General features: G+C 47.4%; 2 protein-coding genes across 3 annotated transcripts; one reads left to right on the top strand and one right to left on the bottom strand.

Annotated features, from left to right (window-relative positions):
• Positions 1-2,588: 2,588 nt before the first annotated feature.
• On the bottom strand, positions 2,589-17,873 carry LOC141986440 (rho GTPase-activating protein 23-like). The gene is given in 14 exon segments (XM_074950920.1): positions 2,589-3,306; positions 3,309-3,833; positions 3,836-4,235; positions 5,322-5,353; positions 8,849-8,942; positions 9,363-9,404; positions 10,049-10,174; positions 11,167-11,256; positions 11,722-11,795; positions 13,722-13,800; positions 14,700-14,855; positions 15,371-15,489; positions 16,748-16,875; positions 17,812-17,873. Coding segments are annotated over 14 exon segments (2,151 nt in total). The 3' UTR covers positions 2,589-3,082.
• An 11,225-nt stretch (positions 17,874-29,098) lies between these two features.
• ZNF330 (zinc finger protein 330) lies at positions 29,099-49,640 on the top strand. Of its 2 annotated transcripts, XM_074950905.1 has the most exons (10): positions 29,099-29,372; positions 33,667-33,796; positions 34,072-34,091; positions 34,186-34,256; positions 39,102-39,181; positions 41,653-41,779; positions 43,009-43,113; positions 45,775-45,821; positions 47,173-47,290; positions 48,185-49,640. In XM_074950905.1, exons 2-10 carry the CDS (start codon positions 33,677-33,679, stop codon positions 48,460-48,462), a joined length of 966 nt encoding a protein of 321 aa, XP_074807006.1. In that variant the 5' UTR covers positions 29,099-29,372; positions 33,667-33,676; the 3' UTR covers positions 48,463-49,640. The 2 variants fall into 2 exon arrangements, with proteins under 2 accessions (XP_074807006.1, XP_074807008.1); XM_074950907.1 differs by lacking the exons at positions 29,099-29,372; positions 34,186-34,256 and having other exon boundaries at positions 33,679-33,796; positions 48,185-49,638.
• Positions 49,641-71,478: the final 21,838 nt, after the last annotated feature.

Below are 71,478 nucleotides of genomic sequence, written 5' to 3' on the forward strand. Positions count from 1 at the left end.
GCGCGTTGGTACAGCTGCTGCGGCCCCCCCGAAGGCGGCTGCATCGCTTGCGAAAGCGCTTTGAGCCGACAGGCAGCGGTCGGTGCCCCCAGCTGGGCGGGTGGCACAAGCGCTGGGCCGCTGGCGGTGTGACAGAAAACAAACCACAAACGAGGCCGCTGGCGTCTAAGGCGAGGTCAGCCTGGTAAGTTCCTGGGTGAAAAGAGCAGGGGAGGGCGAGGGGAGTTTCGCAGGGTGGACACGCTCCTCTCGGAGGGCTTTGAACGCTCCAGTCCTTGTGCCTTCCACGTGCTCTGCAAAGTGCTCCGGCAAGCCCTGCAGTCACACTCAGTTCTTGCCGGGCTCCAGGAAGCGTCCGCTCTCTCCGGGAGCGCGCTCTGGCTCCCAGCCACGGGGTGCAACCCTACTGAGAACGGCATGTGCATGTGGCCCAGCTGTTCTGGGCAGGTGGGGGGCAAGGATTCAGGTGGGCACCGAGGGGCAGCCAGTGAGTGCTGGGGGGGAACCAACCGGGCGGTGAGACACAAACACGCCAGGCCTGTCGCTGGGAACGTGTGGGCCAGAGAGGAAGCAAGCTGGTTGGGCTAAAAGCCGGGCTGTGCAAGGTGGTGACTGGGATTGAACAGCCTGGGGAACGGGCACTGCTGGTTTCACACCCACCTGGCACCGAGGCTGCAGCATTAACACTGGGCTGCCCACAACGTGCTCCTCCCCGGCTGTGAACAGGCTCGGGGCCGGATGGCACCAGTGGGCCCTATGGGTTTACCCCGGGCCATTTCCCTGGTCAGCGCTGCTAGCAAGGGCCTGACTCGACAGATGGAGTCTCAGTCACGTGAGCCCTGACTTCTCCCAGTGCCGTGCACCACGGGACCTGGGCCTGGCTGCTCTCTGCAGGGCCACTTCTGTGCCCTGTGCGCACCGGCGCCGCTCGCTCACGCCCGGCCCAGTCCAGCCCTGCTTCTCAAAAGGGCTCCAACCTGCCTGGCTGGGTCACCTAACGCTCCCGCTCCCAGCTGCCTGCTCCACCTGCTCGCCAGGGGGCTGCCCAGCCAGGCTGAGCCTGCCAAAGACCCCCCCAGCCCCGCTGGGAGTGCCCGATTCCCACCGGACGGCCGAACCTCGGGCGGCTTCGCCCCTCTCAGCCTACCTGCCAGGCAGCATGAGCTGCTGAGTGTGAACGCCCCGTCCAGACACAGGGGCAGGAGGCCTCGGGCCGCAGAGGGTCGTGTCCGGGGAGGGCTCGGGGCTGAACTCTAGGCCCCAGTGACGCCGGTGGATTCCTCCCGCCTCCCTGAATGTTCCTGGCTGGCCCACGTACCTTCCCTGCCTGGATTTCCCTGCCGCACACAGGGTGGGTAGAATCACCAGCAGCTACACTGGCAGGGTGGGGGGAGCTTGGGGAATGGTGACGGGCACGCCGGAGCGGTGGGCGTGCAAGGAAAACTCCCACGCCTGGAGGGGAATGGGCCACTGGAAGCGCTGAACCAGCCGTGGCCTGGGTCTCCTTCCTGCGCTTCGCCAGCCACCGTTCCAGCCCCTGCTCCTTCCCCTGTGGCTTTGCAGGCTGGCAAACAACAGCACCACCTGCCCCTGGCACCTCCTCCCTGGCAGAGAGCAGGACCTGGCCCGGCCTGGCACAGGGGAGGGGCTGGGGAACAAAGGGCCCTTGGCACGAGGGCCATTTCCCAGCATTCACGCGGTGCCAGCGGGCACGTGGTCACTGAGCACATGTGCCAATGGCCCCAGCACTCGCCCTCCTGCACATGTGCCAATGAAGCCAACACACCGACAGCTCCCAATTACCCAACGCTGACTCACGCTGGGCACAGGGGCACCCCAGCAACGGGCTCCATGGGGCACAGCCACGGCACACACGTGTCAACCCTGCGCGTGCACACGTGCAAATGATGCACACACGTGTCTGGTGCTCGTGCGCACACACATGCACACGCCAGTGTTACGAGCCAGCGGGAAAACGCTCACGCGCTTGGGCAAAGCCCACGGGCGGGCGCTGCGCCTGCAGGGCCTCCTGTCTCCATTCTACAGCCTCCTCGCTCCCCCGGACTGCCCCGGGGGGGTGGGGGGAGAACCGGCTGGGAAAGGGGAGCCCCTCTCTGGGGCAGGCAGGACGGGCTGGGACTGGGGTGCCAGGGACCCTCCGTTCAAAGCCACCCCACGTTTCCTTGCACCCCAGCGGCACAGGGGCACGTTCTCTGAGCCGAGGGAGGCTGGGGGGGCCCAGTAATGTGATGCCAGAGCTGTGGCAGCATTTCAGAGGCACCAGCTCCGGCTGCGAGGCGGTTTGGGGGCTGGCAGCAGGGGACTGGCAATGGTCTCATGGAAATTGGAGCATCCTTCCCCCTCCCCCACCCCCCGTGTCAGGGGGGGAGCAGCCCTTGGCAGCAACCGCGGGATCCCCCATCAAGGGGTGGGGCAGCGAGAGCCACGCACACTCTGCCCGGTGAGGTCTGTGGGGGCAGCAGAGAGCATCTGGCAGCCTCAGGGACCCCACAGCCATGCAGGGAGATGTGCTGGGGGGGCTGTGAAGCCGGGGAGGGGTTGCCTATCTCAGGCCAAGTGCTTCCTGTGGGTGTGCCGTGACCGCCCACCCGTCTCAGCTGCGGGCTGGACCCCAAGGGCTGGGATCCCGGCTCTGTGGCGAGGCCAGGACACTCCGAGTTGCGGACGTTCCCCGCCTCAGGGGTGGGGGAGTCTTAAAAAGGGAGCCAAATTAAAGAGACCCACGATTAAATCCACAAACCAAGGGAGGATCGTTCAATTAACACCACACCGAAGCGCCGGCCAGGCAGCGCGGCTGGGGCAGCGAGGGGACGTCTCTGGCAGCCTCGGGAGCCCCGTGAGAAAGGCCAAGGGATGCTCCGGGGCAAGGCTGGCAAAATCAGGGCAAGTGGCTGCTCGCCCCTCGAGGGAGCTCCTAGCTCTGTGCAGCGCCTGGCACTGGGTGGATGGGGAAGCGCCCGGAGACGGGTCCTCAGCCTTCGCCACAAGAGGCCGCACAGGGGCAGAAAGGGATGGCGGGGAGGGAAAGCAGAGACAGCCGGGCCTCGGGGTCTGGAGGGGGTTAGAGACACTGGTGGAAGCGGAAGGAAGCTGCGCGCGTGGGAGCCAGGCCCCGGTCGCCAGGGTTCCCCTCCGGGCCCTTACTGTGCTGCTGCTCACTGGCGCCGCCCTGGTGGCTCAGTGCCAAGGACGAGGAGGGCCTGGCCTTGGTCGACTCCAGGCTGCTGAGGCCCGAGTCCTTGTTGTCCCCGTGCAGGTCCCTGCAGGAGGCGCCGGCATTCGGGGGCAGAGCTGGGGACCCGCGGGGGGCCCCGGGCCCGGCGCCTGCTGCTCCTTCCACTCCTTGAAGTTGAGATCCTTCAGGCCGCCGGGCACCACCACCGTGTGGCGCCGCCAGGAGCTCTTCTTGCGCCGCGTCTCCGGGGAGTGGGGCTTGCGCAGGCGCACGGCCAGCATGTCGTCGGCCGAGCCCCGCAAGCGCAGGCGGATCTGCTCCGTCAGCGAGGGCCTGGCCGGGGCCCCGCCGCCCCACGGCTCCCCGCCGGCCCCCGGGGGCCGCAGGGACTCCTGGCTGCCCTTGGCCGACGACTCGCTGTCCGGCCGGGGCCGCGCCAGCTTCCGGCGGGCCAGCGCGTCGCACTGGATGGGCCGGTGGGAGTTGAAGGAGGCCCAGGCGAGCTTCTCCTTCTCGCCGCTCTCCGCCTCGGGCCCCTGCCCGGCGCCCAGCCCCGCTCTCCCCGGCAGGAAGCTGCTCTCCGTGTCCGTCTCCACGTGGCTGAACTCGCTGCGCTCGTCGTCCGCCTCCTCGCCTTGGCCACCGACTGCACCTCGGAGCACAGGCTGCGGTTGATGGTGGACAGGGTGGAGTAGCCCGAGACGATGGACCGGGCGTCCGGCGCTGGCTCCCTCGGTCCCGCCGGCTCCTCCACGCCCGCTCGACGACTCGGAGAGTCGCACGTTGGGCCTGGCTCTCCAGCGGCTGTGCCGCGCCCTGGCCCCTTGGCCTCTTCCTCCTCCGTGCCCCCGTCCTTGGTCTCCTCCGCTCTGCCTTTGCCGGCGCCCTTGGTGGCCTCGTGCTCCGAGTCGTCATCCGTGCTGCTCCCCAAACGCTTGGCCTCCTGCCGCTTCTTCCTCTTGCGGTTGACGGCGGCGATGAAGGAGATGGCGAGCAGCTCCTTGTTGTACTGCTCCTTCCGGGGCACCCCCGAGCCCTGCTGGAGAGAGAACCCCCCCGCTTAGTGCCACGGCCCCGAGCCCGTCTGCGCCCCAGGTCGCGGAGCCAGGCTCAGCTCGCGCTGCTTCGCACCAAGCGCTTGGGCCGCCGCCCTGGCCGCAGCCACCCTGCCGCAGCAGTGCATTCTGGGAAAATCGAGGGTGTCATCCCATCATGCCGTGCTGCATTCTGGGGGGGAAATCTTGGCTACTGTCGCATATTGCTGCAGTGCATTCTGGGACAAAAGCGAGGCCACTGGCCCATATTGCTGCAGTGCATTCTGGGGCCATGGAGGCTGCTATCCCGCTCCTGTGCCCATCTCTCAGGGCACAGGATTGCATGTGCCTTCCCACTCCTACGTGTCCCACCCAGCCAGGAGCTGGCCAGACCCATGGACCCAGCAGAACCACCAGGACAGAAGCTAAGAAGAGCTAGAGCCAGCCCTGCTCACGGGAAGGGGCCTTGCTCAGGAACCCCACACAGTTAGGAACCATGTCACATGTTGGCAGGAAACATACGCGGGGTGAACCAGGGTTAGAATTCTGGATACTGCAGAGACACGCACAGCCCCTGGTCAGGATCAGGGCCCTGTCGGACTGGGCAGATCTGCTCAGAGAAACTGGCCAAGACACTCCCTCCCCCAAAGGATCTAAATAAATGAGGGGGAAGAGGGGAAACTGAGGCAGAGAGCGAGCAGGCTGAGCCAGGAACAGAAATCACTTGTCTTTAACTCTCAGGCCAGGGCCCTACCACCGTCCTGTGATTTGCAAGGTCACCTTGAAGCTTTCTCCTGCCTCATCAGACCCAAGTAAACCCCGCCACCTCCCTCCCTCATGCAGAGTTGGCAACCCCGCTCTCCCGCCCGTCTGGCTGCTCTCCAGAAGACAGGACAGCACGGCCCCAGGACTGAGGTGGGAAGGGCCACGCGAGGCATTAGCTGCTGAGCTGCCCTGTGCTTTTACAGCAACAGGATGTACTGGTAAAATGCCGATTTTCCACCCTAGGTTTCCTGCCCCTTTCGCTGGAGATTTTAGCGCACACAGGACCCCCCCAGTCTCCAGAGCGTCCCTCACACGGGAGTCCTTACCTTCGATTTGGCAGAGCTACTATTGGTTGAATCTGTAACACAAAAGACAGCAGGGATTAGGGAGGGCGGGGGAGGTCTTTACTAGCGTGGGGGGGTGGGCGGGGGAGGTAGGGGGCGTGCGGGCACCACAGCAGAGGGACATTTCTCAAGGGCAGTCGCCAAGCTTTCCCTCCACGTGTGGCTCTAATCAACGGTACGATCAGCATCCAAACGGATCCAGCAACTGGCAGCGGGGCGCCCATGCTGAGAAATTAACGAGGCCCAGGTGTAGCTGTCGGGAGGGGCGCCAGGACAGCGGGATTTTGGGCACTTTGCAAAAAGTCCCAAAAGCCCTTGGTTTCAGGCCGGACCAAACGTTTCGATTTCTGACCATTTTTAAACATGTTTGAATTTATTTTTTACATAAAATTTGAGGAAATTTTGAAGAAAAAATTCATTTGGAAGGGAAAAATCGAAAGGATTTGTCAGATTTATTTTTCCCCCTCAAAATGAACAATTTGGCAAAACGGACGCAAATCTGACAAATGTTCCAGCGCCGCCGATACCAGAAAAAAAATTTCAGCCGCAATATTTCGCAGCTCCAGCCGGCCGAGCCATGGAGGTTCGTGCGCCTCCAGGCAGCGGCTGCCCCAGACTCAGGGGGAGCTTTCCAGGGATCTCTGATCCCACAGAAGGAGCTTCCAGGAAGTCCAGTGATCTCCGGGTCCCTCTGTCCACTCGCGTGCGACCCGCGCACCCCGCTCACACAACCGCTGGGTTAATCACAGCACGGGGGAAAAGTACAGAAAAGGAAACGAGAAAAAAGAATCACGCCCAGCTGAGAAAGGCCCAGTCGCCGGAGCCCCAGTCACACACCCAGCAGCGGGACGGGTCCTGCCAGTGGCATTAACGGAATGGAGCCACAAGCCCAGGACGGACGGACGGGGTGGAAGGGGACAGTGGCGCGATGGGAGAACACAGGAGGAGTTACTCCGCTGGCACCTGGGGCTACGGAAGCTGGTTCTGGGGAGGCCCCAGGCAGGGTTCTGCAGCGCTCACGTGCCCCAGGGCAAACCAGTCTCATGACACGGGGGAGCTCTCTCCTCTGATGCTCACTGAGCTCAGGTTAGACCCAGAGGGGCCTGATCCCAATTTACACTGGGTCCCCTTTGCACTGATCCCTGCGGCCAAATGGTTATCATGCACGCTTCAGGCGGTTCAGACTCGTGGCCTGCAGGGCCAAAGGCACAAGCTCCTACCGCTGGTGCTAAAGAGGGGGTCTCCTATAGCTGGGAGCAGCCACCAAGGCAATGCCCCCCCCATACTACAGCAGGGAGGTGCAGGGAGATTTTTAGTGGGGGGCCACCGGCAGATCCCCGATGGTGGAAACTCCATCTGAAGTCAGGGGGCGACGCCCATTCACACCAGCCAGGGACCCGAGGCTGTGCACAGAGAAGGGCCAATGCGGCAGGATATTGCCCACGGGCTGCCCGCTCCAAACCCGAGCCCAGCTCTCTCGCTGGGCTGGAGGAGGGGCGAGCCCCAAAGAATGCACAGGCGAGGGCCGTAGGGGGACTGTGTGTTAATCTGCAATGTCTCGCAAGCAGGTTAAGGGGGGGAGGAGGGAGAGGATGCACCCACCACGCCAGCCCCCACTCCACCACACTGAGAAGCACAAGGACAAACACAATGACCCCCAGACACACCCCACCCCGGCGGAGGGATGGGACTCGCGGCTGGTGATTATGAGGGAGGGGGCCAGGAGGGGAATGCGGAGCCCCGAGAGGATCTGGAATCCCAGCCCCCGAACCTGCAGCTAGCCACCACTGGGAAGAGCGAGCTGTGAACCAGGGGGGCTGGCGGGTCAGCCTGGGTTCCTTGGGTGTGGCGCAGGGGTCGTGTGGGGCTGGGGGGGGGCGGGGGCACAGCCGGGATGGGGCTGGGCTGCATGGCCACTGGGAAGGCTCAGAGAGGGGAGAGGCCAAGAGATGAAGGGGCGTCTCTGCACCCTGGACAGGCAGAGGAAAGAGGGTCTCCCAAGGGCCCACTGATGACCTCAGTACCCTGGGATGGGTGGCACCAGCTGATCTGACTCCAGAGGGATCCCGGGCACCCACTCACATGGCCAGACTCGTGCTTCTGGCATTCACAGATCCCAGCTGGCAGGGCTCCCCCTGCACCCAGCTACGGCTCAGCTGGGCTGATGCCAAGCACCGGGGTCATGGGCACCAGGACCAGCAGGCCTCTGACCCGACGCTGCTGGGTGCTCTCAGGCGGGCAGGGTGGCAGAGGGTCGGCACTCCCCTGTGCTCCCCCACAGAGCAAACTGCATGTCAGCGGCAGGGCCCCCCCATGTACCCAAAGCTGTGGGTGGATGTGGGGGGCGGGGTCCAGATCATTCTTCCTCTGACTGCAAGAGGGACGAACCACACCGGGGGTGCCAAGCTGGGGATCGTGACCTTGCAAAGGGGGCAAACGGGTACCGGGGGGCATGCCCCCCTGCCCATGGGAAAGGTGGGTCATTGCCCAAAGAAAAGCTACGTGGGTCAGGTGCGCTGCGGCCAGCGCCGTGGGGTGGGGGTAGGGGGCGCTCTTCCCAGGGGGATCGCGCAGGGCTCCGGCTCCCCTCCTGCACCCGCTCTCTCACGATCACCCGACGGAATTAGTGCGTGAGCAATGCACCCAGGCAGCAGCACTGTACCCGCTCTAGAGCTCCAGCAGATCCGCTGGAGGAGGAGGAGGAGGAGGAAGAGGAGGGAGAAGAAGACAGCAGAGAGACGTTTAAGGAAAGAGCATAAAGAATCAACGTCATTTCAAAGCCGCTCCGCTCCGCACGCGCAGCTCGAGCCGGGGCAGAGGGACCAGGCACAGGACAGAGGCAGCCAGTGGGGGGGGCAAATAAGCTCTGCCCCCCAGACCCGTGGCAGAGCTGCTGGGGCTGGCTGGCTAGTGAGGGAACAACGGGCAGCCCTGTGGTTTGATGGCTGGAACCTGGACTGTTCCACGATGGGGCCTAGTGGGGGGCTCAGGGACAGCAGCTATCACGGAGTATAGGCAGGAGAGGACCTGGGGAACTCACTGACACTAGACCAGCGTTTCCCCGCAGTAAGACTAGGGGGAGCCCAACTGCAGTTGGTAACCAGCCCATGGCCAGTGATTGGCTCCTTGTTGTTCCTGGGTGCCAGCCTCCCCATCACACCCAATCCTCAGCGGTGGGCATGGCCTGAGGAAATGCCCCACCTCCTGCCCAGGAAGGCTCGTGCCCGCTGCTAGACGGGCAGCTCCTGCGTCACGAAGGGCGAGCGGGAGCCCAGGTCCCCAGCTGTCCTGCAGCTCCTCAGCCCGCTTGCGAGGGGCGTGCCCAGGGAGGGGGATGCTGGGGGTGCCCAGGGAGGAGGGGGATCCCCGGCTTGCCCAGCAGGGAGTGCCTGACGGGGAGAGCCCTGGCCTGGCCAGGGGCAGTGGCCCAGTAACTCCTGCGAGGTCACTCCTCCTCCGGTGCTGCCGGCTGAGCCCCGACGGCCCCACGGCTGGAGCCTTCCCCTCACCTGAGGCGTCCCCTGGCACCACCGTCCTCCCGATGTTGGGGAGCAGGTACTCGATGTTCGGCACCGACTGCGCCTCCTTCTCGTCCACAGGGGTCTGGAACGGCAGCTGGGGGAGAGCGGTGAGCGGAGCAGCCCCTGGGCCCAGCCCCGACTCCCTTTCGCGCTGTCTGCTGAGAGCCCCCTGCCCCGCCAGCCGTGCTGGTCAGAGCCCCTCGGGGGGAGCCGCTCGCCCTGGCGGGGTCCGTCCCCAGGAGCTCAGCGTTCCGGCCTCGGGCAGGGCGGGGCGCTGTTCACACACAGGGAACCAGCTGGCCTCCCCTCCACCGGGGTCTCCGGCAGGGGGCAGGAGAGAGGCTGCCCCCAGGCCGGTCTCGCGAGGGCCGTGCATGCAGAGCTCAGGGGATGCGTTCAGGGACCGGCTGTCCCCAGAGAGGAGCAGCCCTCCCACGGCTGGGACAGGTGCCCACCGGCGGCCAGGGAGCCAACCCCCCTGCTCCCCCGGCCTGGGACTCACCTTCTCCCCCTTGTCCTCCTTGTCACTGAAGAACCAGTCCGACTGTGGGGGCAAGGAGAGGGGACGAGGGTCAGAGAGCAGCAGGATGGCAACGCTGGGGCTTTCCACACTGGGCCCCTCCTCGCAACCCCCGCCCCGCAGCACAGGGCCGGCATCGCCCGCTCCGGGGTGGGGAAAGAGAGGCGGGAAGGGGGGGCGACTGGCTCCAGGTCGCCCGGCTACTGCCAGATTCATTCCCACGTCGCCCCCATCCAGCGCAGAGATCCGAATGCACATGTCTCAGTCTGACTCTGCAGGCCCCTCCGCCCCACAGTCTGAGCCCCCTCTCCCTCCCCTCCAGCCTGCCCCACAGTCCCGGGGCACCCGCCCCCTGCTGTCTGACCTTGCACACCCTGCACCGCATTGGGAGCTGAACACGGCAGATCCTGACCATTCAGAAAAGTCCAACCCCGACCCACTGATGTTCGGCTTCCAAGGAGGGACTTTTCCCTTCAGCCTGGTAAGATGGGCAAAGAGTGGGGGAAGCAGGGCGCCGGGGGCCCCTCCAGCCCAGGGGGAGCAGGGCGCTGGGAGCTCATCCTGACATGTAAAGCACAGGGGGGTGAGGTGGGTGGGGGATCTGGGTGCCAGGGGCCCGTCCTGCCCAGTAAAGCACAGGGCTGAGCAAGGGGCCGCCTGTCACTTACATGCTGGATGAGGGTCTCCACGATTTTGTAGCGGTCTGGCATGTGCGTCACCATGTCCGTCATGTTGTCCTCGGACGTCCGGACCAGCGTGGGGCCGAAGACCAGGGCCAGGTTCCGGGGCTCCATCTGCAAACAGGGCAGGGGGTTACAGTCCCGGCAGCCAGCCCCACTCCTGGCTCCCAGGAAACCCCATCCCGGTGGGTACTATCACCCTGCTGTCAGCAGCCTGAGCGCAGCCTGTGGGCCCCCCTCTGGGATGGGACAGTTTCATGCCAAGGCCCTGGGCTGGAAGATCCCAGTGATAAAATCACATCAATCCCCAGCCTGGGGGAAGGGCAGGCAAACACCCTGTCCTGCCATCGGCCTCGCTGCAACCCGTCCCACCTGATCTCCTCACACCCAGATTAGCCAATTAACTAATGAACTCACAGTCACTTTCCCAGCACCGGTGGCTTAGGGTGATCATCCCCTTCTTACAGATGGGGAAACTGAGGCAGTGGCCAACACTGTCACAGCCAGGGACAGAACCCAGGAGTCCTGACTCCCAGTTGCCCACCCTAACCATTAGAGAATGCTGCCTCCCTCTCCACTTAGCTTTTGAGCTTTGCTTCGCAGTCCAGGAAAGGAGGCTATCCCGGCCGACAGGGCGTTAGTCTGGAGCTTGGGAGATCAATCCCCTCCTCCGCCACAGACGTCCTGGGTGACCTTGGGCAAGTTACTTAGGACATGTTTACGCCTGGAGGCGGAGGTGGGACCCCCCAGCTCGGGCAGACACACCCACACTCGCTCTGATCACGACAGACGTGCCGTGGCAGCCGCACAAGCGGCAAGAGGGCCTGGCCGCCCTGCGTGCGATCCCAGCTGAGACCCCAGGTCCCCGTTCGGTACAATGCAGAGAACATGCAGCGCTGCTCAGGGACTCGGCTCTAGGTTTTCACGTCCATGCCCTGCTGGGGAACCTGGGGCATAGACCACAGAGCACTCGGGCCCTGGAGAGCACCAGGCGTCCCGCACACAGAGAATCCACGGCCCTGGGGCCGGGCTCACTAATGCCCAGGGCCCTCTAGCAGGGCACGGGGGCTGGCTGGGGGGGGGCGGGCAGGTGATGGCAACGCTACCTTGTTCTTCTCGGAGTGGTCCGCGATAGTCTTCAGGTGCCCCACCAGGAACTTGAGTGTCTCGTAGTACTGTCCCGGCAGGTCCCGGATCTGTGGGGGCGCAGAAGCAGCATGAATGCCTGGTCAGCCACAGAGAGGGACAGGGACCCCCCCATCCCCATCCCAGCCTCACTCCTTCCTCACTAGGGCCCTCCTCATTCCGGATCGGCCCCTCCATTCCTCCTCTGCCCCCCATTGCACACACCTCCCCTTTTCCAGGCTGGAGGAGGGAGCAAGGCAGGATGCTCTGCACCCCCCCAGCCTCAGGACAGGGCTGGGATCCCCCCACGCTGGACAGGCCAAGCCTACCAGACAGATGGAAAGGGAGGGAGAATTTTTCCTGGGACGGTGGTGACGCTGGCTCCCCGCCCATGGGCAGGAGGTTTGGGGGCTCAGAGGGTGACCCCTGCTTGACGGCAGGGGGACCTGCGGAGGGTTCCCATGCCCAGGAGGGACCGACAGCCCCGAGGGAAGGGCCCTGCCTCACATGGGACAGGCTCTGGCCACTCGCCGTACCAGTTTCCGCAACGTCTTCAACCTCTCGCTGGCATCTTCGATCCGGTTGGCTTCGATGAAGTCGTTGTACTTATCTGAAAGCCAGACACACAGAGAGAGGCCGGGTTCAATGGCACCGCCAAGCACAGCCCCAAGGGGGCGCCCTGGGGCAGTGCCCGCTGGGCCAGGGCCGGGGGTGAAGCCCCAGGAGGGTGCACTGCTAGAGACGCTGAGGAGGGGTGGAGAAGAGAGGAGCCATCAGGCCAGGACACAGGCTGCATTCAGTGGTGGGCACGCTGGGGCACGGGCACAGGGGTAAGAAGGAGGTGGGGCAGCGAGGAGGCTCTGGGTGACAGCAGTATCATAGAATCTCAGGGTTGGAAGGGACCTCAGGGAGGTCATCTCGTCCCACCCCCTGCTCAAAGCAGGACCAATCCCCAATATTTGCCCCAGATCCCAAACAGCCCCCTCAAGGATTGAACTCACAACCCTGGGTTTAGCAGGCCAATGCTCAAACCACTGAGCTATCCCTCCCCCTAGTAACATGTACCCAGAAGGCTCTGAGCCAACAGATGGATCGTGGTGCTCAGGGATTGCTGGCAGCACAGGGCACATGGGTAATGCAGAGACAGCGGATGAAGGGGGGCAGTCTATATCTACGGGGCTCTGGGGGCTGCTGCATGGACACAGGGGTTCCCAGGGCAGACCGCCAGGCAGCAAGCGGAGCAATGTGCCAATGAAGGGGTCACAGAGCCATCCCCCCAATGCAGCCGACACACATGGGCTCACCACTGGGGCACCAGCGGGACAAGGGCTGCCTCCGTGAAGGAGTCCCGAGGCCACAGGGCCACAGGCGGGGGAGGGGGGACACGTCCAGTAGGGAGGTGTGGGGGAGGGGAGGGCTCCAAGCGGGCTTTAGTCACAACAGCGCAGCGAGTCAGAGGCTGCAGGGGAACATGGTTACCATTGGGCAGCAGAGACACGCACCAGAGCCAGCCGCACTCCAAATCCTGATCCTAGGAGAGGCTGAGGAGTTTGTTTGTTTGTGTGTGTGTGTGTGTGTCCGTGTCCTCTGGCTGTGCATGCGTGTGAGAGAGAGAGAGAGAGAGAGAGAGAGAGAATCCTAGAACTGGAAGGGACCTTGAGAGGTCATCTAGTCCAGTCCCCTGCACTCAAGGCAGGACTAAGTATAGCATCCCTGACAGGTGTTTGTCTAACCTGCTCTTAAAAATCTCCAATGATGGAGATTCCACAACTTCCCTGGGCAATTTATTCCAGGGCTGAACCACCCTGACAGGTAGGAAGTTTTGCCTAATGTCCAACCTAAACCTCCCTGGCTGTAATTTAAGCCCATTGCTTCTTGTCCTATCCTCAGTGGTTAAGAACAATTTTTCTCCCTCTTCCTGGTAACAACCTTGTATGTACTGGATAACTGTTACCATGTCCTCTCGCAATCTTTTCTTCTCCAGACTAAACAAACCCAATTTTTTCAATCTTCCCTCATGGGTCAGGTTTTCGAGACCTTTCATCATTTTTGTCGCTCTTCTCTGGACTCTCTCCAATTTGTCACATCCTTCCTGAAATGTGGTGCCCAGAACTGGACACAACACTCCAGTTGAGGCCTAATCAGCGTGGAGTAGAAGGGAAGAATTACTTCTCGTGTCTTGCTTACAACACTCCTGCTAATATATCCCAGAATGATGTTCGCTTTTTTCTGCAACACTCTTACACTGTTGACTCATATTTAGCTTGTGGTCCACTATGACCCCCAGATCCCTTTCTGCAGTACTCCTTCCTTGGCAGTCATTGCCCATTTTGTGTGTGTGCAACTGATTGTTCCTTCCTAAGTGGAGTACTCGGCATTTGTCCTTATTGAATTTCATCATATCTCTGGCTCTGCACGCATGTGTATGTCCCTCAGCTGTGTGTGTGTGTATGTGAAACCTGTGGATCTGTGTGTGTGTGTGTGTGTGTGTGTGGTCTGAGTGTGTGCTGGGGGTAGGGTTATACCCCTGACTCACCGTCTGTGAACAGGGGCTCCGGGAGCTTCCGGAAGAAGGATTTCAACCGACTGCTGATGACATGCAGGTCCTGCCACCTCTGTGTGGGGAGAGGAGGCCGTGCTTAGGGGGGAAGATGCCTGGGGTGGGAAGGCCAAGAGCGGGCAGCCTGGTCACTGCTGGGGGAACCTCAGAGCCCAGGGCCTGGGGGAACCACAGGGGTCTCGCTGCTGGCATCAAGCTAACCAGCCCCTCCTCCACTTCATGCGAGAGCAACTACTAGCAATGCCCGCCCTGGAGAGGGCACCGGGGAGGCTCCTGGCCCCCTCCAGGACAGCAGGAGCCAGGGGCCAAGGGCAGCCTGCAGTGAGGAGTGTAACTCTTCTGGCCCATGCCCAACCCCGTGGGATGTGGAGAGGGCGAGCCGGGCCGGAAGCGGCGTAAGTGGCACTGGAACCCATCAGCGGGCGCAGCCCACGAGTGTAACCGCCCCCCCCTTGGAAAAGGAGCTAACAGGAAGATGCGAAGCCAAGCGTGTCTCTGCCCCCCCCACGCCCATCCCCCCCAGTTAATTCCCATTCCTGCCCCCAAGGGCGCTTGGGAGACGACCCCTGCTCTGTGCGTGCTGGTGTTATTACAGCCCAGAGTCACCGGGACTGCCCGGCCTGGCCAGTAGGGGTCGCTGCTGCGCTGCACAATTGAACATCAGCGGGCAGCTGCAGCCTGTTGGTTTGTAGCACTGGGACGCCGGGGCTGGGGCCACACCAGGCTCTCGCCCAGGGGCTGCTCTGCCTACAGGCAAACCTGGCAGCCTCGGGCAGCCGGGTCAGACACGAGGGGTGCTGGGACCCCTCTCAGCAGGTCCCAACATTGCTCGCTCAGATTTGGCCTGCCCTCCCCTCCGTCCTGGCAGCCGGGCCAATCCTGAGCTACTGGCGCTGTTGAGCCCCGCTGTTCTGGGGGCGGCACACGGGAGTTTGGCCGAGGGCGGCTCCGCACCTCGTCCTGCAGGTTGATCTCGGTGCTTCCCTTGTTGAGCTGCTCCTGCAGGCTGGACACCACGGCGTTGTTCCCGGGGACGCGGTAGATGCCCATGTACTCCAGGCCCTTGTCCTCCACCACCTTGCAGCAGGCCTCCACGATCAGCGGGACGTTCTGCAGGGAACAGACACGGCCTGAAGGAGCGGAGACCACAGGGAGGGTCTGCTGTTCAGTGTGTGAGGGCCGGGGCGGGGGGGGGGGGCACAGATGGGCACAGCTGGAATGGCAGATGCCAGATGTTAAGGAAGGGGGGGGCTCAGAGCGGGCAGAGCCGTGCCCTCGTTCTGCCCGGGCGGGGGGGGGCTCAGAGCGGGCAGAGCCGTGCCCTCGTTCTGCCCGGGCAGGGGGGGGGCTCAGAGCGGGCAGAGCCGTGCCCTCGTTCTGCCCGGGCAGGGGGGGGGCTCAGAGCGGGCAGAGCCGTGCCCTCGTTCTGCCCGGGCAGGGGGGGGGCTCAGAGCGGGCAGAGCCGTGCCCTCGTTCTGCCCGGGCAGGGGGGGGGCTCAGAGCGGGCAGAGCCGTGCCCTCGTTCTGCCCGGGCAGGGGGGGGGCTCAGAGCGGGCAGAGCCGTGCCCTCGTTCTGCCCGGGCAGGGGGGGGGCTCAGAGCGGGGAGAGGCAGGCTGGGACCTACCTTGTTGGCTGGGGTGGGCTGACAGTCCTCCACCATCACACCGAAGGCCCGTGGAGCAGGTTTCTTGTTCTTTTTCATGATGTTGATGCCCCAAGGGGCTTTCTGAGGGGCACCGTCATCTAGAACCAAACTCCGCGTCACTGTCCAAAAAGTGAGACCCAGGGGAATAAAGACCCCCCAACTGCCCACACGCCACAGGGCCCATGACTCCCCCCGCCAGCCTCGCCGCCTTTCAACCCCCAACACAACCTCACACACACACCCGCCACCCATGCTGATCTGGGCTCGTCCGGCCGGGATCTCGCCCCGCAGGATCCTGCACTGAGCGGACGTCTGCACGCGTGGTGCGTGCTCCCCGAGGGAGGCGTGTGTGCAGCGGAGCGTGGTTTCTGGAGGGCGTTTGGGTTGGGGGGGCGGTAATACAATTAGACCCGCTGCTCTGGGTCTAGGTTGGAGGAGGCAGGTCCCAGAAAGGCACCGGGCACTGGGAGGTGAAAGCGGCGAGGTTTACGACTGTCCTTAGCTCCTGGGGAGCTCTTTGCCCCTCCTCAGCCCAGCTCCGAGAAAGCGCCGTCTGCCCCACAGCCAAGCTGGTCCCTGCAGCAGGTTGCGCCTGGCCCGAGGAGCAGATATCTTTGTCCTGGAGCTTCAGACCGTCGTGTCGCTCCAATGGGCCCAGGCCACGGGGAAGCCTGTGGACGGAGTGGAGGACAAGCGCGAAATGCTCAAGGTAGCCTGCAGTGCCGAGGAGACGCCCCTGCCGAGGAGACGCCCTGCAGTGCCAGCGGCCAGCGTGGCCAAGTGCCGACTGCTTCCCGCCCACGTCTATCGCACTGCTGTGATCCAGCCGCGAGGCGACGAAGGCCAGGGAAACTGAGGCCCGGTCTTCGTCCGCCAGGCTGGGCGGAGGTTCCTAGCCAAGTGGAGACGGCAGAATTCGTCGCTCGCAGATGCTGCTACGAGGACTCCGGGAGGACGCCTGGACAATGGACCAGTCGCCGGAGCGTAGCTTCAAGCCACGGAGACGACCATGTCCATGAGCTCTTCCGACCACGGCCCCCTGCCCCCCAGCATCACCTCGCTCTGGCTGGGGCTCAGCTCCCCCCGGCAGTTCTTCGGCCCAGAGCTGATCTCAGCCAAGAACTGGGCCACGCTGCGGGCAGCCGGCTGGTCGGACGTGGCGAAACAGAAGCAGCGCCATGGATCAGCTGCAAGTCGCTGGCGCTTGAATCCGGGTTGTCTGACCTGGTTCCCTAACGGCTGCACGTCGATGTTGATCCACAATCTCACAGGCCCGACACGTCCCCATCACCCCACAGGGCCCAGCCCCACAACGCAGACACGCGCGCTGCCCCCCACGCCGGTGTCTGGGTGTACCTTTAGTCACGGCCGTGTCCTGCCTCGGGGTGCGGGGGGCGCTCGTCCCCGTCTGCTTCAGGAACTCGGCCTTGATCCCCAGCCCGCGCGAGCCCTTGGGGGAAGAGTCTGGTTTCATTCCAGAGGGGCTGCAGAGAGAGCAGATGGGGGGGGCTCAGCCTCGCATGCCCAGCAGCCTCTCCTCTTGGCCCCCGGCCTCCTAGCCCCTCACCTCCACTCTCGCACCAAGCACACCCCGGATCACAGCCACCCCTGCACAGGGGGGCAGGCTTTGGTGGCAAAACTGCAGTGCAAGGCATCCTGGGAGTAGCTATGCAAATTAACTCTGCCACTTGCCCACAGTGCTTCACACTGCAGTGGGCTCCCCCTTCCTGAGCACACCCAGTGCAGCAAGGGCAAGATCCCTCTGCTGCCCAAACGTTACAGGGGCATCCGAGTGTAACCCTTCTGCCCATCAGAGTTGGCAGCAACAAGGGCCGGGTTCACTATCTAGGGGTTCCATTCCAATAACACAATGCAAAACCAGCTTGAGCCCTAGTGATAGACAATCCCACCCAGTGACCTGGGACAAATATATACCAGCCCCGCTGGGCACCTCCAAGAGGCAATACTTCCCCTCTCGCAAGCACGGAGTCTGAGTGTAGCAAAAAAGCCTTTTAATAACAGAGAAAAACAATGTGGCATCATGTTGGGGAAACAGCACCAACAGGATTCATAACACAACCCATGAGCAAAAACCCACCCCAAGCAAATTCGGGTGCATCCTTTCCCTTGGGTTCTTGAGTCCAGCAACCCGAAATCACCCAAAGTCCCAAAAGTCCAATGGCCCAAAAGTCTCTGTCCCTGGTCAGGGCAGCCCCAGAGTTTGAAAGTTTATCTGCAGAGTTTTACCTCCTAACCTGGGTGGAAATGGGGGGAGGGGAAGAGGTAAGGGGCACCTTACATGATCTGAAGCTGACTGCCCCACAGCTCCATAGGGCTCCGCTCCACCAGCCAGTCCACGAACTGCTCCACTCAGCTCGGCTCCGCGTCCCACAAGCAGCTCCCACCGTCCCATGAACTACTCCACCAGCCAGTCCACAAACTGCTCCGCTCGGCTCAGCTTCCCACAAGCAGCTCCCGCCATCCCATGAACTGCTCCACCAGCCGTCCCACAAACAGCTCCTGCTGTCCTATGAACAGCTCCACCAGCTGCCCCACAAACTGCTCCACAATATATCTTCAGGCTCCCCCACTACTTAACACAACACTCAGTGATTTCAGCTCTTAGTCAGTTTTTAGCTCTTTTGTGATTTCAGCTTGTAGTAGGGGAGCCTCAGTGCTGGTGCACCATTAGCCCAAAGTGAATTCAGCTCAGCAGCCTGTAACTAGACTACTAATGGAATCAACATTAGCTCTGACACACCACAGTGGAGAGAGAAGAAAGTGCAATTAGCATGTATGATGCTCACAAGGGATCCCACACCACCAAGTATAAACACCTGTCCCCAACTTCTCTCAATTCACAGACTTTTGGAACCCATGTCCCTTGCCTAGCGAGTGCTACTCAGTTGATGGCGAGTCCCTCCACCATAACAAAAGGCCCAGTACAGTTCCAAGCACAGTTCCCATAATGAGGGTAATAACAATTTATTCTTCCTGCCCCAATAACAGAGACACTGGGGATCCCACAGCAGCCAAAGTGACCATTTGGGCAGCTATGGGCTCATGCTAGGCGGGGTGGGTGTGCCTATGCAAATGAGATCAGCCCCTGAAGTTCTTTTCCACAACTTGCCACACCTCACCACCAGATGTCAGGGTGGAGCTCATCCTGACTCTGCTTACATCAGCAATGCAGGTTCCCCCTGTTCCTGGCTTGGCCCTCTCTGCCCCAGCCACAGGGCCACTTAGAGATCCCCAGCTAATGGCAGTCCCCCACAGCCCCCCAGCAGGATCCCCAGCTCTTCCGAGCTGTGGTCCCTACTGAAAAGTCCCACCCGTTGGACCCAACTCGGGTTCAAGTCGATCTAGCTGCACCAGTGTAAACCCTGGCAAAGGCGCACTCAAATCGGATTCACCCGGCGCTTCACACTGGTTTGGTTGAATTCGGCAATTTTCTGACACAAACCCGGCTGAAGTGCTGCTCCACTAGGGACGGCAGCCAGTTCTCTCCATTGCTCAGGACAAATTCCCTTCTCTGGACGGGCCGGGCCTGGGTGCGGGCACTGACACACCACGCCTCTCCTCCGAGGGCCCAAAGTTTTTAAGGACCCAGGTCAGTATCATGAACCCCATTTTACGGGCACAGAGTGTGGAGTGACTTGCCCCAGAGAACCCAGGAGTTCTGTCTCTCAAACCACAGCGAATCCTCCAGATAGTCGCCCCCACTGGAACCACTCCCGCCCCGGAAGTTTTGCTAGCTGTCTGTCCATGGCACTTCTCTGGCCCCAATCTCTAAGGTATCGACCCTCGCAGGTGATCAGCCCCTTGCACAGAGGAACCAGATGAGGAGAGAGGTGTGAATAGGGCTCAGGGGACAGGGAGAAGGGAAGCTAGGAGAGGAGGTGGGGTCCGGGGAGGCGGTTAGGGGCGGAGAGGTCACAGGTAAAGCAAGTAGAGAACAGCTCTTAAGGGGGATTTTAGAGCCAATTGCCTGGCTGGCTGCCCACAAAAGGGAGCTCTCCCCCGCCCGCTTGATGTATCACAAGATCTTGGTGAAACCGGCCATCGGGGGGCTGACAAGAGTGACCCTCATTTGTGTGACTGCATTGAACCACTTGCGGCCATCGGGGGGCCGGCCCGCCGCTGGCCTTGCGGCCATCGGGGGGCCGGCCCGCCGCTGGCCTTGCGGCCATCGGGGGGCCGGCCCGCCGCTGGCCTTGCGGCCATAAGCAGCTATATTTTTATTTCGCCCCTGGGTCCACTGAAAGAGTTGATTCTGCTTAATGCCCCATCAACACCTGACAGGCTTGTCTTGATGTAAATCTGTCTTGTGGGTGTTAGCCAGGAACACATCTTTAGTAACAAGCATGTTTAGACAGCATACAGTTTCATATCTTCATACTCAATGATGCTTCACACATTTCCCTGAGGTGTAATCAGTGGAACAGTGCTAACAGTGCTAACTTGTGCTGAATCGCTACCACCCCGGGTTTTTATATGGAAGTTTTATGTTAAACAAATGTAAATGACAGTCAAGGGAAGAAATGTCTCAGGGGATTGGTAATGGGATGTGAAGCCTTTCTTCTCTAGGTCACTGCTTTAAAAGCATTCCAGGATATTTATTTACATATAACACTGGAAAAAAAAGAACAGCCATATGAAGGTCTGAGTACAGGGACAATAACTAGACTTACAATAGAAATAAACCCAGTAACAAAAATACTAACCACACACAAAGTAATTTCACCAGGTAGCACCTTTAAATAATCAAGTGGAAATAAAATTTTACCTTAGCCAGCAACAATAAAAATGGACAAATTTTCAGAAAAGCCTCCCCTTGACACCAAAAAAAGAATCACAGCTAGGAACACACCCTAATCCTTCCCTCAAAAGACCTGTTCAACAAATGGCTTTTGCTACATTCCCAGGTGGTCAAATTCAAGCTATTTTAGACCAAAGGGAGCAAGCAGTGACCAAAAGTCATTACCATCTAACTGCTCCTCAGAGACTTGTGTGATATATGCTGAAGTCTCATTATTTTTAGACAGGTATCTACATTACAAAAAGTCAGATCCAGACCCAGGTAAAAACAAAACAACCAAAACCACTGTTACAATTGGAGTCAACACTAGTAATCTCTTCCAAGAAGCCAAAAATTGAATGCATGTGTAGAACAAGCTACTCTGATTCTTAGAGGTGATCCCTCCAAGCCAGGGGTAGGTAAACGTTTTGGCCCGAGGGCCACATTTGGGTATGGAAATTGTATAGTGGGCTATGAGTGCTCACAGAATTGAGGGCTGGGGTGTGGGAGGGCTCCGGCTGGGGGTGTGGGCTCTGGGGTGGGGCTAGGGATGAGGGTGTGAGGGTGCAGGAGGGTGCTTCGGGCTGGGACTGAGGGGTTTGGAAGGCGAGAGGGGGATCAGGGCTGGGCAGGGGTTTGGGACATGGGAGGGAGTCAGAGTGGCAGGCTCCGGGTGATGCTTACCTCAAGCGGCTCCCAGAAACAGCGGCATGGCCCTCCGCCAGCTCCTACATGGAGGCCCAGCCAGGAGGCTCTGAGTGCTACCCTGTCCGCAGGTGCCTCCCCTGCAGCTCCCATTGGCTGCGGTTCCTGGCCAATTGGAGCTGCGGGGATGGTGCTTGGGGTGGGGGCAGCGGGCGGAGCCCCTTGGCTGTCCCTATGTGTAGGAGCTGGAGGGGGGACATGCCGCTGCTTCCAGGAGCCGTGCGGAGTGAAGCAAGACCTCCTGAGGTCCCTTCCAACCCTGATATTCTATGATTCTATGAAGACTCCAACCCCGCTCCCCGGCTGGAGCGAGGCAAGCCCCAGACCCCACTTCCCGAGGTGAGCTCAAGGGCCAGATTAAAACATCTGGAGGGCCGGATGTGGCCCCAGCCGTAGTTTGGCCACCTCGGCTCCAAGCACATGTTGAGACAAGTTAGAAGGGTAAAACCTGGTACTACCCTGCCTGTGTTATAGTAATTCTATGATTATAGGACTTCTTCAGACTCCCAGTCTATCCTTCTGGCATATTACACCTAGCATTAAATTCAACCCACCTGTAATGCAATACATTCAACATGTACATATAGTAATATAGAAAATTTCCTTCTTATCAAAAAAGAAAACACAGTTGTTCAAGAAATGTATTGTAAATTGATTAGGATTATGTTGAGGGTGAAATGGGATACGTGTTCAAAATATGGTTTTTGTGAAGTGTTTGCTTTTTGCTTGTTCCTATTTTCTACTATAGTCTACAGTTCTGTATCATTGTTTATATAAATATTATAAATAATTCAACAAACCCTTGGACCCATGATTATTCTACATCCATATGTATTCTGTTCAGCTTCTTAAAAACAAAACTTAGAACATTTACAAAAATATATATATGTAACAACACAAGACTTATTAGGATACATTACTTATTCACACATCTCTGGTTAAAAAAGCAATACAGATTCATTACTTTGCAATAAATCTAAATAAGGAGTGTAGTGCATATTGTCAGCATAAAGCACTATTTATAGTGACATTTCAATAACATTGAGTGCACGGGGTACTTGAGAAGTGATGGAACTGTTATTATGACCATACAGTCCAAATGAAATTTAACAAAGAAAACAGAAATGAGAATGGATAAGAACTGCTGTGGGAATACCAATGAAACAGCAGTGGAATATAATCAAATAGTTTCTCAAAATGAACCAGAATTATTGAGGATTGATATCCATGACTGGGATTGCTGAATGAAGTGGTTCTTAGCTCTGTCATTCACACTTCCATAAGCATATGATTTTACACTCAATTACTCACATTCAGACATATTATTTGTAATATAGGTATTACATAATACAAAATATAAAAAACTCTGTGATAAATTGATGTGCGATTTCATTATAATCTCTGCGTGTAATTCTGTTTCTTATCTATAGCCAATATTGGAGTTTAACTGCAGAGCTGTATTTTACTGTTCCCTGCAAGTTAGAAATACCAGTGAGGGAGGGAGGGGGGATTCTGAAAAGCTTTTGTGTGTTTGAAGATAATTGGAAAAATCTCCAAGGCTGTGCCTCCTACTATCAAGTAGATCCAACATCCATTGAAGCCAGTGAAAAGAATCCCATTGACATTGGGAGAGATAAGAAAGAATATTAATTTTCCATCTATTTTCTTAAACAATTGCAGTAGCATATTCAGTACTTTAGCTGGTTCATATATTTCTGAACACAAAACTGCATGACACAGTACCTTTTTCACATTGCTTTTTAACTAGATGGTAATTTCCCCCCTCTAATTATGGCTTTACCTTGCTCAAAAGCATTCCGTTTTAGAAGACTTATGCAAATGCATACTGAACAGTTTTCAATTTTAGTGCAAATTAGATGAGAGTGATACTGGTGGTATTAAAATTAGAGTTTCGTTTGGCTAAAACTGATCCACATTATCACAATTGCATTATATATACGTTAACCAATCAAATTGCACAAGTATTTATTGTATCAGAAAAGTATAAATCACATAATAAATAAACTTCCCACTCAAACTGATTGCCTTGCCTCTACTAAAGGAAATATATATTTCATATATGAAAGTATAGCTCATATATATTTCAAATGGGTAACCACTTTAATATATAACTTTATAATAGTGCTTTTCCTCAGTAGATCTCAAAGCACTTCACAGTCTTTAACGTATTTATCCCCACAACATCTCTATGAGGTAGGGAAGTATTATTATTCCCATTTTACAGATGGTGAACAGAGGCACAGAGAGTTTAAATGACTTGCTCAAGGTCACACAGGAAGTCTGTGGCAGATCTGGGAAATTAGCCTTGATCTCCTAAATTCTTGGCTAGTGCCCTAATCTCAGGAGCATCCTTAAAAATAGTTTATATAGAAGTCATGGAAGCCTGTCGTATAACATACGTACTGCTTATATTGCATTCATGTATGGTGTATTTTTTCCACGTGGACAAATAGTCAGAAAGAAAAGTTCTTCCACTATTACACTGCATGTTTTGAAGTCAAGGGGTAAAACATTGAATTATGCTGTTAACATCTTAAGCCTGACCCTACAATGACTTACACATGTTCTTAACATGCAGTGTGAGTAGTCCCATTGAACCCCATGACAGCATGTAAAGTTAAGCATGTATGTGCGTCACGGCAGGATCAAGGACTTATTTTGCAGATTGCATTGCTACCATGCTTTGGTAAGCTCCTCAGGCAAAGATGGGAGCCTTGAGAAAGACAGATGACCTGGAAGAATATACATTGCTAGATTAGAACATAACAGAGCCATCACTGGAAAGCCCTGACATGCAAGACACTGAGGATGGAGTGGAGATCAAGGATAATCTAGGCATGGCCCAATATCTAAACAAATACTTTGCCTCAGTCTTTAATAAGGCTAAAGAGGATCTTAGGGATAATGGTAGCATGACAAATGGGAATGAGGATATGGAGGTAGGCATTACCATATCTGAGGTAGAAGCGAAACTAAAACAGCTTAATGGGACTAAATGGGGGGGGGCAGATAATCTTCATCCAAGAATATTAAAGGAATTGGCACATGAAATTGCAAGCCCATTAGCAAGAATTTTTAATGAATCTGTAAACTCAGGGGTTGTACCATATGATTGGAGAATTGCTAACATAGTTCCTATTTTTAAGAAAGGAAAAAAAAGTGATCCGGGTAACTACAGGCCTGTTAGTTTGACATCTGTAGTATGCAAGGTCTTGGAAAAATTTTTGAAGGAGAAAGTAGTTAAGGACATTCAGGTCAATGGTAAATGGGACAAAATACAACATGGTTTTACAAAAGGTAGACTATGCCAAACCAACCTGATCTCCTTCTCTGAGAAAATAACAGATTTTTTAGACAAAGGAAATGCAGTGGATCTAATTTACCTAGATTTCAGTAAGGCGTTTGATACCGTGCCACATGGGGAATTATTAGTTAAATTGGAAAAGATGGGGATCAATATGAACACTGAAAGGTGGATAAGGAATTGGTTAACAGGGAGACTACAGTGGGTCCTACTGAAAGGTGAACTGTCAGGCTGGAGGGAGGTTACCAGTGGAGTTCCTCAGGGATCAGTTTGGGGTCCAATCTTATTTAATCTTTTTATTACTGACCTGGGCACAAAAAGTGGGAGTGTGCTAATAAAGTTTGCGGATGATACAAAGCTGGGAAGTATTGCCAATTTAGAGAGAGACCGGGATATCATACAGGAAGATTTGGATGACCTTGTAAACTGGAGTAATAGTAATAGGATGAAATTTAATAGTGAGAAGTGTAAGGTTATGCATTTAGAGATTAATAACAAGAATTTTAGTTAGAAGCTGGGGATGCATCAATTAGAAGTAACGGAGGAGGAGAAGGACCTTGGAGTATTGGTTGATCATAGGATGACTATGAGCCGCCAATGTGATATGGCCGTGAAAAAAGGTAATGCGGTCTTGGGATGCATCAGGCGAGGTATTTCCAGTAGAGATAAGGAGGTTTTAGTACCGTTATACAATGCACTGGTGAGACCTCACCTGGAATACTCTGTGCAGTTCTGGTCTCCCATCTTTAAGAAGGATGAATTCAAACTGGAACAGGTACAGAGAAGGGCTACTAGGATGATCCGAGGAATGGAAAACCTGTCTTATGAAAGGAGACTCAAGGAGCTTGGCTTGTTTAGCCTAACTAAAAGAAGGTTGAGAGGAGATATGTTTGCTCTCTATAAATATATCAGAGGGATAAATACCGGAGAGGCAGAGGAATTATTTAAGCTCAATACCAATGTGGACATAAGAACAAATGGATATAAACTGGTCAGTGGGAAGTTTAGACTTGAAATTAGACAAAGGTTTCTAACCATCAGAGGAGTGAAGTTTTGGAATTGCCTTCCAAGGGAAGCAGTGGGGGCAAAAGATCTATCTGGCTTTAGGATTAAACTCGATAAAGTTTATGGAGGAGATGGTATGATGGGATAACATGATTTTGGCAATTAATTGCTCTTTAACTATTCATGGTAAATAGGCCCAATGGCCTGTCATGGGATGTTAGATGGGGTGGGATCTGAGTTACTACAGAGAATTCTTTCCTGGGTATCTGGCTGGTGAATCTTGCCCATATGCTCAGGGTTTAACTGATTGCCATATTTGCGGTCGGGAAGGAATTTTTCTCCAGGGCAGATTGGAAGAGGCCCTGGAGGTTTTTTGCCTTCCTCTGTAGCATGGGGCATGGGTCACTTGCTGGAGGATTCTCTGCTCCTTGAAGTCTTTAATGATTTGAGGACTTCAATACCTCAGACATAGGTGAGAGGTTTATCGCAGGAGTGGGTGGGTGAGATTCTGTGGCCTGCGTTGTGCAGGAGGTCAGACTAGATGATCTTAATGGTCCCTTCTGACCTTAATATCTATGAATCTAAGACCACCAAGATATCCATTTCCACATTTTAAGTCTTCAAAAGCATGAGTTGTTCTTTAAGCCCTGGCTGAATCAGATATCCAAGATGAGACTCAGTAATAAATCTCAGATAACAGCTACACTGTTTGGCTTACATTACACAGAATGGATGGTTTCACTGTTCTTCATGGAAATAATGGAAGAAATGAGAAATTCTGCAATTTAAGATTCACAAACAAGATTAATAGATTAAGGCCACAAGGGACCACTAAACATGTGCTTACGTGCTTTGCTGAATCCTAATCTCTTAGCAATAATTTTTTTTCCTGGTGTACCTTCACAAACACGTGATCCTTTGAAATGACCAGTTAGAGATTTCCTGTTGAGTTGCAGTGCATGTTTTGAATAATAATTCGAAGCATCAGTTATAAAGGAAAAGAAAAGCATACAATCTTTCCCTCCCCTAATGTAACAGGGTACATTTCAGAATATGCTATCTGAACATGATGCTTTACTATACACCAGTAAACGTTTGCCTTAGGTTCCTTTCTTTAGTCCCTTTTTCTTTGTATCATTAAATCAGCAGGGATAAGTGTCTTTGGACAAAATGATTTTACATCAAACAAATATTGACATAGCTTTTAAGGTCACCTGCTGCAAGGCTATGACTTAAAAGGAAATGAAGTTTGATACATGCACTTTCAAAAGTCAGTTAGAAACATATACACTGCACCCATTTTATAATACAATGCCCCAGGAGCCAGACATATTGAATGCCGTACAGAGGCATTGCAATAATGAAGGTAATTATAGGAATAGGTAGGAAGGTAACAGGGGCTTAATTAGATAGAAACAGCCAGGATATTTTAGAGAAAAAGGCAAGTGCTATGTACTTAATTAAAAATAAATTACAACAATTTAGGTCCATAGTTATTTGAACGTGATAGCTAACAAGCTTTATTATATTTTCAAAATGACTGTGAGAACTTACAGTGAGATGCACTGATAATGTCTCATTATTCAATCTTGACACCATCAACCTGTGTTTCATCGCAACCTATCTCCTCTAAGGAGCAGCTTCTTTCTCTGACCGACTTCCTACATTTGACAGAATGGAAAGCCGCTTTATTGCTAGTGTATCTTAGCAAATCTCTGGAAGGCTTGGGGGACACATAAAAACAACTAGGCGTACCTCTCAACCGGCTAATACTCAAGTGTTTATCAAAGACACAAAAGGAGAGACTCAAATTATTCATGCAGAGAACTCCTTCTCTTAGTGTAAATAACTATTTCTGTAACTTCAGCTTCATGATTTTAAATTTCTGATGTCAATAATTTACAACACTAAGAGTGAAGAGACTTCAGATTTGTGTAGACTGTAGGTAACTTTGGGATGAGCAACAGCGTCTGAGCTAGCAGGCAGAGAAGCCAGGGGGTACACCGACACTGCAAACAAACAAGCAAACAAAATAAACCATGGCAGAGTCATAGAGCCCAGGTCTACAGACTCAGGCTTGTGAGGTTTGTGCTACCAGGCTAAACGCAGTCGTGTAGACGCTCCCACTCAGGCTATGAAATCTGGTGAGGAGTGTGGGTCTCAGAGCCTGAGCTCCAACCTGAGTGGGAGGGAATGTCTACATTGCTATTCTGAGTGCCATAGCACAAACCTAAGACAATGGATCAGAGACTGAGACTTGCTGCTGTGGGGGGTTTTGTTCTGGTTTTGCAGTGTAGACATAACCAGGGAGGCAGATGAGGCAGTAAGGAGGATAGCTGATGAACGGGGTTATGGAGTCAAGGAGGCAGGATGTGAAGAGAAGGCTTGATCAGCAGGCTTTTTGCTGCCTCACTGCACCAATACCCAGCATATCGCTCTCACTCCCCAGTGCTCCTGCTCAGTCCAGTTATCCAGCCACAGAAACCTGAATTAAAAAGAAAGAAAGATTGCTTGAGTCTCTGTTGTTCTGCACCTTACAAAACAATTTATACGAGTGGAGACGGGGTATAAAAACACCAACATTCTTCTTTGGTAGCCATTTTCCACCCACTTTTCCACATGACTACAAAAGATGCAGGGCAACATAGTATTTGAGCAGAGAAGAAAGGAACAACCATGTATACCACAGGGTTTACAATTAATCTAACAATAAGACAAAAATACTAGACACAATATTATATGTATCCCTTAGCTTATCCAAGGTGATCCCCATTGTCATTCATTTCTGGTCTCGGTCTCCTGGTCCCCAGACAGAATGGCTTAGGGTTGCAGCAGAGCCAATGCTGCTAGGCTGACACAGGAGGGCATTACTCAACAGAAACCCATCTAATCAGTTAAAGAGCAGTATTGATCGCTCCAGTGGGAGTCTTGTCCAGTTTTCCTTAGCTGGAAGGATGATGGCTGTGATACAAAGCTATTGAGGTTTCAGAGGGGTAGCGGTGATAGTCTGTATCAGTAAAAACAACAAGGAGTCCTTATGGCACCTTAGAGACAAACAAATTTATTTGGGCATAAGCTTTCGTGGCTAAAACCCACTTCATCAGATGCATGGAGTGGAAAATACAGTAAGCAAGAGGGAGGAGGGATGATGATTGAGCTTTGACAGGGAAATGGAGATTTCACCCCCAACTGCTTACAAATAAAATGTACAATGTAAAATGTTCTGATGAATCACATTACATCACATCTCTCATGCTTTATTTGTACCTATCCGATGAAGTGAGCTGTAGCTCACGAAAGCTTATGCTCAAATAAATTGGTTAGTCTCTAAGGTGCCACAAGTACTCCTTTTCTTTCTGGTTAGATTGTACACGCTTTCCAGTAGAGATCTTACCTATCTTTAAATTGCCAAAGAGGTGCTCACTCTCTCTATAATAATATATATAATAAATTAAGTTCTTACTTCTGATTTTAACCTGCACATATGCACAATAGGAGCCCAAACAGCTACTGGCTTTGCTTATATTTAAAGCTAATCCCAACACTAAAAGCAAACATTACACAAACCCTGCAGTCTAGTTTTATTTCTAGGGGCAACGCTGACCAGAGGCGATTGCTCAGATGGGGTCATTGGGCTTCCAATGTGTCTATTTACATGCATTATTTCTGTACCTTGTACATGATTTATTATTTATCCAGGACTGCTTGTCACTTCGCAGACATATAGAAAACAAGGTCTCGGCTTCAGAGTTGGGTGCAAGATCAAGGGTCACGGTGGCCGTCAGCACCTGCCAAGTCTGAGCACGCCCGGCTTTGTGCTGCCACCCACCAGAAGGGGCATTTTTAGACAGCGCTTTGGCCCTGGCCGCGTGTCCGCTCAAAGTTCAGCCTCCAAGGTGCCCGTGCGCCCCGCCCAGCGAGACTGCTCTCCGGCGGGCTGCAAGGAGCGGGCGGCCACACTAGCCCTGGAGCCCCTGGCACCGGAGAAAGGATCCGGGATCCAGCCGCCACTGCCCGGAACCTCCGAGGCTGCACAGCGAGCTGCTATGTGTGAAGCCGAGAGCGGCTAAGGAGGGACCGGTTCCGGCTTCCGCACAGTCATTCACCGCAGCGGAGAAGCCGGGCGGCCGCCGGAGGAGCGGGGCCAGGTGAGGGGCAGCGTGGCGCTGGGGGCGGCTTGTCGGCACAGGCTGCCAGCTGCGCCTGGTCCCAGATCAGCAGGGGCGGAAAGAACGCTGGGCTCTTTGGCGTTCCACTTGTGTCCCAACGTTCGGGGGGGTGGGAGAGACCCTAGAACTCCCCCGTAGGCGGTATCAGCGCCTGCAAACTTCTCGGGAGCGGGTCCCTGGCGTAGTGCCGGGGCTTATCAGCAGCCACCTCCATTCTCATTGGTTTGGCCAGGGCTTAGGTTGACTGTGTCTGGGACATTGTGCGCCCCTGGCCCCGGAAGGGGGGCAATGAAGCTGGAGGCGGACGGTGTTCTGTAATATTTGCTTTTAGTATTTTAAACCACGGGCTCGACTCCAAGGGATCGTCACTGGTTGAGGACTTTGCTTCTGGGAATGTCTCGCAGGCTGGATCCAAAGAATCCCGCTTTGATCTGTGTTAGGGCCATTGGCAGGAGGTCCTACTTGATCTCACCTTCTGGAGACGGGGTCACCTGAGGGGCGTGACAACTCATGATTTAGGCACCTCTCTTACTTAGAGTCTAGTAAATCGTAAAATCTGCTCTGGTTCTCAGTGGTTTCCAAAAACATAAAAAGTTATTTATTTTAGCGCCTACAATGTATGCTGGACATTAAACAATATACTGGTAAGCTCTGCTACCCTAGAGTTTACATTTTAAAGACTTACAATACTAGATATCGTGTATGAGTGGTGACAGGTTTCTTGCACTTCTAGAAAACATGGCTATTTCTAAATCCTGCTAGTAGTGGCTACTGCTTTAGTAACTCTGTTGAAGTTTAACCAGCAAGATTTTCCAGGATGATTGACACCAGCTTTCAAGGAGGTCGCTAATGTTCTGTCACAGATGAAATGTCAAGCCTAAAATAATCAGGAACAAAAATACGCTGAATTTTTGTTAGATGGAATATTAGTAACATAAATCAAGCCATAAAACTACTTGAATGTGTGCCTCAAATAGTTCCCTGCAATTTTGATTTAATAACCAAACAGAAAAGGTGAGCACAGTAGAGAATTTTCTTTATTGGTAGCTAATTGCTGTGTAGGGTGGTGAAATAGGCAGCCAGTGCCAGTACAAGAGTTGTGCCATTCATTTTAAAGGGAAGGCAGCCGGTAATTTGGCTGGTATTTACAGAGCTCCTGGGAGTCTTGCCTGAGTAAAACCTAAAGGATTCAGCCTATAAAGAGCAAGACATTCAGGAAATAAAATTGGCAGGACATTACATGTTTTGTGACTAGAGAGGATAGCTGGTGTGGTAGTTAAGTGATATATGCACAGTCATTGTACTGAATAATATAAATACCAAATGATGTTAATACAGTGGAAACATTTAAAATATAATTTCATACTGGTTCTGCTCAAAGTGATTAATAGACACCTTGATCAAATACTCCTTATAATAAAGGTTCTGGTGTGCTTTTCAGCTGCCTTCCCTGTATGGGGCATCCTACTGATGTGCATGTATAAATTGTCATGCATATGAATCTGGGTGATAAGGACAGCCTACTCCAAGTGTTAACATTTGAACTCATTAACTATGAAAACATTGATTTCTCTTGTGGGGGAAGCAGGCTTTTATCTCAGATGTGCAATTTGTTACAACTACCCATTATAGCCATAACAACATCATGGGTTACCATTACTGTCAAGGTTTCAGAGTAGCAGCCGTGTTAGTCTGTAAAGTCACTCAGGCCAGTATGGAATTAACAGTGAGGGGAAGTAGAGATTAGAGAATGGCACCAGGGGCTAGGTTTCCGGCATTCTGCTTGCAAATCGGTTACGTTTCCTGTATATTTTTGGCAATACATTTAACCTCTCTGAGTCTCATCTTACCCTTCTGTAAAATGAGGCTGATACCTACCTCATAGAAATGTTGAGGATTAATTAATAGTTGTAAAGTATTTTGAGATTTGAAAAGAACGATACGTGGGCAAAGCGTTGTTGTTTATTGCGTAGAGTTGAATGGGTTGTTTGAGATGGTGTCTTTATTAAAAGAAACCTACACCATTTTTTTTTTTTAGTGTAGCTTTCTTTACATTCACATCTTACGCATTTGTTGCCATCTGTGTATCCAGTTGGTTTTGAACTGTGAAGATTTTCATTAAAATTGCCATTTCTGTTCCTCCGAATCTGAAATCAACAATGACAAGGTTGTGTATAAATACTAAACATTAAAGTGCTTTTTGTTAAATCAGTATTAAAGTAGCATGTAAATTAGTTTACAATCTGATACTGGGCTCTAAGCATCATAAATGTCACACTCCAGAATAATGACAGTTGCCAGCAGGAAGCTCAGCAGTGCAATTTTGAATACAAAATATGACACTCTAATACGATTTAAACCTGGTGCGAAATGCGAAGAGGTGAACAAACTGACTTATGTGGGTTATCAAAAAGCAAATTTTAATATCTGGACTAGACAATATATTGCTTTCTCTATTAGAGGGGAAGATAGGTATTTTTCTCCCCCTTAGGAAACAACATTTTTCTTTAGAAGTTACTAAATTCTTTAGTCCTCTACACAGAAATTTGTGGTAATGCTCTCCTAAAGCCTTTTCTTCAGCAGAATAACTGTTCTGTCAAATAAGCTTTTTTGGTTTGTTTTTTCCTTTTTTGGAGTGAAATTTGAGATACGGATTTACACCTTGAGATATCAGAGGCCATTGGTAAAGGGTTTATTTCTGTTTCAGGGTTGTGGTCCTGCAGTTCATTGTATGCCCGTGTAGCAGTGTGGCCACGCTAAACCCTAATGATAGACGTAGAGAAAGGGAAAGTATTTAGGGGTTCACATAACATAAGAATTAGGGGTCACCCTATGAAATTAATAGGCAGCAGGTTTAAAACAAAAGGAAGTACTTCTTCACACAATGCACAGTCAACCTGTGCAACTAATTTCCAGGGGATGTTGTGAAGGCCAAATGTATTACTGGGTTCAGAAAAGAATTACATAATTTCACGGAGAATAAGTCCACCAATGGCTATTAGCCAAGATGGTCAGGGATGCAGCCCCATGCGCTGGATGTCCCTCAGGCCTGGTATGCACTAGAAAATTAGGTCAGTTTAACTACATCAGTTGGGTGTGAAAATCCACACCCCTGAGTGGCATTCTTAAGCCAATCTAAGTTTGTGTGTAGACAGCGCTAGGTTGGTGGAAGAATTCTTCTGTCAACCTAGCTACCACCTCTTGGGGAGACGGATTACCTATGCCGATGGGAGAACACTTTCTGTCGGCGTAGGCAGTATCTACAGTGAAACGCTACAGCTGCACTGGTGCAGCTGCGCCACTGTAGTATTTTAAGATTAGGCCGTGTCTACACTGCCACTTTCTGCGCTAAAACTTTTGTCATTCAGGGGCGTAAAAAACCACTCCCCTGACCGATGAAAGTTTTAGCGCTGAAAAGCGGCAGTATAGACAGCGCGGCTCCCGGTGATAAAGCTACGAACTGCTTGTTCGGGGGTTTTTGGGTTTTTTTAAATCGCTGGGAGAGCTCTCCCCGGGCGATAAAGCGTGTCTACACTGCCCACGTCACAGCGCTGCCGCAGCCGCACCGTAACGTGGGCAGTGTAGACATACCCTTAGGCAAGCTCTTGACTGCCAGAAGCTGGGACTGGACGACTGGGGATGAATCACTCGATAATTGCCTGTTCTGTTCATTCCCTCTGAAGCACCTGGCACCAGCCTCTGTTGAAAGACAGGATACTAGGCTAGATTGAACTTTGGTCTGACTCAGTGTGGTCATTATTATAATCAAGTCACATCTCTCTAATTGTTTGTGAAGTGTTAAGTTTGCATTGCTGCAATACTCTGACTTTTGCCGTTGAAGAACAGTGCTCTTTGACTGAAATAACCAGATTGTGTCTAGATTTGAGGGAAGAGAGAGAGGTGAAAGAGAGAAATAAACTTCATATGTGATCCATTAGTAAGACAAGTGGCGAAATTAAAGCAACAACAAAAAACCATCACCACTACCTTACAGATGGATTATATGGCATATACTGCCAAGCACAGAGCTCAGTACAGAGTAGCTCCATTCAAGTCATTGGGACTACAGCTAATTCAGTGTTTGTGGGATTGGACCCTTAAATTACATTCAAAGATGAAGAGGTGGAGCTTTCAGAGAAAGGAATGAGTGGAAGTAGATAATGCTGAAATAAGAATACTTCCCTTTATAGGGCATGAACACAAAGGACTAATTAATGCTTCCATATGTGTAAAATATTTGTGTGTCTGTATTGTTTTTTGTTGTTTCTGACAGAAAGAGAAAAATGCCTAAAAAGAAGACAGGTGCACGCAAGAAGGCTGAGAATCGTCGAGAACGTGAAAAGCAGATAAGAGCTTCAAGGGGCAACATAGATTTAGCTAAACATCCTTGTAATGCTTCAATGGTAAAATAACCAAAACTACTTCTGATTCCAATTTTTAAATTTCTGTGAAACCAATGATATAGTTACACTGGCTGCATTAAATTAGAAAGTCATTCTTTATACTTATCTAGTAATTTAGTTATATCCTGAGCTTTGGATTTAAAGAGGAGTTTGAGTGTTTCAATATAAATATATATCTATTGGTTACCTAACTATAAATTATATCAGAATCATTACAAAAACTGTACACTGTTTTACATGGGGAAAAATAACTATTTATAATTTACATTTCACAGGAATGTGATAAATGCCAAAGGTAAATATGCTTTTTTTCCACATCATCATTTTAACCTATTTTTACTTTTAAAGATTTTGTTTAACGCTTTGTTTTGATTTTTTCATATGACAAGACGACAGAAGAATAGAGCCTTCTGCTACTTTTGTAGTTCTGTTCAAAAATTGCCTATTTGTGCACACTGTGGTAAGTGTAACTGGCAAAAGAAAATACACTCCCCCCCCACCCCCCTTACACTGCATTCCTTTTGTGTTGTTATATGAAGTCTCAGTATTTTAACTAGGTCTGTCTAGAAACTGATCGTCAGCTGGTGTAAATTCATGGAGCTATGCCAATTTGCCCAGCTGAGAATTTGCCCGTTGAGGGCTGATTGTGCAAACTCTCATGTGCATGAATAGTCTCACTGACCCCAAAAAGGTTTCGGCCCTTGATTTCTGTATCATATTTATTGTTTAAAAAAACATGTTTAGCTCTTTGTTACGACTGAGAATGTTCTACATTCTGGCTCTCTCTTTGAATAATTGACTGTGGGATTGCTTGATGCTGCGAGCGAAGTTAAAAAGGCTGCCAAAACGCTGCTCTTTTAATCAGGAAATATTGCAGCTTTTAGGACAACATTATCACCACTACTTATTTCTTAGTATAAATTAAATCGGTGATAAATTGTTTGCCTTGTATGTGTATATTGTATAACTTGTTAGCACAGTACTTACGTGCATTAAAGGACTGCTCCAAAGCCCTTTCAACTGAGTGGAAAGACTCCCACTGAAGGCAGGGGACTTTAGATCAGGTACTAAATCTTATTTGCACTGGTGCTTGCTTAAAAGGGGAGGTGATGGGGGGCTAAATATGACTTATACTTTGAAACGAATTGTGTTGCTTTCCTGGTTTAACAAGCTTTGACGTATTTTTTTACATATTTTTCTACTTGCCATAAAGCATGTTGGTGATTTGTGGTTTGATTTTCAGAGGTGTTGACCACCTGCAATTCCTGTTGACTTCACGGGGAGCTGCAGATGCTAAGCATTTCTGAAAAACTAGGCCATTAGTGTGTAATACTATTCCACTGTATATCATCATTCACAACCCTTCTCTCTTTCATTAGAGACTACACTAAAATGGTGAACGTTCATTTTCTGCTCTTCTAGTACATTACACATCTTTTAAATGAATTGAGTCTTGCTGAACTTGTCTATCTTGATGTGAAAAATGTTTACAGAGAGAAGAAAGTGTTCCTAAAAGTATCCTACAAAAAAGATGTTAGCTTCCAAGATTTCCCAATAAAGACCATCAGAATTGTTTGGTACTTGTATCATAGGGTGAGCTGGTGGTGATTCTTATATTTAGGCTGCCTAAAATTTTCCATAAAAACATTCCAACCCTCTATTTTTAAGACGTTCTAACACCTTCATTGTTTGTAATGGGCCTTCGAAATTAGGTAGGGACAAAGCCTGAGGGCTAGAAGCATGCCTTTTGCTTTCTTGTCCCATGAAATTCTCCTGAGTTATAAAGTTGTTAAAAATGTTCCCCCCTTTAGGTGTACCATATAGGGGACCAGCTCCCCCAGAGTCCTGAAAGGGGACCGAGAGTCATGCTGATGAGACCCCAGCCACCCTTCCATACCCAGCACATAACTCCAGCAGTCCTTCCCCACCCTTCCTGCCGTTAGCTAATGTAGGTTGTCATGCAGCTAAAGAACTATAAGCACCTGCTGATGCTGCATAATGGAGGGTTTAATTTACAGTTCCACATGGTAGAATTTTTAATATTTTTTTTTTTAAGGAAAAATTATAAAATTGCATACCATGAAAGCTGTGTTAAAAGAACATTACTAAGATTACAAAGTCAAGCACTCAAAAGACAGGAAATGCAAGATTTGCAGTTGCCTGTGCACTAGCCATTCAGCCCTTTTGTGCGTATGTATTATGATACATGACCACACATTACTTTTTCCAGACCCTGGCCTCATCCAGTACACAAGGTGGACGCACAAGGGGGCAGAATTAGGGTTGCAGAGGTAACTCTTAAGTGTGGCATTTCTTAACTTGTAGAACATAGGAGCTGCAATATTGGTTCAGGATATAGTCCATCTTGCCCGCTATCCTGTCTCTGAGTGGCCAGACCAGAGCTTCAGGGGAGAGTACAGAAAACGGCAATTATGGAAGGATACACCACTGTCTTCCATTCCCAGCTTCTGGTAGTCAGAGGTTTAGGGTCGCCCTGGGGATGAGATTGTGTCCCTAGCCATCTTGGCTAATAGCCATTAATGGACCTATCCTCCATGAACTTATCCAGTTCCTTTTTGAACCCAGTTATACTTTTTGCCATCACAATATCTCATGGCCATGAGTTCCACAGATTAGTTGTGCACTGTGCGAAATAGTACTTCCCCTTGTTTGTATTAAATCTGCCTGTTCATCGGGTGACCCCTGGTTTTTGTATTGCGGGAAAGGGTACTTTTGTATTCACTTTTTCCACACCATTCATGATTTTTATAGATTTCTATCGTAACTCCCCTTAGTCATCTCTTTTCTAAGCTGAACAACCGTTATCTTTTTAGTCTCTCCTTGTACGGAAGCCATTCCGTATCCTGCATCATCTTTGTTGCTCTTCTCTGAACCCTTTTCAGTTCCACTATATCCTTTTTGAGATGGGACGACCAGAACTGAACATGGATGCACCGCGGATTTACATGGTGGCATTATGATATTTTCTGTTTTATTTTTTATCCCCTTTCCAAATAGTTCCTAACATACTGCTGAGCCTTTTTGACTGCTGCTGCCCATTGTGCGGAGGTTTTCAGAGAACTCTCCACAGCATTTCCACAATATTGTTCTTGGGTGCCAACAGCAAATTTAGAATCTGTCGGTGTATATGTACAGTTTTATTTTTTCATGAAATGAAATGAACCCTGCTGTTCATTTCTCTCCATTGTGAAAACTGACCATTTATTCCTATCTTCTATTTCTTGTCTTTCAGCTAGTTACTGATCCATGAAAAGACCATTCCTCTTATGCCATGACTATATAGTTTCCTTAGAGAGCTTTTTGGTGAGGGACCTTGTTAAAGACTTTCTGAAAATGCAAGTACACTCTATCAACTGGATTACCCTTATCCACATGCTTGTTGACTCCTTCAAAGAATTGTAATAGATTAGTGAGGCACACCTTCCCTTTACAAAAGCTCTGTTGACTCTTCCCCAACAAATCATGTTTATCTCTGTGTCTAATCATTTTGTTCTTCACTGTAGTTTCTACCAATACACCCAGTACAGAAATTAGGCTTACTAGTCTGTAATTGCCAGCATCGCCTCTGAAGCCCTTTTAACAATTGGCATTCATTAGTTAATTTCCAGTTATCTGGACCAGAGACTGACTTTAGTGATAGGTTACATACTACAATTAGTAGTTCTGAAATTTCCTATCTGAATTCCTTCAGAACTCTTAGATGAGCAGCATCTTGTCGTGGTGACTTATTACTGTTTAGGGCAGGGGTGGGCAAACGTTTTGGCCCGAGGGCTACATCGGGGTTGCGAAACTGTATGGAGGGCTGGGTAGGGAAAGCTGTGCCTCCCCAAACAGCTTGGCCCCCACATCCCATCTGCCCCCTCCCACTTACTGCCCCCTGACTGCCCCCCTCAGAACCTCGGCCCATCCAACCCCCCCCGCTCCTTGTCCCCTGACCACCCCCTCCAGGGATCCCCCGCCCCTAACCGCCCCCTGGGACCGTACCCCCTATCCAAACCCCCCGCTCCCCGCATCTTTACCTCTGGCAGCCACGCCGCCTGGCCGGAGCCAGCCCCGCTACCCAGAGTGCTGGCGGCGCAGCAAGCTGAGGCTGCGGGGGGACAGCAGGGGAGGGGCCGGGGGCTAGTCTCCCCAGCTGGGAGCTCAGGGGCCGGGCAGGACGGGCCCACCAGCCGTAGTTTGCCCACCTCTAGTTTAGGGTATCAATTTGTTCTAATCGGGGACAGTACTTCAGAGTATGCCCAAAAAGAATAGCTCTGATGCGGGTATCTTCCCTAAATCTTCTCCAGTGAAGAGTGCTGCAGCGAATTCATTTAGCTTCTCTACCATGGCCTTGATGTCCGTGAATGCTCCTTTTACACTTTTGTTATCTGTGGCTCCGCTGCCTGTTTGGCGGGTTGCCTGTTTCTGATGTACTTAAAAAAAAATCTTACTGTTAGTTTTTGTGTCTTTAGCAAGTTGCTTCTCAAATTTTTTCTAGTCTGCCTAATTATACTTTTATGATTTACTTGCCCGAATTTGTGCTCCTTCCTGTTTTCCACTTTAGGATTTGACTTCCAGATTCCGTCCACTGCCACCCCGCCATGGCCTCCATTAGTCTGAAGTTTAGCCTTGGTGGTATTCTTTTGGTGGTCCTCCTGTCTTTTTTGATTAGGGGTATACATTTAGTCTGAGCCTCTGTTAACGGTGTTTTTAAGTGGTCTTCATGCTGCTTGAAGGTATTTTACCCTTGTGAGGGCTCTTTTTAATTTTCAGGTAACTAGCGTCCTCATTCTTTTGTAGTTCCTTTTTTAAAAGTTAAATGTTACTGCGCTGGGATGTTTTGATATTTTCCCACTACAAGGGTGCTAAATTTAATTACATTATGGTCATTATTACTGAGTGGTAAAAATGTTGATTGTTTGACTCTGCAATCTAAAAAATGTTTTTTAATTTTTTATGTGATTTTTGATAATTTGTGAAGTGCTGACAGAGTGCTCAGCAGGCTACAAAACACATAGGAAGACATGGGCCCAGCCCTACAGAATTTACAGTCTCAGAAGTAGGGTGAGAAAGATTTGGGTCTAAATGGATAAGAAAAACAAATAATCAGTTTGTTCTGGAGGATCAGAGAGGGAGGTGTGATAGCGTGTTGCATGTTGTTTTGTTGCCCTTTTTTTGGGGGGGGGGCCTTTTATGTACTTAAGTAACTGCTAAAATTCCCTATTTTTCACTGCTGTTACGTTGTCATTCACTCTAAATTGTTTTGACTCTAAATAATTTTTTGTTGTTTTTGGATTAATAGGGAAAACAAAATGTATGATGAAGTCTTCAGACTGTGTTATAAAACATGCTGGCGTGTACAGTACTGGCTTTGCAATGGTGGTATGTATACAAAAGCATGTTGTCTTTTGGAGGAAGAGAGCAATGTGCAGAATTCTTCAAAAATTCTGTGGTCTGTGTTATACAGAAGGTCAGACTAGAACAGTGGTTCTCAGCCAGGGGTCCGGGGCCCCCTAGGGGGCCTTGAGCAGGTTTCAGGGGGGCTTCCAAGCAGGGCCAGCATTAGACTCGCTGGGGTCCAGGGCAGAAAGCCAAAGCTCCACCGCATGGGGCTGAAGCCCAGGTCCCTGAGCCCCACCACCTGGGGCTGAAGCTGAAGCCTGAGCAATGTATCTTCACGGGGGCCCCTGTGGCATGGGGCCCTAGGCAGTTGTCCTGCTTGCTACCCCCTAACGCCGACTCTGGCTTCTATATGCTGAAAACTAATTATTGCGGCACAGGTGGGCTGTGGAATTTTTATAGCATGTTTGGGGGTCCCTTAATAATAATCCTTCTGTGAATAGGGCTTTTATTTTTTATAGCCTAATATCAGACTCAATACACTATAACAAAGTACTTCTCCATAGGACTACAAACCTAAATTAACACTTTAAGCGCAGATCCTGCAAACTCGTATGCACTTAAGTATCTTTACATACATACCTGAGTAGCTCCAATGAGCTTAGTGGGATTATTCACATAAGTAAAGTTAAGCATATACAGGTTTGGGACCTAAACGAGTAAAGGCCACGTTCCACTCTCCATTAAAATGGTGTAAATCTATATTAATGCCATTGAAGCTAATGGAGTTATGCAGATTTTTAGAATGCAGTCACTGAGAACAATGTTTAACCATAAATAATTTTATTGACAGTGATTGTTCTGTAAATCAGTAACTTATTTTTCATCCCTTATATAGTTAGGTGATAAGTCCCTGTGAAATACCAAAAGTATTCTTTGTAAATGTGAATATTGCCAAAGAAATTCTTAAAAAATTAAAATTTAGGGGGATGGGGCTCCTGTGTGGAAAATTAATGTAAATATATCTCTGCAGCTGCCTCCTCTAGGTAGTGGACTGTTTGCAACAACATAATCATTCTGTGCCTTAAATGCAACAGTTTTTTCATTGAATCTTAACTCTGTGGGCCTGATTCTTCACTCCAGTATGTCAGTTTTATGTTGATGTAACTCCATTAAATCCCTATGCGTACAGTATATTGTGAAGTTGCTGTCATATGTGAGATAGGAAATCTTCTGTCTGTTAAGTATTAAAATTGAAGTTTATTGAAGTTTGTAGTTTTTGTAGTCTTGTAACTTGAAGAAGGCCATTGGCATTTTGGGATGTATAAGTAGGGGCATAGCGAGCAGATCGAGGGACGTGATCGTTCCCCTCTATGCGACATTGGCGAGGCCTCATCTGGAGTACTGTGTCCAGTTTTGGGCCCCACGCTACAAGAAGGATGTGGAAAAATTGGAAAGAGTCCAGCGGAGGGCAACAAAAATGATTAGGGGACTGGAACACATGACTTATGAGGAGAGGCTGAGGGAACTGGGGATGTTTAGTCTTCAGAAGAGAAGAATGAGGGGGGATTTGATAGCTGCTTTCAACTACCTGAAAGGGGGTTCCAAAGAGGATGGCTCTAGACTGTTCTCAGTGGTAGCAGATGACAGAACAAGGAGTAATGGTCTCAAGTTGCAGTGGGGGAGATTTAGGTTGGATATTAGGAAAAACTTTTTCACTAGGAGGGTGGTGAAACACTGGAATGCGTTACCTAGGGAGGTGGTGGAATCTCCTTCCCTAGAAGTTTTTAGGGTCAGGCTTGACAAAGCCCTGGCTGGGATGATTTAGTCGGGGATCAGTCCTGCTTTGAGCAGGGGGTTGGACTAGATGACCTCCTGAGGTCCCTTCCAACCCTGATATTCTATGATTCTATGAACTTTAACTGTAACATGAAATTGTTTATAAACTGATTAGTTAATTATTGCTTTATTTTTCGTATGTTATATGACCTTTACTGTCTTAAGAGGTCAGAGTTTGAGTGTAGAGTTTGTTATTAAATCTAAATAGTTGATTTAAGCTGTAAGAATAGCTTGAGTGGTCTTTGATTTGATAAAATTGTATTTTTACCAGAGCGTTATCTCATATATGTCAACAAGGCTGCAAGATCATATCCATAAATTATAGGGGAGAAAGCTATTTTTCACACCTAAGATTCAAGACATTAATGGAAAAAATAAAACAGCAAAACCAAAGTGCACTTGATTATATTATGTCCTGCAGAAGTGAATGCCGAGAACATGAGCTAAATATTGAAAGGACTTGATTAGAATCTGGATACATTTCTAGCTACTGGGTGTAAAGGTGAAAGAGGTATTATGCCTTACCTTCACCTCCCCTCAAACCACATGCCCCTAAAGTGGAATGAGCCCACTGCTAGCCTGAGCGGATACATGGGCACATTCTGGAGTACAGAAGCAGAATTTCTCTTTTGGTATGATAGATGTTCCAAGATGATGTCTTTCTGTGCTTGCAGGGTGCAATATGTGATTTCTGTGAAGCTTGGGTCTGCCATGGTAGGAAGTGTCTCAGCACACATGCCTGTATCTGCCCTCTTGCAGATGCAGAATGCATTGAGTGTGAAAGAGGTGTCTGGGATCATGGTAAGTTGTTTAAGATTGAAGGATAAGAAAACTAATTTTTTGCCTATAGCGTCTAGATCAGTGGTTCTCAACCAGCGGTCTGTGGCCCCCTGGGGGGCGATGAACAGGTTTCAGGGGGGCCGCTAAGCAGGGCCAGCATTAGACTTGCTGGGATCCGGGGTAGAAAGCTGAAGCCCACTGCATGGGCCCAAAGCCCAGGGCCCGAAGCCCAGGGCCCTGAGTCCTGCCACCTGAAGTCAAAGCCTGAACAATGTAGCTTTGCGAGGGCCCCCATGGCATGGGGCCCCAGGCAGTTTCCCGGTTTGCTACCCCCTAATGCCGGCCCTGGCTTTTATATGCAGAAAACCAGTTATTGTGGCACAGGTGGGCCACGGAGTTTTTATAGCATGTTTTGGGGAAGGGGGGCCCGAGAGAAAGAAGTTGAGAATCCCTCATCTAGATTATTGTAACACTCAACACTTAATGTCGCATTTTACATTTTCAAAGCACTCCAAAAATATTAGCTAATCTTTAAAACACACCTGGAAGCTCACTAAGAATCATCCCCACTTTACAATGGGTAAACTGAGACAGAATTTAAATTACGTGCCCAAGCGCATATAGGTAATCTGTCTAAAATGGGATTACAACTCAGGAGTATTTATGTCATCTACTTAGACATTTATACTGCATTCATCACCTTAGTGTCTGAGAGCCTTATGTAATTATATCACTCCAACAGGTTGTGTAAACACTGGCTGTCTCTCTGATATTCTTGCTCCTTTCCTTGCACTAGAAGAGGTGTTTTGTTTCCTTTGGTACCAGCTCCTTGATCAAACCACACCAGTCTCCAATTGTGGAGTTCCAGTTGTGTATTTGAACCAAATTTATATTTTGGAGAGGGGATGGTGAGCATGGAAAAGGGATATTTTGGCCCAAAAAATGTCTTAACATGATCTCTTTCAGCCATAATCAAACCAAACATGATGAGAATAAAATGACCAGTAGTGTTCCTTGCTTCACTTTTATGCTAGCCTGTGTCATTATAATATGTAGTATATGTCAGCATAATGCCAGATGGACAATGTTTAATATAAAGATTTTCTTCTTAAGTGTTTTGTGACAGAAGGGAAAATTTATTCTTAGTCAAACCCATGTAAAGCTGCCTAAGTGGCATGAGTAAAAGAGAGGAGTTGTTTTTTTTAACCCATGCTTGCTATTTTTTCTATTTGTCTTGATAAATCTTGTAGGAGGCAGAATATTCAGTTGCTCTTTTTGTCATAATTTCCTCTGTGAAGATGATCAGTTTGAGCATCAAGCCAGCTGCCAAGTTTTGGAGGCAGAGACATTTAAATGTAAGTTATCCACTTAAAACCCCTTTCATCAATGTTAAGCAGATTCACCTTTTCCTACTGTGTAATAATACCTGCTTAGGTGGTGAAAAATGGCCTGGTATTTCACTTGTCCAGTGTGATTATCCCAGCTGGTTAGGCAATAGGAGTTTTTCTTGTCGGTCCCTTAAAAATAATGTTAGCTCTGCTAGCATGGCTGCACTTCCCCAGATTCCTTGTGGTTCAGCTTGAATTCCTTGAATAGAAGACAAGATTTTTTGGTCAGTGTGGGTTAGTATCTGAAGAAGTGAGTTTTGAGGACGGACTTGAATCAGGCACCTGGCCTATCGTGTAGAATACAGCACAGAAGAAGGCATGAAGAGGAGTGAGAAGGATGCAGAAGGAGTAGGGAAGTTTTTTTTATCCAAAGCCCGAAGTCAACGGGCTTTGTATGTCTGTCTGTCTCTCTCTAATATCTATATAAATCAAAGGGTCAACATTCATATTTTAACAACACATACCTTAATACATAGACTAAAGAACAGGAAACTGCAAACTATCAAATTTTGATTACCATAGGGGGTCTGGTACAGCCATAAAATCATGTGGGCAAAACTTAAAAAAAAGGTTTCAGATGGACTTGAAACCTTACAGGAACAGAGGAATTGTAATATCAGATCAGACTAGTGGTCTAGCTAGTCCAGTATCCAGCCATAGCCAATTCCAGAGGAAGATGGAAAAAAAAGTGGTAGTAGGCATGAATGAAACATACTGTCCATTGGATAATTTTTGTCTTGTTAATTAGGGGATGGCTTATGCCCGACCCATGAGGGTTTATATTGCTTTCAAAACTTGGTTGTGTTTGGTTTTGCCTTTTTTTTTTTTTTTTTTAAATCCTTGCTATCCTGACTACATGTTCTTGTTGTCCATATAAATGCATAATCCTTTATTGAATCTACTAAGCTCTTGGCCCCAATGGTAGCTCATGATTCAAAATATTCCTGTTTTAAATGTTATAATCTATTTTTCTAAGTCTTCCCTCTCCTTTTCATCCCTCATCCCTTTTTTCCCCTGCCAACTGTTGCCTGAGCCTTGATTAGCTCCCCTTTATGTAGTGCCAGAATGCCTTCCTGTGAAGCACCATTGGAGCAGCAACTGCTGGCTCAAAAGGGATAATTTTCTCTTGATGGGTTGACTCTTAATTCACAGCTGTGATGTTACAATGAGTGAAGAAGTTACTTTACAAGGGTTACACATTCTACAGTGCAGGGTAGTCCTACTAGAGAGATGGACTGAGTGTGTTTAAATTTAATATAAAACTAATATTGTCAAACAGATATGGCCAGTCCCACTCTAGCTTCGAAAAATGTTCTATTTCATAAGTTTGAAATATAAAACGTAGCTGTAAAAAACAAAACATTTAAAAGTGCAGACTACTCGTGGGAATACTTCAATGTACTAATTACAATTCACGGTGCCTTTGAATATGACAGATCCCACACCCTTGCTCAGCATTCACAAAAGGAAGAATCCCTCCTGTCCATTTCTAAAGCTTTAAAAGCTTGTTCTCACAGTTGGATGAGAGAGAGATGACGGTTTTGTTATAAACAGCGCACATGATAAAATGTTTTAAAGATTCAAAACAAGCTGTGCATGCTCATGCATTCTTTATCCAACAAGCCTCATTTAGCCATAAAATCCTATTTCATTTCATTTACAGTAATCCTTGTTGTGGAGATAAAAGTAACAACATGAAAATATTAAGGCAGCCTCAATTTTAAAAAGACACCATCAACCCAGTTCTGCTCCTTGCTACTTGTGTCTTTGCTATCAGTAACATTACGCTAGATTGTATATGTAAATATATGTAATGAGGTATGATTTAAATAAGGACGTGACAGACAATTCTTTATAAAACTACTCACAGATAGCTCAATTTTGCAAGTTGCTAAGCATCAAATCCTTTTCAAATTAGGAAAATAAGGGTAATCAGCATTCTGCCCTTACATTCCATTTAAAATTACTTTTCAGCTCTGGTGGAGGTTTGGCTTTGTTTTGTTTTCTTTGTTTTGATACCACAAGGAAAAAAGAAGCAGTGAAACCACCTTGTGAACAAACTGTGGTTTCAGTCAACTCCAACACGTTTGTAAAGATGTGAGAACACAAAAATATTTGAATCTTTTTTAAAAAAAATTGATTTTGAGTGGGTAATGGACCATTTGCTCCCAACCTTATACCAAATTATTAATGAAATAGTAGACTCAGTATATAAAACTCTTAAAAACAGCGATAAAGTAGCCCAATACAACCGTAACTACAGTGAGTAGGAGTATGATTGTAGCAAGATACACTTATTGTAAGGACCTCAAAAAATACATTGAACTTAGAGTATAAAAGTAAATTATTTTGTATGTTCAGAACTTCAGTGGCAGACAACTCTGCAATTGGGTAGCTTTGGGAACTGTTGATCAGGAAAAGTTGCTGAGAAATGAAGGGCCCTTTCAAATAATATAATATTTGGATAAATATGTATTTCCCTGTATTATCTTTTCATTTTATTTGGGTGACACTGGTGATTTTAGGCTACCCATGGAACTGGAGAGCTGATCTGGATGTAAAAAGTAGAAGAAAAGAGCCAAGTTACCTTTCATTTTCAAAGTTTGATGTTATCCATTTTTTCATCAGGTGTTTCCTGTAATCGGCTTGGGCAGCATTCATGCCTGCGTTGTAAGGTAAAAATACAGATACTTAAAGTAGCTATAATTGTAACTCCTTCTCCTTACGTGTCCTTCTGGTACCAAGTCTTGTCACGTCACCCTCCACAATATATAAAAAACTCATACCTTCTGTATGAGGTAAGGGCCATATGGCCCAAATACTTGTCTGTGCCCCATTATGTCTTGCTTTGATTCTCTCACCTCCTCTTTGGGTTCCCAGATCCCACACTGATTCCTCCCAGTCCATCTAGCTGCTAAAACAACTGCTAAAATGATCTTCTCCCATTGTTCAAACCTCATCACGCCCTTCCTCATATGCCTTCACTGGCGCCCTGGTGTCCAGCACTTTTAAGTTCTCAATTTCTCATTCTTGCTTTCGAGGCCCTGTGATGACTCCATCTTGGCCTGGGTCTCTCATCTCATTTGGTATAATTTCCCCCTTCCCCCACAAGCACGCCCTCTTGCCCCCCTGCAGCCTTCAGTTCTGTTAGTGTAGCCAGGCTCTTCTCAGTTGTTTCCTGCTCCCATTTTCATACAGTCTTCAGTGCTGCTTCCTCTGCACTGAGCATATGATTCTCCCATTCCAGTATCCCAGGCCTCCACCTTTTCCTCCTTTGGATCATTCCTAAAGTCTTACATCAAATCAAATGCACTGTCCACCCCAACATTTTTCATTGGGGGGGCAATTTAAATAAATAAAATTAATCAATCTAATTAACTCCATTCTCTCAGTCTCCTATTCTTACTGTGTGCGCCTCAGAGTTCAGAGCAGGAACTGTCTTTATTGAGGTGTCTTGGACAGTGCTGAGCACAGCGTCGGTGCTTAATTAGTACTAATTCACATTGGTCTCTTCTTTTAATTACAAACTGACTGACTGTGGCAGGGAGAGGTTCCATTTAGCAGGACAATGAACACACTATCCTGCAAGACAGACATTTGAAGTTTAGTTTTGTTTTCTTTTAACTTGTTGGACTAACCCAATATCCATATGGCTGAGGTCTATCAGACAGTGCTCCCACTGACTGAGGCCAGCTCTCCCCTGGAGCCAGCCTCCCGGCTGACAACTTCCAAGACGAGGCACTCCTTGAGGACCCTGCTTCCCCTGCCACCATCCTCTTTTCCCAGTTCCAGCATCCTCGTGGCTTCCCTTCCCTAGAAGGCAGTGGAACCTTGTACAACACAGAAGCAGTTAGTGGGTAGATTGTACATGAATTCCAGTCCCACTACAGAAAGAACTCGTTAAATTTTAATCTCAGTCAGATTACCCTGGTGCTGTTAGAAATTTAACTTTTTTTTGCCTGCTGAAGAGTATTATGTTATGACTATAACTTTTATCCTTTTCGTTATCCTCTTTCCACCCTTCAGGCTTGTTTTTGTGATGATCACACCCGAAGCAAGGTTTTTAAGCAAGAAAAGGGAAAAGAGCCTCCTTGCCCTAAATGTGGGCATGAAACTCAGGAGACAAAGGATCTGAGCATGTCAAGTAAGGGCTGTCCTTTAAAGGCTAATGGAACAAATCCTGTGTCTCTGATTTAGCAAGTCAATTTACTAGGAGTCTTATTTTCTGTGTTTGAAAACTTAATATGTTCATCTTTTTAAACTGGCAACATGTGATGCCATTGGTTGCTGTGTAGGGATGTTTATGTGTATGGGAATGTTGAAGTTCTTGGATGCTTTGGAATATTTTGGGGAGTTTGTCATATTTACATTGAGAGAACTTGGTTTGAGTTGTTGCTGACTCTGAGCTGCAGCTTCTCTTCATTAGGACTGCTATTTGTCCCTGGATGTTGACAATGTTATGAATTTGAGTGCTACTTTCAAGTTTTGGTGTAAGGAAGAAGCACCCATGATCACTGTTTACTTCTGCTATGTCACTTCTTATTTCACCATCAAGAAATAGCATGCTGAAATCATTAGAAGATACCCATATGAGTCTGCTTACTCAACACTGCTTATCCATAAAAACACACATTATCTTTGGTGCTATGTATCTCTATATAAAATACATATTATAGTACCAAAAGTGTGCTCTACAGGCAAAGTTCTGGTCCTGAAGAGTTTATGATCTAAATAAAATATCTGATACATTATTGTACATATGAATATCTCTGGAGATAGGATATTTTGGATGGGGAACAGCAGAAAAAGGGTCTGTCTTAGTTAGGTGCTCTGACTTTAAGGATTCAACCTGAAAATAACCAGTTAAAGTCTCTCAAGAGACTGATCATTGTAGTACTGGGCTGTTTGCTGACAGTGTGCTCTTGAGTAGGTGGTGAAGATGGATGGTAGATGGAGAAATGTCAAATGCTCCACTGATGAGTGGGTGACTTATGACTGAGGCTGAAAAATAAGAATTTAATTATTTGTCTATTCACAGCACGCTCTCTGAAGTTTGGCCGGCAGACAGGAGGTGAAGAGGCAGATGGAGCTTCTGGCTATGATGCCTACTGGAAGAACCTCTCATCGGGCAAGGATGGAGATGCAGGTGATCATGATGACGAATATGAAGAGGATGAAGCAGAGGATGACGATGAGGAAGACAATGAGGAGGGAGGGAAGGATTCTGAAACAGAGACCACAGATTTATTCAGTAACTTGAATTTAGGAAGGACCTATGCTAGTGGCTATGCCCACTATGAAGAAGCTGAAGACTAAGATTACATAGTGAGGAGCTATAAAGCATTTGGAAGACATAAGTATAGGAGTGCTTTATGCGTGCCACTAGAATAGCTCTGCCAGGCACTTAAGCTTCAACGCTTATTAGGGAAAAAGGGCATGGAACTTCTGTAGAAACTCAAGGTGAGGGTTGTGTGTGTGTGTGTGTGTGTGTGTAAGGTGAGGGTGTGCAGAGGAAAACTGGTTACTTGCATGAATATAAACGTTCATCTAAGTGGTTTTGATCTCACGGTTACTGAGTGTAATAGCTTAATGTCTCCTCCCCCCCGCCAAAGTTGGGAGTGTAGGAGGGTAAAGAGATTTGTTTCCATCTGTTCATCAGAAATTAAGTTATTTTTCTTGAGTAATTTTGACTGTAATTCTGGAATCAGATTTCATAAATTATATGTAGTGGTGTAAATGGGTGGCTGTATTCATTTTTGGCCTACAAAGTAAGAGTCAGCAGCATTCTGTAGTGAGTTTTCATAAATATTGATCTGGACTGAGTACTTGGAAAGCACTTACTATAGGCCTCTCATGAGCTAAATATAAACTGAAATTAAAATAACTTTACCATTTCATGTAGGCGAGGCAGATCAATACATTTCCCCATAACATATTTCTTGAAGATTATCATTCCATGCCTTTTTGAACATTATACATTAATCATAGCCATTATGCACAATCACCTATTGTGTCACCTACATACATAAGATCAAAAGGTTTATTTATCACAATAAAAATGTTAATATATCCTTCCTACCCAATAAAAGCCATCACTTTCTTTTAGTATAGTATTGTCATTGTTTGCAAAGAGGGGTCAAGAGGACGGTAACTAGTCTATTCTGCCCCTTCACCAGCATTGCAGCAGGAAGAAATCAAAGATTCAATAAGAATCACACTTAGGGTTTTTGTTAAAATAAGATAACACTAGGGTGTTTGTGTTGTGTTGGAATAGCACCCTATTCCTTGTTGGGTACAAGACTGTCACAACCACACAAGAAGTGATGCACGCTCTGGAGTGTCTTGCTGACACTAATGACTTTATAAATCAAAATATTAGGAATTATTTGCTGCTTTTTCGGAAGTCATGTGATTCTTCCAAGAAACAGTTCCAACTTAAATTGTTTAAAGTAAAAAAAAAAATGGACCTGGAACTCGGTGTAACTCCAAATAAATATCTTTTTTCCTTCCAGTAATACTTTCCATACAGCAGCGACATGTGTGCCCGCACACAGACACATACTTTCTGCTTTGCTTGCTAGGTACTTCTTCCCCAACTTTTAATAAATTGCCTTCTTCCTCTCATCACTATTTGGGTTGACCATAGCATGCCATCTTGCAGCAGAGCCAGGTGCTTTGATCCACTCAGGTGAAGCGTCATGACACTTCAAATGGAGCTAATGGATTAAAAAAAGAGAAGCACTGGCAATTTTCTGTCTGATGCATTTGCAATTCAGCTGAATAATTCCTGCCTGAAAGACCAGAGAACCAGGAGTTGGGAATGTGGCCCTATGCAAGTCACTTAGTTTCTCTGGTAGTGCCTAAATACCTTTTGAGGGGATAGGGCTCAGTTCCCCCCATCTGGTAGTGCTTCCTCACTTCCAAAAGGGTGGTGTAAGGATAATTGTGAGGCATTCACATTCTACAGCAATGGTGGGCCATATAAATGGATGAATAGACCTTCGCTATCATTATTGACCCAGCAGAATACAGAATTTCCAAATGCCATTTTATAATTTTTAATAACACTTCATAAAATGTATTTTACATTCTCTTTATGGAAGAAGATTTCTCATTAGGTTGTGGTGCAAATGCCATAGAGCACCATATATAGTGACAGTAGAATTGCCTAATTTGGAGTTCCTAACAAAACATGACTGAGACACACAATCACTGCCTTTGCCATTTTAGTTTGGGCATGAGATCCCTCTTTCAGCTAGCTGTCTAGGAGGTGGCTTGCTTATTTCATCAATAAAAAGGGGTTCCAGCCATTGTTTTGAAGAGCACCAGAAGAAGCATGACTGTCGAGATGGAAGAGGAGAATTCACAGCAGTGGCTTTTCTTTCTGAGTACTATGCATTATCTTAGATCAACTAATATAGAACCTCTCCTATACGCTTTGCATCCCAAATGTTTGAGAGATATTGAAACTTAAATATCGCTAAGATAAAAATAAACAGATGCACAATGCAACTTGGTTATGACTGAATAAGATGATGTGCTAGTGTACGTGACAAACTGGGCCAATCACATCAAATACCTCCATGATCAAACCTCAGAAGGGAGACCAGGTGAAGCAGTGTTTCCCAGACTTTTGAAAGCTGAAGCCAACTGGGGTCCTATTCAGTTGTTCGTTAAAGACTTAACCATTTGAATATATCCATTTTCCATATCCCCATGGCTAATCTTTCACACCCCCATTGGGAAGTACATCCCATACTTTGGGAAATACAGAGGGAAGGAAAATGGGACAGTGGCAGTGCCTTCCTATTACTAATTATTAAATTGTGAAATCAGCACTAGGAGTGTTGGCTCCAGTTCAGCCCATGCTTAACTCTGTTAGGCGCAGGTATTTCCACTGGTGATTCGGTCTTCCCCTGGTGATTCTACAGACAAAAGCTGACTAGTTGCAGATCTTGACTGATACCTCATATGAAAAATAATTAAGTGCTAGGACAAAGTCTTAGGAGTGCCGAAAGGATGTGTGTTCTTTCAGTTATGTTTAATACTGAAATTGTGTGTCATCTGAAAATGTTACTTTTTTATTATTATTTACTGGAATTAAATTCTATTAATGTTCTTGGCTCGGGGAGCCAGATTTTCCTGTTGTGAAATCTGTTGCTGTCAATGGCTATGCCAGGGGTTGCTGATGTCAAAGCATTAATCATCATCACCAAAGTAAAGAATTATTCATGTTCTCATTGAAATGTCCTTGCAATGGTAATCTCTTTGCAAGATAAATCCTTCTTAGCTAATTCATGTTCCTGTCTTTGCCATCACACTCTATAGTAAGATAATGCCACAACACAAGGATATACTGCACACAGCAGCTATTCAGGACACCAAAACAAATTTACCAAGGCTTCTGATAAAGGGGTGTAGCAGAGCACATGCATTCATATTTCTATCACTGACTTCTGGTATGTTCAGGGGGAGGTTACTGCCTGCCTCTGGGGCTTGGTTCCCCCAGATATAAAACAGACACTACTTACTTACCTACCTCCCAAAGATGTTGTGAGGTTCAGTTCAGTGAGGTTTTTAAGAGGCTAGACAAGTTCAAAGTGCTGCTTTTTGGAGTGGCTCAACCTAATCAGTTTCCAGTCAGAGAGCAGGGGATGCTTCATTTCTCTCCTGAATGCCAAGTGACAATGGAATGGGTCGAGGAGTGCCTCTAGGATAATGAGGGAAGCCTGTAAGTTTTGGAAAGAGTAACAACAGTTAGAAAACAGATGGATTCTCTTTATAAATGCCTCAGTGTGTGCTGCTGTTTGTTCGGTTTAAAAATCCCTGCCCTTGATGAAGGACAATGCCAGGCGGAAGCGAGACCAGGATAATTTCTGATGTGAAACTGGGGACCCTTGACAGTTATGAGTAACACTTCATAAACTTAGAACACTTTATGCTTTAACTGCTTTCATTCTCGACCATTTAGTGAAAGGTCTACTTGGGGTTTGAAACAATTGCAGTAAAGACCCTTGAGTCTTCAGGTCCTCAAATTACATCTTGGTGGTGTAATGGTGGAATGATTACACCTGCTCGTGATGAATTCATTGAGTGCTCCTGTGGACGTAATACACTGGAATACAAATGAAAGTGGAATTTAGCACCAGTGACAAAGTCAGTTGATCAATCCCAGGGCAGAGCTGCTGTTTTTACTTCAGGCAAATTAATGTGAAGATCATTCTAATGTACTAACCAGTTTCAATTGCCCATTGATTGGCAACAACATTAGTGTCATAGAGAAAGAGCACAAGCTCAGCCCACCTTCCCCCCCCTTCCCCCAATCCACTTTATGATAAAGAGGCATAGGTCTCCACCCAAAGCTGAAGCTAGGGGGCAGGATTTCCCATTTCCTAGAAGATGAGTTTTCACTGATCACAGACAAATGTGTCAGGGAAACAGTGAGCCAGAGATACTCCCTGAGCTGCGGGCTCTACCCCATCCATTTTTTAATCCAGTCGCCCGGTCCAACAACCCAGTAAAACAATCTGATCCAGAACGAAATATCCTCTGAATATGAGAATGATAGAGAGCTTTTCCTTAGAAGAAAGGTTCTCTGGGTTCTACTCCATCTTCATCATTGTACTGAAGTGCACTAGGCAGTATCAGAGCCATTCTCAATGTCACAAGGCTTAACAAGTGGATGAAGAAAAAGTTTTGGATGGAGACCCTGGCCTCTAAAGTGTCATCCCTATTCTGGGGGAGATTTCATTAGATGTAGTTGATGCATTTCTCCATATTCCCACTGCAGACGTCAGTATTGATGTTTCCACCCATAGGTGAACCTCAGAACACTCCTGGCCTCGACCCCTAAGGGTTTTATAAAGATGGTGGTGGTGATAATTGCCTTACTCAAGTCACAGGACTCTCACCACAAGGAGAAGTGAGAGAGACAGAATGAGATTTTCGTTTAGACAGAAGATGACAGGTCAGGAGAGGAGAGGTAAATTTTTGAGTTGTCAGAGTCCTAGAGGATTCCCACAGAAAGTGTCGGGGGAAGAAAGGGAGGGCACTGGAGTAGGGGGAAGAAGAGGATTTTCTGAATAGCATGTTGGAGGAATGATTAGAGAGGAAAGAAGAGAGCTGTCATGAAAGTTGAGGAAGAAGAATTTCAGAAGAAGAGCAGGGTAGACAGCGGTGATAGCAGTTAACAGGTTAAGGAGAATAAGGATGGAAAAACAGTTCTGAGCTTTGGTCAGGAAGAGATGATTAGAGACTTCGGTGAGAACAGTTTCTTTGCAATGCAAGCAGTAAATGCTGGATTGGAGACGGTCTCGTATGGAACTGGAGGAGAGGAACTGCAGAAAGTGGTTGCAAATAGCACATTCAATGAACTTAGAGATGAAGTGGAGAAGGATGCTGGCACAAAGGGTCAGTTTTTTTTTTTAAAAGACGGGGCAGCTAAATTATGTTTGTGTTGTGAGGGAAGGAGCCTGAAGAGAGAGAGATGTTGAAGAGAGGAATGAGGGAGGGGATGATAATGGGGCCAAGAGAGATCAGGAGAAAAATGGGAAGGGGTCATGGGAATAAGTGGACTTGTTGGAGGAAGGCAGAAGAGAAACTTCTGCGTCAGTGATGGGAGAGTAGGAGAGAGTGAACGGAAGGTGGGGAGGAGGAGGTCATGCTGGACCTTGTCAACATTTTCTTTGAAAAATGTCAGTAAGATCCTGTGTTGAGAAGGCAGTGGGGTCAGAATGGGGGGAGGGCATTTGGGATTGCAGGCATGGCAGTCAATCAAGATGAAGAAGTAAAGCTGTTTAGCTCAGAAAATGGCAGAGTTCAAACAGGAGAGAACAAATTTGTAGAGGATGAAGTCCACCAGGTTGCAGATCATCAGCTGGGCTTGCTCCATTGCAGAGAAGAGGATATTGGGGCTGAGCTAAGGCTGGGGGCTAGCAGGGTAGATCTTGTGGAGGCAAGATCAGAGGGAGAAAGTGGTACTCAGTGAAGACCAAGGGTGCAAATCAAATGAGGGAGATGAAGGCAAGGGGAGGGACAGCTAAAATCTCCAAAACTGCTCAACACCGAGAATGCTAAGGTACAGCAGGTCAATGGGTGTTGCTGAGAAAGATGTTGGTTGCTTAACATGGCCATGTAACTCAGTATTAAAGATATAATTGAATAAGTGTAAGCCAGTGGTCTGAATGAGCTCTGTCCTGCCATCTATTGTTGAACTGGGGGAAAGACCTCAGGATCAGACTGTGTTTGCATAGACCCATCTACTCTGCCAAGGTGATTAGTGCTGGCTGTTTTGGGTTTAAAATTCACTTTAGTCTTGGATGTAGGGATCATGAAGTGTTGTCCTTCTTCTGTGACTAAAGGGCAGCAGAACTAAACTTAAGATGCCTGAAATTGATGGGTCTCACTAACTTAACATCACTGCCCCATGCTTAGTGAGGGAAGTAAATCAAGTGAAACTCAGGAGGTGGTGGGAACGGGTGTTTCTACCTGGTGGAGAGGACTCTGTTTGAGGGTCCTACATGCCATTTGACCCTTCCCCTCCAGTGTTTAAAGCTAGAGCTGGTTAGACTCAGTTGAGTCCATGTCTCTTCTCAGTGACCTCGAGAGCTGAAAGCACTGATAAGCTGGTCTGTGGGGGGGGCTTAAGCCTTAGACCTGGTGTGGAGATAGTGTTCCGGTGAAGCATAACACAGAGGAGACAGTGGCAGTGAGGTTCTGTGCTATCTGCTGGCATCACTGTATCTGACGTCACTAAGAACTGGCCTAGGTGATGGAACTTCAGTTAAAGGCCATGTGGTGAGAGACACAGCAGCAGTAAAGGCACCCCGTCTGTACCCAGCAAATCTTAGAGCTGTGACTACCAATGGACACAGCAAAACAGTAGCTGAGGCAGTAGTGAGTAGCAGCAGCAGCAAAATGGCAGCGGAGGCATCACTTGCTCAACTCCTGCTCCCCAGGGGCTGGAGGTCAACTCACCTGAATGCACATCTTGCATGCAGATAACAAACCATGCGTGGGGTGCAGCAGAAGAAATGGGGGAGTCATGTGTTAAAGGGACTTTCATACTGCATGGCAAAGGATGCAGCCCAAGATACCGTGGGCCAGGTGTTTTACTTATTGTTTGCTTACTTTTGAGTCATTGTTGCGGTGTTTTCCCAAACTAATGCTGTGGTCCCTTCTCCCCATAATCAAGTTTTCCTTTTGGTTCTCTCTTTCTCTCGCACACGTACACACACAGAGCATTTGTCTGGGGAAGAAGTGCCCGGGGTGGTATTTAGTTTTTCCAGATTTCTGGGTGGAGGGTTGAGCTGCTGCTGACACCGTCTGGCAGAACAGTTACATAAGATTGTTTGAGAGACCTTCAAACGTGGGACAGATTATAGATCTTGGAGATATGAAATAAATTCTATTTTTCCTTTGCTCATCACATCAAAGATCACAGCCACCAGAGAGGAAGCTGCACTAACCCTCTAGTAGGAACATCCCATATTCAGTATTAAAGACAGGGTATATTCCTCCTGGCAAAGACAAGCATTTCCCCATGGAAACTCTGCCCTGTGGGAGAGATGCAGACACTCCCTCCCCAGACTGAGGGTCATTTCTGTAATGCTTATGCTCCCATCTCCTGCCAGTTTGCGGAATATAAAAAAGAAGTTAGAAATGAAATGTGACCCCTTCACTAGGCTAGTTCAGAACAGGCAGAAACCCAAATACTTCAGATTATTCCATGCAATTCATAGTTAGAGGCAGGTAAAGTGGGGTGTCTAATCTAAAGCAGAACCCTACAATATTTATTCTGTTTATATCCCCCAAGGATGACATAATGAATCCCAAAAGTTAATCAGGCAAAGTATTTTCCAATTAGGTCTCATCAGACTTGCAGTCAATAGATTAAAAAGTAAAGCAATGACAGAATGAAAATAAATAGAATATAAATTAAAAGTGCAATATCTTACCAATTGGTGAAAATGAAAGTGCTGCTTGATGTAGCTGCATAGCAAACAACGTATCTTTTTAAAAACAAAGGATTACTCAATTCATGCTATTTTAGGGTATCTGGGATGACTTTACAGTTTATATATCTTTTATCATTAAAACAACACTCTTATTATAATGCCTTTATAATATATTAATATGACTAGCTCTAGGCTCTTTCTGAAAACGAAATTGTAATCTCATGATCTTTTTGTATATACTGTAATTTTCTATTAGTGAAAAAATATCAGATCACATTATTAACCACTAGTAAAAAATGACACACAAATGCCCCACAGTGGCATTTAAACGTTGCTTAAGACTTTGCTCTGTTAGTTGAACACTGATAATGCTCATTTCCTCTAGAATCAAAGATTACAGCTCTCTCCACTGGCCATTTGTTTTTTAAATAAGCTGTGTCCTACCACTAGAGGATGCTCTTGCTGAATGTTGTTAAAACATGTTTGCTGGGAATGACCTGTGTGATGATTAGATCTGTGTGAAATTTTCCTTATGAATTCCAACATGGATGTGATTATATCCAAATTAGAAGTAGATCCAAATTAATGAAAAGATGCACTATGTTTCAAAAGCCTTTTCAAGAAAAGCTGAGATGTTTTGTGGCTTTGATTTGAAATCAAGTAAAAGTTGGACTGAATTTTGCATGGCTACGTCTGAATAAGTGCAAATCAGAACTGAAAGAAAGGTTGGTATTTATACTAGCCTTACATGAAATAGCACAAAATGTTCCATCTTGATCCTAGCAACCAGGTGAGGTTGGCCACAGATGAAAAATAAAGCAAGGGAAATTCATGTTGTTGTTTTTTTACCAGAATAATCCTTTTGCCCACATACTATTTTGTTGTTGCTTTAATACATGAAATGTTTGTCATGTTACAGCATTAATTAAAAAAACCAAACAGAATGAAACCTCTGATTCTATGTAAACCTCTATCAAATATCCAATAAGCAGTAATTGTATTAACAGGCACCTGAGTGCAAACCAAATGTGGACTAGTAGAGTTCTATGATGGGGTCTTTTGTCAACCTCATCATTAATATGAATCCGACTGCTTGGATCAAGATGGAACATTGCTCACTATGACTTGTAGGGACAGATCATTGGCTGGTATACACTGGCATAGCTCAATTGATTTGAAGCTATACTGATTTACACCAGCTATCTGGCTTGTGGTCTCCCTGGCCATAACTATGGCCTTTTTCTGACTCTAGTATCTTGTTCTGACATTGATGTTGGCTCTTTGCTGAGTGGGAGTAGATGTCTGGGGTCCTGCAGGTCAGCTTTCCAGTGAGAGAGAAGTAAGTAATGTGGAGCCTGGTATTTTCTAAATGTAACTTTTCTATTTACACATATACACCAGTCCAGCAACAGAGGTGTTGGAACAGCAGCAGGTCTGACAGATTAACAAATATCCTGTAATATTCTGAAAGAACTTTGCTGAATTAAGTTAAATCATATTGAATTAGAATTAATACCTTTGGGGTATTAGTGTTTATGTACTGTTGAGAGAATGTTGGGAATGTCTGCAAAAAGAAGACCAGATTAAAGCAATTTCTGGAAGGTGTGAGGTAATTCAAAAGTCTTTTTGGAACAGTAAGTATGAAGTGGATTTCCTAGGAAGTACCTTGAGGTGAGGGGAATGCAAATTCTCCCTTTTGAAGCCAATGACGATATGCCCTTTGGAGAGAGACCCATTTTACAGTAATTACCTGCTTCTGGAAACTCCAGGTCAAAGACCCCTGATCTGTATAAAAAGGTGGACTAAACTTGTCATGGGGCTGCTTATTCTAAAGTGAAGTTGCAATGTTAAAAGTCTGCTCGTGCCAGAGCCTACTGGGTTGCATGTAGAGTTGGGATGAACTCTGGTAAGCCTATTAGCATGCATGTAGGGTTTTTTGTTTTAGTATTTTTTTCTGTAATGCTTTCACCCTAAGAAAGCTTTAGAAAGGGCTGTGTGGTAACATATCTGTATCAATCACTCTTACCAGTCTCTGAAGGGAAAGCAAGCAGGTTGGTTTAGGCAGGCTGTCTTTGCTAGGAGCAACACAGTGAAAGCAGGGAACTGTTCGGCCTGGACATACCCTGATCAGAAGGGAGTGAGACATGGGTCTTCAACCAAGGAACAGCTGGGGAGCTGGAAGCTGGAGATTGAGTGCCCTTGCTAGACCACTGAGGGGAAATACATGTGCAGTTACCCTAAACTATGAGAGCAGGCAATCCCTCTTTTCAAGAATCTCAGCCCAGCAACGAGTGGTTTCCAGAAAGAAACTTTGCCCCAAGAATTAGCTCTAATCAGGGACCAAGACAGAACAAACTCTCTTGCTTCTTATAGAGCTTGCTCTCTCAAGACCACTGCCTCTACACAGAACCTTGCATAACCAAATCTAACACCACCACAATGTGTCTTTCCAAAACTGAACATTTATGCACACTCTTAGAAAAAGAAAAATCAGCATAAAAGAACTGTTCATCATTTTCTTCTCTTCTAGACAGGGAGATTTTTCACTTTGTGACCCAAAATAAATAAAAAAGCAAACAACTAAAAAGTGCTTAAAATTACTTGCCAGCAGTGATCACAAAGTGAAATTTCTTCAGTATTTAGTACAAGAAATAAGGAAATGATAACCTACTCCCATGTAAGTCAAAGGGAGTTTTGTGATTAATTTCAAGGGGAGCAGGTTCTATATCTCGGCTACCACGGTATGTTACTTTTTGGCAGTCCCTGTTTACAGATCCTCTGAATGCCCGTACCAAACATGAACTTTATAAATAAAGCTTTGGTACAAAAAGACACACATTTGGTCTTACTAAATTCAAAATACACAACTACTGAACTACTTTGTTATAAATTTCTCTTTCCTTTCCTGAATGAACAACTGTAAAAGGCTTGATTAAAGTTCTTTGTTTTGATGATGTAGAGAACAATAACTAGAAGTGGTGAGTGGCGGAGTCTCACATCTTGAATATTCTTATACGTTTGTGCTAGTAATGTAATAGAACTCACCATAGAATTCTACGAGTAAACCTGAGACCCCCAATGCACCAAAACTCCACTCTGGGTGGTGCTGTCTGAAGAGTCCTGTCCTCAGTTCTCATTTTGACCATCGATGGTCAGTCTTTGGTTTCAGCCTCCCATCCTGCTGTGGCAGACAGCATGAGATACTTCAGCATGTACAGGATGCTAAGACCCATTCTTTCCCTCCATGCCTGCAAACCATGGAGGAGATGCTCTTGGCAAGGATAGGCTAGAATCCTCATATTCTCTGAAGAGTTCCCAGTAGATCCAGGCCTCTACTGCTTTTATTAGCCATGCTAGCTCCAAATCCTCCCTCCTTTCCTGCCCTTACTCTACTCCCAAGGGTAAGATATGGCTTTAACTCTAGCAGTTTAGGACTCATGTTTTATCGTCCTTCAGTTATAACAGCGGAACTATAGCATATAACCTATAGACCATGTATGGGGCTCCCAAACACCACAAAACTTGCTTTGTACAATATTCATTTTTCTGTTAGGCTAATTTATACGAAAAAATCAATTACTTGGTAAACAAACTATATCATTGGCTAGTTAAAAGAGATAGCATAGTATTAATTCAGGTTTCAGAAGCAGCTAGGTGATTGAACCATAATTCAGGTATTAAGCTACTTTTGCAGTTTCAATTACTTTTTATATGCCTGAAAAGTAACTTTGAAGTCTCATCATAAAATTAATAAAGCATAAAGTTATGCAGGAGTGCCAAGTGAGTAATTTCAGCTGCCCCAGGCAATGTGACCTGCTTCTGAATAAATTCTCTGATTGTCTGAGGAAACAAAAACACAGAAAATTAGAAATCAAAGGATCTAGTATTAAAGTATTTGTTAACTTACTTTCGTGACAAAACTGATGAAGCTGATAGAAAAGTTTATTAAATGAAATGAAGCTGCAGCGTGTGAGATAATGGTACCATTCTAGTGGTCTAGTGAATTTCAGTGGACCAAAATATGAGCAGTTTTGAAGTGTATTTTTATAGTTGTGTTAACCAGACAAGTGTGCTACTTTACAGATAAGGCAAGAGATATCTTCATAAAAATGCATGTTTCTTTGTCAAGTTGTGGTCTGGTAAAATGTTGTGTCATTCATGGTGCTGTTGGGACAAATATTTGCTTTCTAGAAAAGATCCCCCACCTCAAAAGCTTTCTGTGATGTAACTCCAACGGCAGGGAGCTGCTAGCCATATTAAATCCGAGGTACCAGAAATGGCATAAAGCCTGACTCTGCCCCTTACAAAATGTGAGCGTCACTTACACGAGCAGTAGGGTGTCCCGATTTTATTGGGACAGTTCTGATTTTGAGGGCTTTTTCTTATATAGACACCTATTATCCCCCACCCCCTGTCCCGATTTTTTACGCTTGCTATCTGGTCACCCTGACCAGCAGTCTTACTAACTTCAGTTCAGTGTGACTATTCTTGTGTGTGACTGCTGCTCAAGGTGAGTAACACGTACAGACTCAGGCTCACAGTATTACAGTAATAAAATAGAGGGTGTGTGTGTGTACACACGTTTAGTTAGTTAATATGAAGTGCAAGTAGATGGCAGTCAAGAATAGGCAGCATTGTTTCTGGGTTTTGTAGGACCAATAAAACATTTTGCTGTGACTTGCAAATGGCTTGCTTGGGCAGAATTCCTTACTTAGGCATAGCTCCTGCTGAAGTCATGGAAGTTTTACTTGAATTGAGCGTACAGTATGGGGCCCTTGATTTGCACTTGAAATTCAGCTGCATTCCAGATACAAATACATCAAATCTAGAGGGAGGGAACGAGATGTACAAGACCTGCTTAACTGCCTCTGGCTTCCCCTTGTGTGGTGAACCCATTCTCCCATTGCAGTGAAACCTGAGGGCACAATGAGAACCACTGATGGGGAGAGGGTATTTGAGGATTAAATGTCCTTGTTACAGATCCAGTTGGTTGCTCCCTTTGGACTTCTGTGAGGGGAATCCAGCTGCTGGTCACTGAGTGTTTTAAGCTTCCAGGGCCTTAAAGGAGCCCAGACACTGCCCCGCTATTTGGGGTCCCAAAGCATACCTTTAGAGTGCAGCCCTGTGTCCAATACTCCCTTCTGAGAGCTGGAGCCTGCTGTCTAGCCACTGGGCAGAGGGCTGACCCTTCATACTCGCCCATAGTTAAACATACCTTCTCCCAGAATGCCACTCTAAAAGGTATGAGCCTCTAGTTTACAGTTTAACTCTTTCAGGAGGCATGTAGCAGTTGTGAAACATCTCACACATTTTTCTTTATATTTAACCTACAAAGCACAGGAGAGTACCTATCATTTAGAAAACAACACCCTAACCGCAACGCTGCTTACTAGCTCACCCTTCCCCGGGATGTCCTTGGGGGACCGTCTGGGCTCAGGAAAGCAGACAGTCCCCACCTTGTGCAGCCCTTGTGTATTGGGTTACTTTTCTTTCCTGTTGAACTGGGGGGAAATGGCCAGAGACCCAGCCACAGTCACTCCTTTTTTATAACTTTGAGCTTCCCTTTGTCAGGAGACCCCCTTGCTAGCTTCAACAGGCGTTCACAAACCCCTGCCAAGTGACTTCATTGCCAAGGACACCTCTCCCCGCCAAACCAGTTCTCTTGCTTGGGAGCCAGTTTATGGTTTAGAGCGATCCTGTTTTGATGCGAGAGCACTTAACATCAATGACTTTCTTTTGCCAACAGCCTTTGAATTTCAGCCCATGAGTCCAACATGAAATTAAACAGACAATAAAGAAGACTGCACCTTCAAAATGGAGCTTGGTAAAGATACATGCAGAGAGTCATTCATGATACACCAAGCTTTCATACTGACATTGGATAACTACTTCATAATACCAGATGAGAATGGACACGTTTATACAGACAGATTCCCAAATCATCAGAGTCTTTTTCCTTTAATGTGCTTTTACAAGGGTCTATTTGCAATAACTCTTGCTGCAGCCCCTGACTGGGAGGTTCCTCTTGGCCCTTGCCCACTATAGCTGGGGACTTCCTTCAGGTTCCCTTGGTCCTTCTTCCCAAGTACTCTAAGACTATTGCTGCTGTCTCTGACTGGGGGCCAAGAGAATGCTGCTGCAATGAAACCTTCTGGTTTAACAGAAAACAAGCACAATGCTTTGGAACTAACCGAATACGTGATGTTTTCTTAATGCCTGGTTTTTTCTTCTTCTGTTCAGTTTCATGATATGTGACATAGTATTGTAGAATTTGAAGTAAATATTTGATGATAACATCTCTCGAGCTAGGTCTGAGTCAAAAACCTGGAGCGGAACACCTCCAGTTCAAATCCACTTCTAGCCAGGGCTGTATGATGTTTTCTTGCCTCGAAGTTTATAAACTAAACAGAAGAAGGTATACAGAAATGCCACTTAAATGGCAAAGCACTAAACGGAGAAAGTAGAAACTGCTAAACAGTGCAATTGCAATGTTCAGGGCAATCATAAGGTCTGGGAGAAAAAACAGAAATGCACCATGATGGCTATATATGATTGCATTGGCTAAATACACTTAGGATATGCAACCTCTTCTTGTTTGGCCTCTGACAGTCATGAGAGACATCTCCAGGAGTCTAGCTGGGAGGTAGGAATATATAATTAAGAAATCTACAAATAAAAAAGACATGGGTCTCTAGGAATGGAAAGAGATGCAATGTGGTCTACAAATGCAAAATGGCCATTGCTAGACCTTTTCTTCCTCCTCTCCTCTGTTTACCCCCTCATCCCTCCCTTTGATCTAGTTGCTTGAAGTTGGAATTGACCATCTTGGCAGAGACTGATGATGTAAATGCAACTATATAGCTTCATCTATGTGCCTCCAACCTGTTTGGGTGAGTTCAGAAGGTATTTTGATGTCCATTCTCATTCAGTTCAGGGCCTGTGTGTTGGGACTACCAGCAACCAGTTATACAGAATTTTGGGCCAGATCTTCAGCTGTTGTAAATGAACTTAGCTCCACTGGATCTGACCCTATATATGTTACAAACTTGTCTGAAACACTTTGCTTACTTCACATAGATCAAACAGCCAACAGATGGTTTAAAGTTCTGGTCACTGTTAACCTGGGTTGCAACCAAACTAGTGACCTATGTTGAAATTCTGCTGTCAGCTGTATCAGTGTGAATCCAGAGCAACTCCATCCACTTAGTTGGAGTTACTCTGGGTTTATAGTAATGTAAATGTGGCAGAATTTGACCCCTAGAGATGGAATGCTCTAATCTCATTATTAAAGTCAATACACTATGGGGATGATGAGAGACTCCTCCATACTGCATTTGAACAAACACTTAAGGGTCCATTTTCATTAATTTCTAGATTACAATCTCACTCTATTTTACAAAACCAAACTGTCACTGACTTTATCCTTTTCAGTCACATTCTCCAAAAGCATTACACAAAAAGAACACCAAGAAAATTTCACTTAGCTTAGCACATACACCCATCTCCTTAGCAGAACAAAGAAAAGGTGCACAAACATCCCTTTCGCTTCCCTATTCAAGCACCTAACCACTAAGAGCATTTCAGTGAACAAAGAAAAAAAAAAAAGGTTCTTTGTCTATTTAGGTTCATTCATTTTATAAGGCCAGATTCTCTTCTCACATATATCTATGTAGTTCAGGAGTAGCTATGTTGAAATGAATGGAGTTTTATTAGTGTAAAACCAATACAGTATAAGTGACAGTAGAATCAGGCTTAGCAAGAGCGATATTCCTTTGCGTGTTACACACACGCACACAGACAGAAATTAAACTTCCCTATCTTTCCTTGAAGCAGTGTAAAACCCCATGCAAACACACATCCACTTAGAGAATTAGAGTACAGAAAAACCAGGAAAAATGATTATTTGCATTTCAATCACATTCTTTCAGTATTACAAAACCTACTCACTCTTGCTCTCACTTTGCTTAGTCCTGTAATCTTTTTAGAGCATATAAGTGAAGGAAATATATTTTCAAACATATAAAACAACCTTTAAAAACTAAAAGCAAGTTTGCTGGCATATTCACACAGACATCACCAAGAAAATGTTTCCACAGAGTATATTGTAGTCAAGAGAGGATATAGGAGATTTGATCATTTGAGAGTTTTCCAACCTATGGTCCCTTCCAACCCTGGTATTCTATTCTATTCTATTGGATGCAAGAGAAATCTGGAGGGGGATGGGTCAGGGCGCTGAAGAAGACAATACTGATAGAGAAAGTTGCACGACTCCAGACCCAGCCTATCCCTATTGCAACTGTGCTTCTGTTCTTTCTGATAGTGGATAGGCAATTGAAGGCCACCAGCTTTCCCTTGCTGCTCCTGTAGCTACATTAATGCATCTGGCCATGTGCCATAGGTATAGGGATGCAGATTTAGAAAGCAGTCTGGTGACCCTAGTTTCTCTTCTCCACTCCAACGGGATTCAGGTCAGCTGTAGGTTGCACTAACTGATGTCCCTACCTCAAATAGCATGGTGGGCTGAGGAGTGGGGAATATTAGTTCGATTATTGACCTATCCAAAAGTCTGTTATTCCGGTGCGGAGATCCTGTAAAATGTGGATTGGATTGTGGAGGCCACCTGAGTCAACTGCAAGGTAAATTTGGTTTATAAACAGTGGGATAAGCCAAAGGATTGTAGCACAGGAGTTTATCTTCCTTTTGAAAACTTTGGTCAAAAGAAAAACATCCCTTTCAGCTCTACCAATAAAACATTGATAGGAGCTTTTGGTTGAATATCAAGGATTGGTTTCCTCATCCCATGGCAAAATTTATCGAGGGGCTAAGAGGGAAGAAAGCTCCACAAGGATCCCCACACTGAGATTCCCTCGCATCATCTTAGCTGCCTCCCTATCCTGCCCACTCCTCCTCAGCCTCACTTCCAGACCCTCTCAAGCCATTGGAGGAGCCTCCAGGGCAGGAGGAATGGGAATGGGGCTGTGGTGAGGAGCCTCCATGTAGGAGGGAGAGACCTGCTCACCTCTTATTATTTTATTTGGATTATGGTTCTGCCTAGAGATTCCAATCAAGTTCTGGGCCCCATGGTACAAGATGCTGTAAGAGACACATAAAAGATAGCCCTTGCCCCCCAAAGAGCTTATCATCTAAAGAGCCAAGACAGCAAAAATGTGGGATGCAATGTGATTAGTCCAAGGTGTCACAGCAGACCAGTAGCAGAACCAGAATAAGAACACAGATCTCCTGACTCCGTACTCTACCCACTACCTCCCAAACTGCCATCCCCGATTTATTTATTTTTGAATGAATGTAGCACTTGTTTCAGATGCTGGACAGGCAGCCCATGGAAGGTTCTCAGCAGAGGCACTTTCCCAATCAATTTTGGAACACAGTATGTGATCATTTTTACCTGTTGCTCTTAACTTACTTTAATATATTAGTTTGCCTACCCGCTTGTGCATTTTACCAGCTGGCCAGCAGCCTTGAAGGCTGAAATTCTCCCTAGAGAACAGGAATGTTAAGGGCAGTGAGAGGCAGGTGTGCCTGTGCCGTGGTCTGGAGGAAATCACTGTTATCTGTGAAAGGGTAATTCACTTTGTAAACCTATTGCAATCTTTGATCCCTGCTAACAGTGGTACTAATTATGACCGTGTTTGTAATATAGACTTCTATCCAGCAGGGAGTGGTCTAACATCAAACATATTTCATACAAGCCACTGAACAGCTTTCAGAAGTTAAAGACTGATCTGAATTGGAGCTGTGTTTTAATAACCTTGTTTACCAAATGGGTAGAACTCGGGCTGGAGTACAAGATACCTTTATCCTCCCTATAATTGCAGAGGCTTAAATCGCACTCATAGCAACTTTATAACTTGATATTGACCCTAGACTCTCCATATTTGCTACTATAGATTGCTTTAGTCTCTGTCTTTCTACATAAAAGATTAGTTGTTGGTCAACATCCTTTGGGAAAAAAAATCAATTCATATATAATGTAGTAACATGAGTGATTAAACAAATGTTCCTTTGTTTTGTCTTTGCATTTTAAGGGTTTTTTTTTCCAGTTCATTTGAAATGAAATTATCCATTGCAGTTCAAGATGCAGTTCCTTTCAGGCAGTATAACAGCAATGTTTTAAGACTACCATACCTTTTGAGAGAAGCCGGAATTTGCCAGGAGGGTTGTTAATTCTAAAGGAAGTGCCTCCCCATCAGAGCAATTTGTAAACAAAGGCTACGGCTACGCTGGTGCAGCTGTGCTGCTGTAAGCTCTGCTAATGTAGCCACTCTAAGCCAACAGGAATTGGCGGCTGTGATTGCGGAGCCCTTGGCCATTATCTTTGAAAACTCGTGGCGAACGGGGGAAGTCCCGGATGACTGGAAAAAGGCTAATGTAGTGCCAATCTTTAAAAAAGGGAAGAAGGAGGATCCTGGGAACTACAGGCCAGTCAGCCTCACCTCAGTCCCTGGAAAAATCATGGAGCAGGTCCTCAAAGAATCAATCCTGAAGCACTTACATGAGAGGAAAGTGATCAGGAACAGTCAGCATGGATTCACCAAGGGAAGGTCATGCCTGACTAATCTAATCGCCTTCTATGATGAGATTACTGGTTCTGTGGATGAAGGGAAAGCAGTGGATGTATTGTTTCTTGACTTTAGCAAAGCTTTTGACACGGTCTCCCACAGTATTCTTGTCAGCAAGTTAAGGAAGTATGGGCTAGATGAATGCACTATAAGGTGGGTAGAAAGCTGGCTAGATTGTCGGGCTCAACGGGTAGTGATCAATGGCTCCATGTCTAGTTGGCAGCCGGTGTCAAGTGGAGTGCCCCAGGGGTCGGTCCTGGGGCCGGTTTTGTTCAATATCTTCATAAATGATCTGGAGGATGGTGTGGATTGCACTCTCAGCAAATTTGCAGATGATACTAAACTGGGAGGAGTGGTAGATACGCTGGAGGGGAGGGATAGGATACAGAAGGACCTAGACAAATTGGAGGATTGGGCCAAAAGAAATCTGATGAGGTTCAATAAGGATAAGTGCAGGGTCCTGCACTTAGGATGGAAGAATCCAATGCACCGCTACAGACTAGGGACCGAATGGCTAGGCAGCAGTTCTGCGGAAAAGGACCTAGGGGTGACGGTGGACGAGAAGCTGGATATGAGTCAACAGTGTGCCCTTGTTGCCAAGAAGGCCAATGGCATTTTGGGATGTATAAGTAGGGGCATAGCGAGCAGATCGAGGGACGTGATCGTTCCCCTCTATTCGACACTGGTGAGGCCTCATCTGGAGTACTGTGTCCAGTTTTGGGCCCCACACTACAAGAAGGATGTGGATAAATTGGAGAGAGTCCAGCGAAGGGCAACAAAAATGATTAGGGGTCTAGAGCACATGACTTATGAGGAGAGGCTGAGGGAGCTGGGATTGTTTAGTCTGCAGAAGAGAAGAATGAGGGGGGATTTGATAGCTGCTTTCAACTACCTGAAAGGGGGTTCCAAAGAGGATGGCTCTAGACTGTTCTCAATGGTAGCAGATGACAGAACGAGGAGTAATGGTCTCAAGTTGCAATGGGGGAGGTTTAGATTGGATATTAGGAAAAACTTTTTCACTAAGAGGGTGGTGAAACACTGGAATGCGTTACCTAGGGAGGTGGTAGAATCTCCTTCCTTAGAGGTTTTTCAGGTCAGGCTTGACAAAGCCCTGGCTGGGATGATTTAACTGGGAATTGGTCCTGCTTCGAGCAGGGGGTTGGACTAGATGACCTTCTGGGGTCCCTTCCAACCCTGATATTCTATGATTCTATGATTCTATGAACAGGAGAAGCTCTCCTGCCAACATAGCGCTGTTCACAGGGTGAACGGGGGAGTGGCTTATTCACAGCCCTGAGCGACATAAGTTATACCAACATAATGGTAGTGTAGATGTAGCCAAAGACCTTCCCACTAATGCTCATCTTAAAAAGTGACTTTTTTTTTCTTGCGCAATACCGTCTTTTGGAGCATGATAGAAAAGTGGACTTCTAACCTTGAACTGCAACACCTTCAAAGAGTCTGCTTGATGAGTCACTGCACTTTGGACTGAAGCAATTCAGATTAGATCAGTAAAGCTGCTAAACAGTTTAGGATCATGGAATTTCTATTGACATCAGCAAATAGGGAAAAGAATAGAAATCCTGCTCACAGATCCGTGGCAGAATATAGGCCTCACATTATAATTCAAGGAAAATATCTGTTACAATGAGGGAAACTTTTGTATTCTGACAGCACTTGAAACTGAAGCAATGACTGTCTTTACATGGATGCCTGATAACAGCATGGAAAATAGTTCTGCAGTCACTGTGGAAGTTTTACTTTGAAACCAATTGCTTTCATGATGCTGTATTAGTGCCTTCCCTTCCCTAGCACACAGGAAGCATAGTACAGCTACATATTAACTCACTGCTGTACCTTTCCTTGGGCAGAGATCATTAGTGGGGACATGCAGTAGTAACTGCAGTACAGTGTCAGGAAGAACTCAGCTCAGATCACACTCACTTAAGGGATCTAGGATATTAAATTGGATTTTACAGCAGTCTGCAGCTGTCAGAGATTTACACAAACTGTCCTTGTTGTCTTTTTGCAAGCTGCTATGCACAACACTTTTCCAAAATGCTATTTTGTTATTTTCTTAGTTTCATTTTGTGAAGTCTGCCTTGCTTATAAATCTGAAGGTGATGGCTGTCAAAGCACTGTGTATTAATGTTTCACTTCCTTGAGTTGCCTTTAGATGTCTCTCTTCCTTATCAGCTCACTAATAGAACAGCAGGTGGCTTTGAAAGAAGCTGAGAGGATTTGTCTAAAGCAGGATTGCATGTAAAGTTAGTCACTCTCTGCGGACAAATGAGGATCTTTGAAAATAGTGTATGACAAAAGTTAATGAAAGAGAACGGCTCACTGCTTGCAGATATATCATTACTGCTTTAGAGTGTTTATGAGCAAATAAAATACACCGGCTACTGGGGACAGATTCCCCCCGCCCCCCCTGCTTTCAAGCAATTATCTTACTTTAGAATTTCAGCACGGCTTTGCTTTGAAGTACAACCTGTATTTGAGTTATATTATTTCCACTCATGTTGCTGACAGAGTTGACAGGGTTGATTTCTTAGATCTATATTCATTCTTTGAAATTTGAAATTATTCTAATCACCTAGCCTCATTGTATATATTTACACAAGCACCTTTGATGTTGCAACAGGCCAGACTGTAATAAGATACGCAAAGGGGGAATATATACCCCTGCTAAGGTGTTGGGGTTTTGTTTTATTTTTGAACTAGAAATTCCGAGATAAAACAGTGACCACTTTCTTTATGGTTTGGGGAAAGCACCTCTGAAATGATGGAAACTTGAAAGGGGCAGTTACACCTTTAGCCATTGCAAGTGTTGGGGGGGGGGGGGGGGAGAAGGTGTCTCTAGACCAGTGGTTCCCAAACTTTAACAACCTGTGAACCCCTTTCAATAAAATGTCAAGTCTCGCGAACCCCCTCCTAAAAATGAATATTTCCAGGGATTTTCTCCTTTACCTGAGTATAAATTATAAAAGCAGTGCTCTTGGAAATATAAAATTTGTTTTTATGACATGCTTATTACACACTACTTATTAATTTTTATCATTACAGTATTTTATTACATTATGAAAATGGCAACACTCTTTCAAGATCTCACTTTCATAGCTTGTATCACTTCGAATAAGCTGTTATAAGACAAGGCTCCTATGTTTCATCAAGGAGTATCAGATGTGAAACAGCATGAAGGTATTTAAGAAGCCAACTCAAAGAGTTCTTCCTACACAAGCATTCAGGTCTTGAGCAGTCCAGGCAAACAACGCACGTAACAACAAAGCTTAAACTTGTTCGTCATAATAATTTAAAAAAAATACTAGCTGCCTATTTAATCTTAAAAACAGCAAAAAATATCCACCTCCCTTTCCATTTCTTATAAGGAGTGTTGAAGTTTAAATTTCCTCAGTGTGATAGATACGTTTGCTTTGATCTGCTTAGATCTTGGAAGTCCAGGGGCTCCGGACTGCTGGCCCCGTGCTGCCCGGGGTCCCTAGGAACAGCTCTGTCCGCCATTAGAGAATTTTTTCCCAAAAACTCCCGTAACATTTCACGAACCCCAGTTTGGGAACCACTGATCTAGACAAATAGCAGCCACCATCAGTCCCTCCAGCACAGCCATCCTGGTGCACAGTGGGAAAGCAGGACTGCAGCCTCACCAACGCTTTGCCCAGACACATCTACAAGGCTGCTGCTGGTGCTGCTGCTGGAGCACTTTGTTCTCCAGATCACGCTTCCACTGTAGGGGAGGGAAAAGAGCTTCCTGCATCCTCTTCCCCTCTAGAACACTCGCCAGGGTTAAGCATAATTAGACAGAGAATGGGACTACAAACATTTTAGACTGAGAGACAGTTGAGTGAGTTGAGTGCAGAAATGGGATCCAGAAACTCTTGGGTTTTAGTTCTGGCTCTGAAACTTTGGTCTATGGGCAAGTTGTAGTCAAGATACAACCACGTTGGGTCATTCTTACGTAGCCGCCTTTCGAGTTTGCTAGCTCCTGGAACACCAAACAGAGCCTCTACGGTCCTACCCTCTGGTCTACAGCATCAATGGCTCCAGAGCCTCTGGGCACCATTTCCCAGCCTGCTTAGGATCCAGGATGGGGACAAAATGCCAATGGGGAGCTTTAGATGGAGTGATTTACATAATCAGTTTGCTGGGCCAATTAGGAGTCAGGAGTGCTCAGTACCTCAGTGAAAGGGGACAGGCTGACACCCCCACCACACACACACACACAAAGGGAGATTTAGAGCTCTTGTGGGGTTTAAGTATGTGACTGGAGAGTGCCAGCCCCACAGAGACCAGTGATCAGGAAGGCAGAAATTCAACCCACTGTAGCCCACCTAGAGCCAGCCAAGATCTCCACAGGACTCCAGACCCAGAAGTCAGGAGAGGACTCTGCCCCACTCAAGGGTGAAGACACTGTAAGGGAACCCCTTTCTTTTTGTTTAAGCTGGTCAACATTCATTTACCATCCACCTGGAATGGTGCAAGGGAGGGCGCTGGGAGTCTGTGTGCAGCGGGGAAATACAGGAAGGTGGGGGATTTGTTTTTTTTGTTGATGTGTTAGTATTTTAGTTAATCTTAATTCTTTTCTTCCCTAGACCCTTTGTTTTCTGTTCCCAGTAAAATCCCTTGTGTTCTAGTCTTCTTTATGAATATGGCATTTCATTAGTTGGGACTTGCATTAATATATTGTATTGTCTGTGTACTGGGTTATAGTCCTCGTGACTAGAGTAGGCGCATTAGTTATTTTCCCAAGGGCCAAAACCCGTGGATGGAAATATTGT

This window comes from Natator depressus, chromosome 4 (assembly GCF_965152275.1).
Source record: "Natator depressus isolate rNatDep1 chromosome 4, rNatDep2.hap1, whole genome shotgun sequence".
Classification (NCBI taxonomy): Eukaryota; Metazoa; Chordata; order Testudines; family Cheloniidae; genus Natator; species Natator depressus.

Coding starts and splice junctions, on each gene's coding strand:
- ZNF330 (XM_074950905.1), top strand. CDS start 33,677: ATGCCTAAAAAGAAGACAGGTGCACGCAAGAAGGCTGAGAATCGTCGA. Junction 34,257..39,101: donor GCCTATTTGTGCACACTGTG/GTAAGTGTAACT, acceptor TTGGATTAATAG/GGAAAACAAAATGTATGATG. Junction 45,822..47,172: donor ATTCATGCCTGCGTTGTAAG/GTAAAAATACAG, acceptor TCCACCCTTCAG/GCTTGTTTTTGTGATGATCA.